General features: G+C 35.1%; 3 protein-coding genes across 4 annotated transcripts; 2 read left to right on the forward strand and 1 right to left on the reverse strand.

Moving 5' to 3' along the window:
* The first annotated feature begins 4,428 nt into the window (after window positions 1-4,428).
* On the forward strand, window positions 4,429-36,309 carry LOC135158006 (ran-binding protein 10-like). 2 transcript variants are annotated; one of them, XM_064115228.1, is made up of 10 exons: window positions 4,429-4,490; window positions 5,127-5,294; window positions 7,290-7,312; window positions 19,988-20,089; window positions 21,017-21,099; window positions 22,856-22,968; window positions 25,250-25,993; window positions 27,244-27,395; window positions 27,664-27,775; window positions 29,717-36,309. In XM_064115228.1, the coding sequence occupies exons 1-10, from the start codon at window positions 4,436-4,438 to the stop codon at window positions 29,845-29,847; spliced, it is 1,683 nt and encodes a 560-aa protein (XP_063971298.1). In that variant the 5' UTR covers window positions 4,429-4,435; the 3' UTR covers window positions 29,848-36,309. The 2 variants fall into 2 exon arrangements, with proteins under 2 accessions (XP_063971298.1, XP_063971297.1); XM_064115227.1 differs by having other exon boundaries at window positions 21,014-21,099; window positions 29,717-35,420.
* A 2,621-nt stretch (window positions 36,310-38,930) lies between these two features.
* On the reverse strand, window positions 38,931-46,680 carry LOC129253971 (ubiquitin-conjugating enzyme E2 C-like). Its single transcript, XM_064115229.1, has 5 exons — window positions 46,309-46,680; window positions 45,417-45,447; window positions 44,091-44,177; window positions 42,162-42,366; window positions 38,931-41,726 (listed from the first exon to the last, which is right to left on the reverse strand). The coding sequence occupies exons 1-5, from the start codon at window positions 46,413-46,415 to the stop codon at window positions 41,617-41,619; spliced, it is 540 nt and encodes a 179-aa protein (XP_063971299.1). The 5' UTR covers window positions 46,416-46,680; the 3' UTR covers window positions 38,931-41,616.
* A 12,917-nt stretch (window positions 46,681-59,597) lies between these two features.
* On the forward strand, window positions 59,598-69,545 carry LOC129253973 (mitochondrial calcium uniporter regulator 1-like). Its single transcript, XM_064115239.1, has 8 exons — window positions 59,598-59,676; window positions 60,483-60,581; window positions 61,334-61,437; window positions 62,919-63,020; window positions 63,901-63,942; window positions 64,806-64,877; window positions 65,335-65,449; window positions 66,085-69,545. The coding sequence occupies exons 2-8, from the start codon at window positions 60,506-60,508 to the stop codon at window positions 66,141-66,143; spliced, it is 570 nt and encodes a 189-aa protein (XP_063971309.1). The 5' UTR covers window positions 59,598-59,676; window positions 60,483-60,505; the 3' UTR covers window positions 66,144-69,545.
* Window positions 69,546-72,089: the final 2,544 nt, after the last annotated feature.

The following is a 72,089-nucleotide window of genomic DNA, read 5'->3' on the forward strand; positions in this document are numbered from 1 at the left end:
TCAGGTTGCACTTCCCCTTTAAGTTCTTTCAGTATTCAGCAATCAGCAACGATTCTGTTTTGTCCAGTTTATTTGTATCCATTGGTGTCAAGAGGTTTGAACCTGACGGATGAACTGAAGAGACCATTGCAATTTATGATCAGCTGTGTGGCAGAATGTAGGACACGTTTGTGACCTTTGTCTTTGTTGATGCCCTCTGTTTCTGATAATGGCTAGAAATCAGATATGTTTTGAGAGAATATTTTTCAGAAGTTCAGTTTATTTTTATCCATTAGTTTTAACTTTCAAGAGGTGAGAAGCCGAAGAGCAAATAGACCATGATCAGTTTAAGAATGGTGGTGGAATGTAGGACAGGTTTTTTTTACTCTTTATTGATACTCTGTGTTAGTGGATACGAGCTAGAGAGCTTTGAACAAATTTTCAGGATATTTTTTTCTCCCTTTATTAAGTGTATTTTATCATCAATTGGTTTCAAGAGGTGAGAGATGCTGATAACGGTCATCTCTAAAATGGTGGCAGAATGCTGGACGAGTCTGTGACCTTTGTCTATGTTTTCCTATACCAGCTCAAGACCTACATGTAGGCCCGGTCAGGATACCAGATTTGTTTATTCCTATTCTTTCTTACCCTTTGACTACATGTAATGAGAAAGAGATTGAATATTTTTTGTCATACCAATATTTATAGAAATGTTAAAACTGAAAGCTCAAAAATTATTTCAGGTTTTAGATGGAACTTGGGCAAAAGTGTGTCAGACATAAGTTCACAAAAATCGCCCATGGCATGGATCCTTTACATGTTTTTGTTTCTTGTACTCGTTGCCAATTTTGTTAATATCAATTCTCTTTTCTTCAATTACCAATTCTCTTTTCTTCAATTACCTTGTCTCTGATATTGGTATCCTTTCTTTATCTTGAATTTAGACTAAGGATTCGTTTCTGAGATGTATAAAAATAAGTAAAATAGAGATTTTGATACAGATAAAAATTCATGTAATGGCCTGCAGGATCATGATTATTTTTGTTTTGAATCACACATTGGAAGCAAAACAAGATCTATTTCTGGCACTGTATTTCCTTTCTTTGCTCTTCACCCACCCTTTTTCATTGAGATAAATAGCTTCTTTTGTGGGAATACATTACTCTAATCCTGCTTTTATCCCAATTTGCAAGAGTGTTTCAAATTGCAATATGAAGTACATGTTGCTTCCATCTATAACAATTCCCTCTTCAAATGTATTGCATATTGTGCAGTAAATTCCTTGGTTGTTTTTACAAAATGTATGACTCTTCAATAACTTGTGAAATGTGCTACAGTGTGGGTTGGTCAAAATGTAAATATGAAAATCTTTCCGAAAAAGTTTCTTTGTCATGTCTTTGATATAAATTGTTGCTGAATCAGGATGTTTGTATGCTATGTGTTAAAATCATGCATGTTATTACAGATAGAGGGCAGAAGTTCAAAATCATTGTTTGACTGTCATTTCTTTGTTCAGAAGGCTTGTATTACAAATAATGGAAGATCTTGTGGTTCCACGTGGACGACGAAACAGTCTGCCCTTCGACCCTACATTGTAAATTTCCTGTTTGCTATTGGCAAGAGGGATAGGGTTTATTGTATACATGTAGCTTGGTGATTAGATCTCATGTGTAATGTATCTCCATGACTCTATTTGATCTACTGCTGCCAATTACTGTACGTACTTATTATTAATTAATATAATTATTTTCATTCTTATTGAAGAAGGTTTTTCTTGTGTTCAAAGATCTGCCTGTACACTGTTACTGAAATTGTGTAGGTTTAATAATGGAACTAAAATCATGTGTAATAGATAATTTATTATCCGTAAATTATTATAGGTTGGAGTGCAAACATGATTTGTATCATGTGATTGAAGTTGAGAAGTAGGACCCCATCACCCCAGTCACCAGCCCCCTTTCATTACCATGGTAAAAGAGTCCTACTCCGGGTAAATTTGTTATTGCATAAGAAGTTAAATTAATTTTTTTTTACAGAACAATTTAACTCCAGTTGAAATATTTTTGAAGGAGTGAATTTGCTAAGATATGTCCTACCCTATATCATAAAGGAATATTGTTGACATACATGTATATTAGAAATATGATTATTTACTGTACATATTGTGCCTGTCAGAAGTCCTGGATGTAGTCAGACGATCACAATCAATCATTGCATCCTCGAAGAACAACCTGCATTATGTTATTGAGTACCTCCTAAACACAGAACCCTCTAACAACCCAATTACATGTTTCGGCAGATGCTCTGTTCTTATTGACGTGTTTAACGGATTATGCGTCACTCAAGTGCATATACGTTTGCTTGCACGTGAGATATACTTAATGTGCAGTCACAGTCAGGTTGGTCCAGGGGAAGTCTGTACAGGAATTATAATCGTGGAGAATTTCAGTCAGACACATAAAACTCCAGGGGGTGTTTCACAAAGCTTTAAGCACAACTTAGAGTCGCACTTAAATGCCGACGCTTACATGATATGTAGCGCGCAATCTTATTGATCAATATGCAGTAGTGCTGCATGTCCTCTTCGCATGATCTGTCCAATGCGGTTATGCCTTTTATATCGGCTCGCATGCAAAAAGACATTTAAGTGCAACTCTAAGTCATACAATTACATGTACTTAAATCTTTGTGAAACACCCCCTTGATGTTTATCATGACACCTGGAATTTGGAAATATCCATATAAGGTGTATGAAAAAGGGATTACAATAAAATAAACATTTGAAAAAACAGAAAAGAAAAAGTTGTGGAAAAAGGATTTGGATATTCCATTCAATTCAATTCATTTATGTGTATGATATTCTGAAAAGAATAGAGTTCTATAAACAAAAGGTATAGTTATGAATGAAAAATATATATGGTCATAAATGAATAAAATAAAGGATAAGGCTGTAAATGTGTGGGAAGGGAAAATTCTTTTATTTGTGTAAACCATTTTTACCCTTGAATGTTACTCCTTACCTCCTCTTAATCTCATAATGTGGTGGGTAGGAAAGGAATTATCAGTCAAGACTCCAAGATTCAGTTGTAGTCGATCTTTTATTTGCCACCAAGATCAAAATGCCAAAAAGCAAAACCAAAATGAAAAACCCTGGAACCCTGCAAATACAGGGAAAATACAATACCATGTACTACAAGGCAGTCATACCTGTAATATGCATATTATTGTATCAATTATAGTCATAAAGTATTTCAATAAATATGAAATTAAACATTTCTCTAAATTCAATATAGAAATTATATCAAAATCCTCAGCTATAACAATACAATTTATTCATTAACAACCTCATCAAATCAGATAATGAATAAACTGTATATCTCGATAACATCATCATCACCTCGAATGTGACATGCAAATCCTCTGACTTGCTTTTAAATATTCTCAATATTATTACTCTTACATTTGAATTCAAATTCAATTTTTTTTAAAGAATGACTATAATTACAAATGTTTGGTTGAAAATTTGCCTATATCATTCTTTAATTTGATTTAACGTTTCAAATGATAATCATTGTTAGCTGACAAGAATTGTTGTAAAAATAGAAATCGTTTATATTTAGCCTGTCCTTACTCTCTGCCCATTTATTTCATTTCCGCAGCACATGAAATTGGAATTGAAAGGCTTTAATAAAGCTGAAACATGAATATCAAATGTCTAACTACATCATGAAGATTTGAGAAATTTATTGTAGTTTAATATCAGTGTCATAAATGGAAACTATGGTGACATGATTAGATATGTCACCAATAGGTGGTTTCAAACCGCCTCGATCATAAGAATTCCCGTTAAATTACGAGAACTTTTTTAGGCTAAAAAATAACCATTAATTATTACTGCATTCACACCGCCCCGAAACATACCCTTTGGGATAAGCTCCTGAAGTTACGAGCATGCGCAGTATGGTCTGATAATAAGCAGGCAAGGCGCAAGATTCAAAATCACTAGCTCAGCAGCCACCCACGGCGCCCGCGCCCAACTTCACGCTGGGCTCAAAGTTCCAGTAAATTGCTTTCACATTGCCAAAATACCTGCGACCTTGGAAAAATCCCCGCGAAAGTTCTCATAATTTTGACAAGTACCTACTATTTAGTGGGCATTTTCTTTCGGGGAGATTACGCGTAATTTGCTTTCACATTGCCAATATTACCTGTTATTTTCTGATCGGGGTAAATTTCCCGATCAGAAAATACGTCTCATATTCAAAATGAATATTGTTCCATGACTGTATTTCTTCCCTCATTTTATGTTTTTATGTTACTCTTTAACATCTATAATCTGTATCAAATGCACATACAGGCAAGTATGTGTTATATGTACTGATTTTGTTTAATTTGTTTATATGAATACCAAAAACTTAAATCTTTTTTGTTTGTTTGTTTTGTTTATTGCAGATATATGGGCATAGGATTGTCCACAGAGGAGTTTGGAAATAATATGAGCAAACTGCCAGGTATGAAATTTCTGACCATCAAGACATTGTGTTTTCGTTTTGTTCTTCATGTTCATACTAGTATTCTATTCTTGATTGGTGTACAGTTACAGTTTGATCAAAACAATAGGTTAATGTCAATACCTAGATTGATGCTCCTCTTCGAAAGTAATGTCACATGTCATAATATATCTGGTTGAGTGTTTAGATTGATTTAATTGACTTTTATGATCTTCAAGATGGACCAAAATGACTCGGCAAAATTACGTACATTGGAAGGAAGAATGATAGTCTGATTGTAATTGTTGTATGAACGTCCTTCGGTTTCCATGGAGATGAATCTTGTGTTTGTTTGATGGTATTACATCTGTATCTATTTTGGTTGGGATAGATTTATATGAAGGTAAGCATATAGAAAGAACAAGATAGAGAAAAGAGTTGGAAAAAACTGTTCATGTCATTGGATATGTTGATACACTGTCAAATCTTAAGTTATGTTCAGTAGATTTAGTAATTATTATTGATGACAAGAAAATTAATAGTTTTGTTTATGATTCAAAGAGTTTAGTCAGATATTTTATGCAAAAATGGAGAATGTAAAAATAACATGCATTTAAGACTTTTTTTCCCTCTCTTTTCATCTTAATTTTCTTCCAGGCTGGGACAAGCACTCTTATGGTTACCACGGCGACAACGGACATACATTCAACTCTGCAGGGAACGGACAACCTTACGGTCCAACGTTTACAACGGGTGACGTTGTAGGATGCGGAGTGAATCTTGTGGACAACACTTGTTTTTACACGAAAAATGGTGTGCACCTAGGTGAGAAAAAATGATTAATGTAGTGTGAAAATAATTAATGTAGTGCAGAGGATTAAATGCTTCTTTGAATTGAAGTTCATGGTTGGATAAAAGGAGGAGAATGAAAACAATTTGAGAGAAAATGTTGTGGAATGATATTTGATTAATCCAGCTGGGTTGATTCTGAATATGTCCAGAACAAATATGGAATTTCAATCTCAGATATTCAATCTCATTTTTCAGAATGATGACGGAAAATGGGAAGCCTGAAATTTTAGCTTAAGTCTATCTGTTCTTTGAAGCAATCGGTAGCTATTGCAATGCAATAAAATATAGGCCTAGCCATTTTAAATCAATACAAGCGATATGAAGAGACAAGTACCATTTAATAAGGCTTCATATCCTTTACAAACAAAGTAGTTAATTGCAATCTAAACCATCCAAACAGGATAAGCGAAGTTGATTATTTATGTACATGTATCTGAACGTGCTGATATATTCCGGTTTGTAAACATATCCATACTCAATTCCTTCACACAAGACCCTAGTGTAATGACCTCAAGATATTTAGATGTGCAATGTCATGACTGCAAGATTGTAGATTCCTCTAGTTGGCAGGCGGTGTGAAGAACCCCTTGATAAAAAAAAAAACATATCTTGGCTTAAAACTACTCTCAACGGGGTGTGTTTCATAGCCTTGTCCGCTTGCATTTGAGTCCGCTTGCATTTGAGTATACATATTTTGATGCGAATCAGTTTAATGTGATAGACTAAAACGAACATTGGTCTTCTTGAAAACATAAGCATGTCATTGCAGGGGAGCATTTCATGTACTGCCTATTTTCATATGCAACTGTAAATCCTTGCATCCGATTGGCTAAAAGCAAATTAGTCAGTGAAAATCACTGACAAATGTCTTCATGAAACACTCCCCAGATCAGTATTAAAGACCTGAGGGTAATGACCCATGAGATGCTTAGGTGTAAAGTGTCATGGGTTAGATCAAGATTGTAGGGTCCCATGATGAGAGAGTGTAGAAGCCCCCCCCCCCCCCCCTTCAGACAGGATAGGTAATCAAGGGTGATTCTGAAAAATGTTCTTGGTCATCATCAGTTCTTAGTTTCAGTGGAAGGTCAGCTACATGTTTGGCATGTACTGTTATTGTACAATACTCCCTTGGCACGGCACTGATAGGTTAGGGATGCACATTGTGAGGAAAGCATCAAGTTGAGTTGTGTGGAGTTGTAATCTCCATGTACGTCATGAAAATAAATAAAGTAGATTTGTGCATCATTTAAACAGGGAAATTTTTTAGGACAATTGGGGATTCCCCATATTCGCCATGTACATGTAGCTTTTATGATCTTCATTCAAACATGATGACCCATGTACATTCGATTCTACACACTTGTGACATAATTGCATCTGTGTATTACATTTTCTATCATAAAACATAACAATGTTTGGGTAAATGCCAATTTGGAAGCTGCTTGTTCTCAATATGAAAACAGATTTGTTTTGGTTTTATTTTACATATATGTCAGTAGGGTTGATTTCAGCTGTTACCACAGCATGCTTTCATTTCATGATACAAGATTGATGAAAAACATGTTGTTTTCATGTATTTCATTTGGCATTAGATATGTACATGAATTTCCAGCAGATGGTTTCAAACAGAAGTCAATGCAATACATAGCATAGTAAAAGCTTACATGTGCATTTTAAATTGCACTGAAGCACATGTACATGTATTAGTATTTTTCAAAATGCATACATGTATATTCTGACTATTTTGTGTATTACCAATGGAACATATTAGTCCTACATGATTGGCATCAAACTGAAATACTCAACACAATATTTAATGAATATTTTGAATAAGTATAATTAATATATCAGTAGAGTGTTTGCAGTTTTGGATAATATATTAAGGATCAATTCTCTGATTTTTTTATATTTTTTATTATGTAACCATGTTCTGACTATGTAATGTTTTATCTCTTTATCTTGTTGCAGGCATTGCATTCACAGATCTGCCTGTAAGTATGATCATATCTTATTTGTGTGATTGTGGATTTACTATTTGTAGGATACAATGTCACATTTTAAATACTTATATTTTTGCACATGTGTACAACAGGTTGGGGGGGGGGGATATAAAATGTAAAATGGGTCTCTTTTTTTTCTCATTTCATAAAGGATAAGCATATCCTTATTGATATACACTCTTTATTTTAAGATTTGAATTACCAAATACTAATTTCAATAAAGGAATAAAAGCAGACATTACCGAAAGTGTGAGGAAAACCTCATGTAGATTATATAGTGAGGGAATAGTATGATGAATCAGTCATTCAGTATTGTAATTGAACATGTAATGATGAGAACAGGGCCCCATCTTACAAAGAGTTACAATTGACCCAATCAATCGTAACTCTATGGAAATCCATCAGTGTCATAATTTTTCTACAGGAAATTTGCACAATATCCTTTGTAAACAAAGAGAAGCACACTGAATTTTCCAGAAAACAATGAATGCATGAATATACATCATAATTAGAAAATATTTTGAACAAACATGCATAATAGATGTTGACGTTGCTGGCCGTCCATAGTTGTGATTGATGGGATCAATCGCAACTCTTTGTAAGACAGGGTCCAGGGGCCTGTAACACAAAGCTTAGCAATGATCGTAGAACATTTTTCTACGATTAATCGCATTGACTACAATGTACAATTAATCGTTAAAATCAAGGGTACAATCAATCGCTAACCTTTGTGTTATGGGACCCAGCTGTTGATATCACTGGGTAGCATTTCATGAGGCATCGTGACAGTGATTTTCACTGACTAATCTGCTCTCAGCAAATCAGATGCAAAGATTTGCAATAGCTGAGACAATTTTCAGTGAAAATTACATTGTTTCTTGAAACAGCTCCCCAGTTCATGATTCGAATGACCCTGTACCCTGGCCCAGTCTCCTGCACTTCAAACATCGAGTAACCTTGCTCTGAAAGTTAGGAAGAGTCTGTGGTGTGAGTCATTGATGAGGGTATCCAGCTCTTCCCTACCCAATTGAATTTCCCTTGAGGAAGCCTGTGTCAGTAAAACCCTCATGATGTTGATTGTGTTCGGAGGGGACTTTGAAAGGGAAAGCCGTTTAGGAGAGGGCTGTTTGGGGCAAGAAGTGCCGTTGCACCCGTCTTCCTGCATGCCATGTAAACTAAGCCTTTATGATGTTGATTGTGTTCAGAGAGGACTTAATGGAGGAGGAGGGGGCTGTTGAGAGGGGGCTGTTCAGAAACTGTTGCACCCTGTCTTCCTGCATGTGTTTATAACTTCAGAGGTCAAACCAAACTAGAACTGACAGTTCTCCCCCATTCGATTTGAGTATGCTTGAATTGAACAGGATGATAGCGGTTCATTGACCTTCAGAAAGATAGGATACATACATTGAGCTGAGCAGGTGAACATTCATCTTATTTGATTCGATACAATCGTGGCCATGATGAGACTTTCGCCATGTTGCTGCTCACCTTGAAGTGAAAGGATTTTACTTTTATGATGCAGGACCTTCATGATTTCATATTACATGCTTTTGATGCAAGATAAGGAATCTACTCCTCTAAGAGCAAGCAAGGAAGAGGCCTAAGGTAGAACATAGTGCATGGCTTCCTAAAATCGTGGGCAGTAAAAATAATCAATATTGAAACGTCTGGAACGCAAGCAAGGACATGTTGCTTCATGAAGAACAGAGAGAGTGAGACATTTTTAAAAGGTGCTTTCAAGTGCCCCTCAGATTTCAGAAAGTCCATTTACCCCCTCCCACCAATCTAGTGAAAATAAAGCAACCACTCTTTGAAATTGAAAAAAATTATTCCAGTGGTCCTCAAAAGAAATGCTGTCGCAATTTATTTTGTAAATTGAAACATATATACATGTATATATCGAAAAACTATAGGTCAAATCCACCCCAGAAAACTGTTAATTTGAATAAATAGAGAAAAATCAATCTAGCATAATGCTGAAAATTTCATCAAAATCCGATGTAAAATAAAAATGTAATGACATTTTAAAGTTTCGCTTATTTTTCACAAAACAGTGATATGCAAAAATCAGTGATATGCAAATGAGACAGTCAATGATGTCCCTCACTATTTCTTCTTTTTTTTTTTTTAATTATACAATATTTCATTTTTTACAGATTTGACAATAAGGACCAACTTGACTAAACCATATACTATTAAACAATGCTAATCCCACATGTCCATGGAGGAATTAATAGTTTTTTCACTTGACAATGAGGAGAAAATTATAATATTTTATATTTCATATATATATAATAAAACACAAAAGTTATAGTGAGCGGATGACGTCATCCGTCTCCTCATTTGCATACCAACCGGGAAGTGCATATAACTGTTTTGTAAAATGAAGCAAAAATTTAAAATGTCAACTTTCTTATTTTACATCCGAATTTGATAAAATTTTCATTGTTATGCTTGTTGGATTTTTCTCTTTTTATTAAAATCAATTTTGTCCTTTAAAGAGTGCCATCATGATTGATGGTGAAGGAATTATATTGCCCTTGATTGAAATGATGCTAGTGATGGAACACTAGTGCAATATTATTAGTGAGTTTTCGTAATTGCAGCAGGGACGGATTCTACAACATACTTAATCTATTGAAAATGCCGGTCAAATCGCAATGAACAGCTGAGAGATCTTTGTCGAAAATTAGTGAATCGGGACAGCTGATCATCGTAAAAAATTCTGAGCTGACAAAAAAATTGCAAATTATGTTGTTTGTCCAGAGGCACAGACGACACTGCTGTTTTGATAAACCGATTTTCGAGAAAGACTGCTTCGTCATTGTCATTAAGGGCTGTTGACATATATGTTCCAGAAAGCGTCTGCGTAGTGGTTGCAAAAGCTATCTATTATAAATGTAACAAAACACCCTGTACCCACAACAGCTAGCATGATGTATACATAGTTTCTCATGGTGTAGACTGAGGCTTATAATACAGTCATAACCATTCCCCCATGATCAGACATGATGTATTAGAATGTATTACCTGCTAAGCCCTACATCACTCCCTCACTTGAACACAGCTCAAAAAATATTGTCAACAAGCCTCGTACTAGTCTGCATTCCAGCTCTTATTCCACAAATGTTTTGTACGTAAGGTAAGGGTTATATGGTGGAAAATTATTGGGTTTTTTTACTCAATTACATCCTTTGCCCTTAAAACAAAAAATATAATCAATGTTCAAAAGAAAAAATTTGGGTAACAAAAATTACGAAATAAGTCTAAATTTCATGATGAAAATATTATGCTTCTGTTGTCATTTGATGGAAAATGCTTAAAAATAAACAGTTCTGATATCCCACCTCATACATATCACATATTTGTCTTCACTATACATATTTTGTCAATCCTAAATATAAGTTACTTTCATGAGAATCACTTTATTTGATGCAATTCATAGGAAAACGATTTGATTAAGGCAAGAGTATGAGAGTCTGCCTACCATGGCTAGACAAGCAGTGAGCTATGTGATACCCCCATCATTCTAGTCTGATACAATATATCATATCCCTCAGTATCTTCGTCATAGTTGGTAAAAGAGAATACATTGATTTACTTTAGCACAACTCTGTTGCAATATATATCTAGCCAGGATAAGCTCCCATGGGCAATGAGTCTATAAATTAAATGAGGGTTAATTTTTCAGAAATGGCCATGCCCATAGAGACAATCCTTGGTATACAGTGGTATTTACCGTGTACAAACTACCATCATTCTTCAACAAAATGAAATATGCTTGTCATGACGTCAGGTACTCTAGTTAAATGGATTTTATGTGATGTACATGTACAAATAGGGTTATATTGAATGGAATTGAATGACTTTATTTCCATAAAGGAAATTTGTTTTTCACTGGTTTACACACATGTAGATGCAATGTACAATGTATGTAATCAGAACAAAACAAAAAATGGTGATGACATGTTAACATAAGGAATTTGTTTTGACTCTGGTATACAAGATTCACGTAAAATTTACAATACACAAGTATTTTTTGAATTATAGTAGTAGAACCTTGACAATTATTTTGTTTTGCAGTGTAATGCTCCCCCTATTGTATTATACGGAACTAGGTGGATGAATTGAATATATGGACCTTCACTGAGATAGTTGCAAAATATGTTGTAACACAAATTACACAATATGATTCTGCTCATCGCTTTATATCTTACATTTCTTTATATATCTCCTTTTACCAGAGGTAATTGGTGGAAAACATTTCTGATTTGCTTTTCTGTCTTGTCCGTCTCTTCTCTCTTGTGAAAACTAAAGGCCATCGCACACCTTACGACTGGTCTGCGACCCGATTTCGAAATAAAAAGCAGTAGAATTTGATGCTGATATTGAGAATGGAATATCTTACTGTGTAATGTTCGAAATCATTGTACGAATACCTATGTTCAAATCTGTGACTATGCTGTCATCCTTTTTAGAATAAAAGCAAATTTAATATCTTGTTGTTACAATGTCATACAATCATATGATTAGTTACAATTTGAAACTCATTTGACCTTTACTCCAAAATAAAGGCTTGCAAGTTTGCGTGCAAGGCTCTTATGACAAGTGTTATTCCATCCCAGTCATTTCACAATGAAGGTTTGATACAATTCTGTTGCGTGCCCTCGCAAATAACAATATTTCTGGTTATTTTCAAAAGTGGGCGAGACACAAAATCGCTTTTGCCTTGTCTTTAAGTTGCATGGTTATTCTACAAAGAGAAGGGTGTGATCATGAATATAATCCAGCCATAATCCAACATGCTAAAGGTGTATCCTACATTTATGATTCACAAAACATTCAGTACCAGTAGCAACATTACATGCTCATTATAAGGTATTACATGTAACTCTTTATAGACATGGTATGACAAAGCTTAGTAATCTTTTTTTATGTAATAGGTTATTAGGTGACCCCCCCCCCCCCCCACCTAATAAAGGTAGGGTCACAGGGACAATAATTTTTTTTTTTTCAAATTCCACATGTCATAGGTTTGTCTGTTTAACTTAAGAAAAAAAAATAAGTAAAAAAAAATAAAGGTTATGAATTTGTATTGTACATTTACCTTTGTAAGGCTATTTGTTAGATCTTCTTTTTTACAATATTTTGTACTTAATTTGATATACTGCCATTCTCTTTTTTTTTAAAAGGTAACAGTGCTTTAAGTACATATCTTGCAATATCCTAAAGGCTTCTATAATTCATCCTTCATGAACAATTTTAAAGTTTGTGCAATTTATCTCATTTAAAATAACATGGATTATGGGGAGAAGCTTGTAAGTAACAAAAGAAATCATAGATATATTCGATTTTCTGCTTTTGTAACTAACTTGATGTCAAAGTTGATTTTCATATCAGAGTTTCCCTTTAGATAATGATTGTTATGAAAATGTTTCTGGACCAGATGGAGAAAATAGCTATGCAAACTGAAAGTTGTTTTTCTATCTTTTTATGGTAGTTTCCCCACATATCAATGATTCACTTTTTTCTTACTTTCTCTTTTGAATGGTATTTCAATTTTTATTATATTAAATGTTTAAATGGCAAAGCAAGATTCATAGAACACTCAAGTGTTTATGATGCTTTTTCATGGCCACTTGAATCAAATGACTATCTCAATTGGCCAATTTACGACAACTGTTTTTTTTTTATTCTGTCGTGGTTCGTGCTATGACGTGTGAGTTGATTTTTGTATTGGACAAATACATAAAAAGGAACAGTAGAGAACAATATTTTCTTCAATAAATAACTTTGTGACATTGTAATGGGTATTCTTCAGTAGATCATTTATCTGATTACTTTAGAGAAGAAAAAATAATCTTGAAATGTCATAGTGAATGTTCAAGATAATACATGTATCGTTATCCAATCAGATTTAGATTTTACACTTTTCAAGATAGTATTTCGACATATTAACGTGCAAGCTATCAAACAATGAAATTATTTGATGGAAAATGATTTATAATTCGAACACTTATTCTAGCATTTGCAACAAAGAATATTAATAAGCCATTGACTAAAGTGCTTCTGTAGTGAACTGTACCTTCATTTGCCAAACACTAATTTCCTTAATGTGAAGGGAATTCTCAGTCTGAAAATTACTTCATTGCCAGGCAAACAATTATATTCAATTATTTTCCAATTCTATGTACATGTAGAACACAAAGAGTTAATAAAGAAGCACAATAGGGGAGGGGGGAATGTGGATCATGTTACCTCCCACAGTAACAGGTTGCCCCAATGGATTGATATGGGTTCTATACAGCAGTAATATTACAGAATTGGAATACGAATAATAACCTCAGAATAAAAAAGTATTCATTTTTTCCCTTTGGGGTATGCTTTTGTTTGGAGTTTCAGGCACTAAATGATATCCCCTATCATTTCTGTTACTGGTAGGTGATAATAATTTTCATGAATAGAACAAACAGCATATGTTTTTAAAAGTTGTCACATAGTTTAGCTCAGGGAGGCATTGTGTGTTGCCCCTCTTGTGACTCATGCATACAGCTGGCTGTGTGAGCTAGTCCACTAGGCACAATAGGCATTCTGTGGCAACAGCTAAGCAAAGAAGGGGGTAGAACAGCATTTTATGCTTTGCTAGTTTGGTCTGTATATCCTTGCAAAGCTGCGATATTTTGGGTCACTTTCTACAGTACGATCATTGCCAAGCTTATTTGTCTATGGATGTTGAATAGGAATATGTGTCGGATGTAAATCAGCTGGCAGTTCTATCGTGGAATACGAGTGACGGTACAGGCATGGCCGACTGACTACAAACGCAAGGTTGTGAATCGGGAATTGTAACATATCTGTGGCTGTTTCTATCCATGTATGGATTGCTTTGTTGATTCATTCTTCATGTTGATTTTAGTTTCATTTTTGATTGGCTTACCTTTCTGCAGCACTGGGTCATTGAAACCAACAGCCACATTTTTTTTAGAGTAAAAAATACATAATTTAGAGACATCCTGTTCCAACCTTTCATTCTTTTGAGTGGAAACATCCTACTTACTGTACTCAATGTATACTTATTTCTTGTTTATTTTATTAGGTGGTCTGTCTATGACAGATCACCTCTTATGTTTGTCCGAATTTTCTTTCTTTATTATTTATTTATTTTTATTTCTTATTTTTATTTCCTCCATTTCTTGTGGACAGCAAATCTCAGAAAGTTCATATTCAATAATCATCAAAATATTAGCACATATCAACATCAATAAGACCTCAATTCTGCAAGAATCTTAATGTCATGACGTCATCATGACGTCATCTAGACGCCATTTTGTAAAATCACATTATCAATCATATCTCCATTATCAATTATCAAAAATAAATCAAATTCACATGACATAAACTTCAGATCAAGGGTCATCAGGTCATGTCATCAAAGGTCACCTGAAGGTCACGACGCGCGCGTACGCGCGCGTCAAAATTTTAAAATGCTAAAAATCACTTTTTGACCAAAACAGAGTACGTTTTAGGTCATTTTAAGCATTTCAAAAAATTGCGCGCGCAAACGTATGCGCGCGCGTTTCCGCGCGTAACGCCTTGAATGCAACTCAGAAACACCGTTTTTTTTATTTCATTGCATTGATCATATAATTTTGAGCAATTTGATACCTTGATCAACCTTCTACGACCATTAATAAGGAAATTAACACCCGTTAAAGTTTGCAGCACGTGTGCGCGCGAGCTCTCACTATAGGCCATATATGGGCAAAAACATGCCTATAGAAAATCCGCTGTAGCTCTTCAGAACGCGTGGGGACCCCCAATTTTTTTTTCATATTTTGATAGAGTATGAACTAGAGATATAATTTCATGTCTCATTTGACCCTCAATTATATTATGACGTCATCAAAATGGCGTCGGAAGTCAAAAAATCCATTTTGCCTATTATGACGTCATTATAATTATGCAAATCTTGCTCTAACTCCGTGAATATTGGTCAATTTTCACCCAATTTTTGATATGTTGTAGCTTAGTTCTTACTCTTTCTGAGTTATTGCCTTTATTTTTCATTTTGATAAACAGATCATCCTCAAAAATTGCAAATAATAATGGCATGTCATTTTTACTCATTTTGCGTGTAATCTCTATGGGACATGACTTTTTCTCAAAACTAGATTCTACATTCTTCTATTTCGTAAGCCATATCTCCAATTTTTGTTGCTAGTTATCCCTGAGCTTTTAGTATGTTGTAGCTGAGATTCTAAGCTTTCGGTTGCGTTTCCTTCATTTTCCGATCAGATGTCGGGATCATGCCCGTAATTCACTTGCAAGATTGGATTTGAGATTCTGGTGTTTTGCTTACGTGTTAAGTCTATGGGAAATATTCTAGCTCAATCGGTTAGGCGTCAGACTTACTTCTCATTCCATCATGCAGGCAGGGGTTCGAGTCCGCGGGTGAACATGATTTTTTTTTTTTTTTTTTTTTTTTTAGCTATCTTGCCCACGATCAATTATAAGAATTCTAACAAATAATAGCTAAAATATTGCAAAATAAAACAGATTATAATTACTTTTTTATATCATATCTATTTATCTGTCTGTCTATCTACCTACATGACATATCTATCTCTCTGTCTAATATATATCTTTCTGTTTGAATACGTCCCTCTCTCTCTATCTATCCATATGTCTGTCTGTCTATCTACCTACATTGTATATCTATCTGTCTGTTTATCTCTCTCTCTCTCTCTCTGTCTAATATATATGTATCTATCTGTTTAGATATGTCTATCTATCTATCCATCCATCTGCCTGTCTCTATCTATCTATCTATCTATATATCTATCTATCTATCTGTCTGTCTGTCTCTCTATCTATCTATCTATCTGTCTATCTATCTATCTATCTATCTATCTATATGTCTGTCTCTCTATTCATCTATATGTCTGTCTCTCTATCTATCTCTGTCTCGATCTCTATCAATCTATATGTCTGTCTCTGTATCTATCTATATGTCTATCTATCTATCTATCTATCTATCTATCTATCTATATATCTATCTATATGTCTATCTCTCTATCTATCTATATTTCTGTCTCTCTGTCTATCTATATGTTTGTCTATCTATATGTCTGTCTATCTATCCATGAAGCTATCACGAGAAGGAGAACCATCTTCCAATTTCTCTCTTAATCCTTTGTTATCGCTTCCTTCGGGCGAAGGAACGATATCTAACATCAATTGGCGAGCCGCCAGGCGAAAGTTAGAGCCCGCTTACATAACGCGATAGGACCACACAGCATGAAGCTATTACGAGATAGCTCGTAATAGCTTCATGATATGTCTGTCTCTCTATCTATATATATGTCTGTCTATCTATCTGTCTATCTATCTATCTGTCTGTCTCTCTTTCTATCTATATGTTTATATATGTTTTATTAATATAACCACCAATCATCTCTCTATCTATCTATATATTTATATATCTATCAATCTATCTCTCTATCTATAAGTCTGTCTCTCTATCTATCTATATGTCTGTCTCTCTATCTATATGTCTGTCTCTCTATATCTATCTATATATGTCTATGTTTTATTAATATAACCACCTATAATTTATCTCTCCATCCATCACTCCATCCATCTAATATAATTATCTTTCTTGTATGTATCTGTTTGATTATGTAAATCTGTTTGTCTATCTATTTTTCAATCTAATATCTGTTTAAATATTTTTTTCCTGTTTATCTATCTATACGACAGACCACCTAATTCGTCCGCATGACGAATTAAAATCTAGTTTTTATTTATTTTTATTTCTTATTTTTATTTCCTCCATTTCTTGTGGACAGCAAATCTCAGAAAGTTCATATTCAATAATCATCAAAATATCACCACATATCAACATCAATAAGACCTCAATTCTGCAAGAATCTTAATGTCATGACGTCATCATGACGTCATCTAGACGCCATTTTGTAAAATCACATTATCAATCATATCTCCATTATCAATTATCAAAAATAAATCAAATTCACATGACATAAACTTCAGATCAAAGGTCATCAGGTCATGTCATCAAAGGTCACCTGAAGGTCACGACGCGCGCGTACGCGCGCGTCAAAATTTTAAAATGCTAAAAATCACTTTTTGACCAAAACAGAGTACGTTTTAGGTCATTTTAAGCATTTCAAAAAATTGCGCGCGCAAACGTATGCGCGCGCGTTTCCGCGCGTAACGCCTTGAATGCAACTCAGAAACACCGTTTTTTTTATTTCATTGCATTGATCATATAATTTTGAGCAATTTGATACCTTGATCAACCTTCTACGACCATTAATAAGGAAATTAACACCCGTTAAAGTTTGCAGCACGTGTGCGCGCGAGCTCTCACTATAGGCCATATATGGGCAAAAACATGCCTATAGAAAATCCGCTGTAGCTCTTCAGAACGCATGGGGACCCCCAATTTTTTTTTCATATTTTGATAGAGTATGAACTAGAGATATAATTTCATGTCTCATTTGACCCTCAATTATATTATGACGTCATCAAAATGGCGTCGGAATTCAAAAAATCCATTTTGCCTATTATGACGTCATTATAATTATGCAAATCTTGCTCTAACTCCGTGAATATTGGTCAATTTTCACCCAATTTTTGATATGTTGTAGCTTAGTTCTTACTCTTTCTGAGTTATTGCCTTTATTTTTCATTTTGATAGACAAATCATCCTCAAAAATTGCAAATAATAATGGCATGTCATTTTTACTCATTTTGCGTGTAATCTCTATGGGACATGACTTTTTCTCAAAACTAGATTCTACATTCTTCTATTTCGTAAGCCATATCTCCAATTTTTGTTGCTAGTTATCCCTGAGCTTTTAGTATGTTGTAGCTGAGATTCTAAGCTTTCGGTTGCGTTTCCTTCATTTTCCGATCAGATGTCGGGATCATGCCCGTAATTCACTTGCAAGATTGGATTTGAGATTCTGGTGTTTTGCTTACGTGTTAAGTCTATGGGAAATATTCTAGCTCAATCGGTTAGGCGTCAGACTTACTTCTCATTCCATCATGCAGGCAGGGGTTCGAGTCCGCGGGTGAACATGATTTTTTTTTTTTTTTTTTTTTTTTTAGCTATCTTGCCCACGATCAATTATAAGAATTCTAACAAATAATAGCTAAAATATTGCAAAATAAAACAGATTATAATTACTTTTTTATATCATATCTATTTATCTGTCTGTCTATCTACCTACATGACATATCTATCTCTCTGTCTAATATATATCTTTCTGTTTGAATACGTCCCCCTCTCTCTATCTATCCATATGTCTGTCTGTCTATCTACCTACATTGTATATCTATCTGTCTGTTTATCTCTCTCTCTCTCTCTCTGTCTAATATATATGTATCTATCTGTTTAGATATGTCTATCTATCTATCCATCCATCTGCCTGTCTCTATCTATCTATCTATCTATATATATATCTATCTATCTGTCTGTCTGTCTCTCTATCTATCTATCTATCTGTCTATCTATCTATCTATCTATCTATATGTCTGTCTCTCTATTCATCTATATGTCTGTCTCTCTATCTATCTCTGTCTCGATCTCTATCAATCTATATGTCTGTCTCTGTATCTATCTATATGTCTATCTATCTATCTATCTATCTATCTATCTATCTATCTATATATCTATCTATATGTCTGTCTCTCTATCTATCTATATTTCTGTCTCTCTGTCTATCTATATGTTTGTCTATCTATATGTCTGTCTCTCTGTCTATCTATATGTTTGTCTATCTATATGTCTGTCTATCTATCCATGAAGCTATCACGAGAAGGAGAACCATCTTCCAATTTCTCTCTTAATCCTTTGTTATCGCTTCCTTCGGGCGAAGGAACGATATCTAACATCAATTGGCGAGCCGCCAGGCGAAAGTTAGAGCCCGCTTACATAACGCGATAGGACCACGCAGCATGAAGCTATTACGAGATAGCTCGTAATAGCTTCATGATATGTCTGTCTCTCTATCTATATATATGTCTGTCTATCTATCTGTCTATCTATCTATCTGTCTGTCTCTCTTTCTATCTATATGTTTATATATGTTTTATTAATATAACCACCAATCATCTCTCTATCTATCTATATATCTATATATCTATCAATCTATCTCTCTATCTATAAGTCTGTCTCTCTATCTATCTATATGTCTGTCTCTCTATCTATATGTCTGTCTCTCTATATCTATCTTTATATGTCTATGTTTTATTAATATAACCACCTATAATTTATCTCTCCATCCATCACTCCATCCATCTAATATAATTATCTTTCTTGTATGTATCTGTTTGATTATGTAAATCTGTTTGTCTATCTATTTTTCAATCTAATATCTGTTTAAATATTTTTTTCCTGTTTATCTATCTATACGACAGACCACCTAATTCGTCCGCATGACGAATTAAAATCTAGTTTTATATTTGAATTCCAGAAATATTTTTTCATATTCTGTGTATTTTGCCCCTTATTCTCTTTTTTCTCCATTTTTGTTGTTATTGTTGTTTGGTTTAATCGTTCATCAAGTCTTTCTCACGCCTTTGTTGTTTATATATTCATTATAGTTCACTTCGTCTTTTCTTCTTCTTTTTTTAATACAGAGCAACTTGTATCCAACCGTAGGCCTTCAGACGCCTGGTGAAATCGTTGATACAAACTTTGGTCAGAGCCCATTTGTGTTCAATATAGAAGACCTCATGCAGGTATATCAATATTATTATGATCAACAATACATGTTGCCTTGAATGTATCCATGAAATTTAGCAACCTCATGGGATAGTTTCTGGATGGTTTATTGAATTATGCGAATCTTAGAAATAAATGTATTATTTATCAAAATATGTATCTTGCTGATCCTATCATGGAAATTTAGATTTGCATCAAACTTTATGAATTATATATATTTTTTGACCAGTCCTTGAGTAACAAAGAACAAATCTAAATTTACATGCCCAATCTATAATGTTGAATAGATAAATGATCAGAAATTATACGCTTCATTAAGCTCTGTTAATTAAGTCAATAGAAATGTAGAGTTAACTTTGGTATTTTTTATATAAAAAAAAAATATATGCCTTAGTCGTAATTACCATAGGAATTACACTTAATTTGAGGTCTCATTTTAATAAGATTCACTCATTATATATGATCAATTTATCATCTTGCTTTGGTAACCCAAAATTAAACATTTAGGTAAATCCACTGTCCTTTAAAAGGAAAAGCCAGTTAAGGTAACAATCTAAAAAAGAGTTCGAATAGAATCCAGTAAAAATACCACCCAAGCGTTTGTATGTATTAATGTGCTGAATGGCTCTGGAGGAAAATGCGTTAGTGCTGAGAAATGAGCAAAATAAACATGCATTCCCATCAAATGTTGGGTATTTTTCTAAGCAATAGTTATACACTGTGTTAGTGATCATAAGTGTTGTCAGTTTTCAGTTATTAGATTTAATGATTTCACAAAGATAAGTTCATGTTAATGTACAAGGTTTAGATCTATGGTGAATTAAACCTTGATTTTAAAGACTTCCAAAAAATTTTGCTGCAACTACATTCTCATACCTTTAATTTTGTCAGGTGAATGAGATTATAAAGTTATTTTTAATGATGATGTTATTTCTTCTAAGCAGGAAATGAGGATGAAGACTAAGACAACAATAGAGAATTATCCAGTACCAGATGACCAAGGGGAATGGCAATCAGTGCTACACAGGTTTGCACAACGTCTTTTATGGAAAGAAAAATATTGGAAAATAGCATTGAAAAGGACTTACTGACATATTGTTTTGTTCTTGTGTTCTGTTCATTCATGGGATTTCATTCCGATGAGTGCACATTGAAAAGCTTCAGTGTGTCCATTTTTAATGCTATTTTTCCGATTTGAAGTACCAAACACTTGAAAATGATGATAATGATAATAATATATAGCATTTAGAGTGTGGCTTCTCTCTAGTTTGCTATTTAGAGGTGCAAATTTAATTATTACACAGGAGGGGGGGGGGTGTTAAGTTGGAGCACTATGAGCAATAGCTTTTTCACCAAATGAGCATTTGACTTTACGAGTTATCAACAGCCCTGTTCCTGAAGATCTCAGATTTCAAGTGGGTCCATATTCTGAGATAAGATCGTTAAAATAATGAGGAGCACAACCATTAACAATTTTCCATGTAAGCCAAAAAAATCTTGAATTTTATTCGCTCCACCACGGGCAACCAGTGAAGTTATTTTAGAACTGGCGCTGTGTGCATATATTTATCAAAAATGAATATATTTGTACGTCCATGTGCATATCAATCAAGATTTTACATTCTGGGGAAAGCTGGTAAATTGTGTTTCTTGATAGGAAGGAAGTTTATTAATGGATGGATGCTCCAAGTTTTATCAGATTATACCAAAAAAAATTTGTCCAGGGTGTAAAAGTTGGCCAGCGCCAAATGAAAGAAATGGACAGTGAAAGTAGTCTCAATGATGCTTATTATTTGTGTACTGTATCTAATGAGTAATCTGCCTCACTTGTCTTTCTCATATCAGACAGCCCTGCATAGTACAGTAAATATTACTAGGACTTTTTTTGTGAAGATATGATAATAACTCACATCTTATATAGTACTTTCAATGAAATTCATATTAAAGCGCTTGACAATGTAGATACTTAACCCTAATTCTCCCGGGGGGGGGGGGGGGGGGTCATAATGGCCCCCCCTCGACAATTTTTCGCGATATATCTGCTGCGCAAAATTTTTTGACCTCGCCGCTCACTGACTTTTTATTTTCAAGTCTCGCGCAAATTTTGAGACCAAATTTGTGACGCTCCGTTACGCGGTTACGACATTACGCAACAATATGTAAGTGCATGTCAGACCCAAAATTGCTCATAAACGTGATTTCGTGTACAAATCCAATGCAAATTGTGTATTTAGCCAAAATTCATAAATGTATCAATATTTCTACTTTTACTGATTGAACTTAATTAATTTTGCCTTGTTAATGATTAGAATTAAGTCTGGAACGATTTCCATTGAAAAAACAAAGAAATACATGAGAAATTAAAAAAACAATAAAATAGATAAGAAATCAGTCTTGGTACCAGAATTTTTTTCATTCACAATTGTTAGGAATGCTATAAAGAATATTTTCACCAAAAAATAGCATTCTAGGAGCTTTATTTAGTGAATCAGAGCAAAATGTATGATTTCATGAATAAATTAGCATAATTAATTCATATAAAATAAAAATGTATGAATTCAGTGAAATTTACCAATGCAACTGCGTAGATTACGTCATTCTCTAACATCATGCAAATTTTTGTTGTAGATCTTAAGGGAGGGCCATAATGCCCCCCCCCCCCCCCCCCGGAATGACAAGAATCAAAATACCCCGGGAGATTTAGGGTTAAAATGTATATTTTCTTGATAAATATGTTACTATCTGTTGAGCATATTTTCTTTCTATTTCTTTCTCATTTAAAGAATTGTGTCAACGTATTTAGTTCACCATGGTTACAGTCAAACAGCCGAGAGCTTTGCTCGGAGTACAAGACAAACAATAGCTGAAGAAGTCATGTCAATTAAAAACAGGCAAAGTGAGTTTCATTTCCTTATTCGCCACCTGCTAATCCTGCTGTTGATGTTGTCTTGTAAAACTGCATGTTCAGTGTTTATATATAGTGAACAGTTAAAGGTCAAATCCATCCCAACAACAAATTGATATGATGAAATAAAAAAAATATCAATAAACATAATACTATACATTCCATTAAGATAATTTTTAAATACTATACATTCCATTAAGATAATTTTGAAATAGGACGTTACGACAATCCAGTTAAACAAAAACGGATTTGCAACACATGAGCAAATGAGTGAGCCGGAAATGTCAAACACCTTAATTTTTTTTTTTTTTTTTTTGGGGGGGGTAGATTTGAATATTAACTTGAGATGCAATAGTGGCAATTCCAGAATCCAGATTATAACGATGGAGTCAACCATATTTTACAGTTACAAGGAAAAATAAGTGTGTGACATCAGTTCGCTCATTTGCATACCACCTATGTTGAACTGTTTTATGAAAATTAAGCAATATTTAAAAATATCCAATTTGATTTTTTTTAAGATTTAACATTATCGTTGTCTATTTGACTTGTTTAAGTGGAATTGGCCTTTAAGAACACTTCCATGTCTGTAATTCTTTGTTCTTACTACTCCTCAAGTTCTTTCTCGTATCTTGCACCCATCTCTGCATCACATGTCCCTGTGCCTGTTCTTCCTCTTCTGCATCCTCTAATTTATTTTTTCCCTCTGTTTAACTGTACTTTTTAAAAATCCTTTGTGTGTCTAAATATTGTTGTTGTATTGTCCTCTTAATCTATACAGTCATCATTTCAATCCTGTGTGGATATCCACATGCATGTCTAAGATGAGTCATTCATTATTTTGATTGACATGTATGATGTTATATTAGCATAACATTCAAACCATTCATATTTTTGCACACAGACATGTAATGATTTTCGTATGTAGAGGAAATGATATTGGATCTTTATACAATCAATGTTAAGATAGACAGATAGATAGGTGGATGGATAGATATATAGATAGACAGATAGATGGATGGATGGATGGATGGATGGATGGATGGATGGATGGATGGATGGATGGATGGATGGATGGATGGATGGACGGACGGACGGACGGACGGACGGACGGACGGATGGATATACAGACAGTTGGACGGATGGATGGATGGATATACAGACAGTTGGACGGACGGACGGATGGATGGATATACAGACAGTTGGACGGACGGACGGATGGATGGATGGATATACAGACAGTTGGACGGACGGACGGATGGATGGATGGATATACAGACAGTTGGACGGACGGACGGATGGATGGATATACAGACAGTTGGACGGACGGACGGATGGATGGATGGATATACAGACAGTTGGACGGACGGACGGATGGATGGATATACAGACAGTTGGACGGACGGACGGATGGATGGGTGGGTGGGTGGATGGATATATAGACAGACAAACAGACACACAGATAGATAGATACTTGACATCTTTCAAACTGTTTCTTCATACTACATGAATAAGTTCCCAGTGAATCCATATGTTGGTGGTTGTGTCCTTGTCTGACAAGATGTCTAATGAAAACAGACGGTATTTTCCTGTGCCAGTAGTTTCCTCAGGGGTATAACCATTCTCAGTTTTTATCCTTCATTCCAACTGATTACCTCCATTTCATTTATTATTGTATGATGTGAGGTTTTATTATCAGGTTACCATGGTGATCAATTGTTTGTGTTTTCCCACAAAAAATACACTGGTGCAGTTTTAATGATGCATGGTTTTGTTGGACGAACATTGAAGTTTGTGAAATTGAATGTGTAGTCAAAATGACTGAAAAATTATTAAATTAATTTTATGAAAACAAAATATAATCTTATTTCTTATGCCCTTTAAAAATGTAATTAGTATGGTACTTTATTCATGCTTTGCACAAGGCCAAAATAAACAAGATGCTGTAACTCGTAAACACTTAAGATCATCTGCAATATGTACTTGATAGCACTTATGTGCAGTACTGCACATGTATCAGTGAAATGTACTTTCTTCTCACTCGGCAATTTATTATTTTGATTTTTCTAGTGCAATGTGATGTAGACACATTCATGAGAATATGTTTATTATAAATAAAAACTATTCATTCATCACTTCATCATTTCATAAAAAAACTTCTTTAGTTCTGTACCGCAATTATACATTACAGAATATGCTGAAATTGAAATTATGATAACTGGATATATATATTATATATTGAGTAACACTATGATCTTCTTTTGTCTTACAGAACTTCAAAGATTAGTATTAGCAGGTTGCATGGGTGAAGCAATAGCTACAACACAGAGACTCTATCCAAATTTACTTCAACAAAACCCCAATCTGGAATTCATGCTCAAATGCCGCCAGTTTGTGGAGATTGTGAGTGGGACAGAGAGCGAGATACGGCCTCCCCGCAGCGAGCCACGTAGCTCACGGTCATCACGTTCGAGTAGTAGACATGCAAGTCCGGCCATGAGCCCTCATCGTGATAGCGCCGCTCCTTCCTCATCCTCCCCTCATCTCAGTATATCATCACCGTTAGCTACGGACCCTCTACAAATGCATCATTCAGGAATACCAGGAGGTAGCACAAGTAGTAGTAGTAGTAGCACCGGCGGCAGGCATGGGAGTAGTCTCCTCAACACTTCCAAACCTATATCACCAAAGAGTCCTAAGAACTTACAACAGCAACATCAGCAACAGCAACAACAGCAGCAGCAACAGCAAGATGGACTGACCACAAACACTGCAATGACCTCAACCATGAACGCCCTCAACCTCACCACGAACGGTAGTGTCATGAACGGTTCCTCAAGGATAATAAACCCGGAGTCAGATATAGACATGGATGTAGACTGTCATGAAACCAATGGTGTTCACACTAATGGAAATAGTAGTAATGGACATGCTGTGACAAACGGCAAGGCATTATCATCATCATCAGTCAATGGTGTGTGCCCACCCACAGAAGATATGGAAACAGATGAACTAGGTTAGTATTGTCTGAAGGGTACAGACGGGAAGCATAAGACAATTTGCATAGGAATGTGTACAATGTGTACAGGGAAATATACAAGATAATATGCATAGGGCAATGTGCATTGGACATATGGTAAGCATAGGACAATATGCATGTGGTAGGGGAATCTGCTTCTTGTAATAAAGTGATGTATGTGGTTTTCAAAATTAAGAAAACAGAATATTGAATGAAAGCTTGAAATTAAAAGGACAAGGAATAAGATAGTTATGGCATTTTTTTCTCCAAACTGTCGCCTATTTGCATCTCTGACTTGTTTCATTTAAGATTTAAAATTTCTGTCTGAGTTGGATTCTTCTTGAAAGTACTATGCATAGGACATTATTATGCTTTTCACACTGCATTTCCTTAACCCCACACTATCTTTTTTGTTTCACACTCTTTCTTAACCCCATACTATTTGCTTAACTGGGGTTAACGCCTTAACCCCGGACTATCGCACACAGCTCATGAATATTGATGATTTTGCCACACAGAGCGTGATTAACGTGCAATTTCAACTTCTGTGATTGGCTAATGCTTAGCCCCACTTTTCCTTAGCCCGATTTCGTTTAACACTGCATCTTTTAGACCGCTTTTGTGGTGCTTGCACCGCAATAAGCCGGCTAACCCTGCTTTTTTTCCAGGGCCAGATAGTACCATACTATTTAACGTGCTAGCCCACATTGCTCAAATGTAGTGTGAAACCGAAATGGGCTAAGCTTAACCACGGGAAATATGTGCAGTGTGAAAAACATATAAGCTTCATATGTGTCAGTTTTTCTGAAGTAATAGTTGAGCAGTCATAATTTCTCACAAAATCTGATGCCGACAGCAAATGAAAAATTCCCAAAGAAGCGTCATCATATATGTCTAGAATGTATAGTTTAATAAGAGCGCACATGTATTAAATATGGTCTATACAGTTGAATAGGCACTATTTTATTGTTTACATGGAGTTCAGACCAGAGTCTACAGAAGTTAGTCAGTGCTTGTAAGAGCAAGCAACTTAAGAGAAATGGTGGATGGATCAGTGCCTTTCTATAGGCTTGAAGTCAATTTCCAAGGGATAACATTAAGTGTAAAATTCTACTGATAGTACCTGAAATGCTTCTGTAATGGAAATTTGAAGGCTTGAGGTCAATTTCCAAGGGATAACAATAAATGTAAAATTCCACCGATACCTGAAATGTATTGTAATTTATTTCTATCATCATCTTGTGCAGAAGGTACATCGTTACCACCCGTCCGTCAGCTCTGTGGAGGGAGCCATTCAGCAATTGAACATATGCTCAAATTTGGTCGGGAACTTCAGTGCTTCTACGACAAAATCACCAGGGAGAACGGCAAGAACGAAACCAATGCCAATGCTTTACGGGTAAGAACAGATTATCCATGTGAAAGGTGGATAACTTTTTGATTATTGACCTTCCAATGTTCTTCACCACGATTCTATCAAGGATGATATGATGTGAGGACTTTTTGGTGCTCAAATCTATGATACTAAGTTCTCAGAACTGATTAGTTACAAAATATGCAAACACCTCTGATTCATATTGTAATGTTATCTTCAAATATATTCATTCCTTTTCCAAGTTACATGTTTGATTTCTCTAAAATGTGACATTTATTTCTTTTTTTTTCAGGAGGCATTTAGTTTGTTAGCCTATGCAGACCCATGGAATAGTGAAAAAGGGTACCAGCTAGATCCATTATTACGAGAACCAGTCTGTGCCGCATTAAATAGTGCCATATTAGGTAAGTCAGTATATCATTGCAGTAAAGTGAAAAGTTTTTATAAAGAGCTGAAATCAATTTTAAGGACTTAAAATCACTTACATGTGATGATTTCATTGAATTATATTCTTAAGTTGACTTTATGGGTTTGCTAACCTAATAAGACTGAGGGGGGGGGGGCTGATTCAGCCCCCCTCAACATTTTTCGCTTTATCAGATTCCTATAGAGTCTGTGAAACAAAAATTAGCATTTTAGGGGCATTATTTTGTTAATTAGAGCAAACTTTTGATTTTACGCATAAATTAGCAGGATTAATGAGCAATGAGATTTTCCCCAGAATTTGATGTTCTAGTTTTGTAGATTATGCCATGGATAACGCGCATGCCAATTTTCGTCGCGATCGCGCGATCAACAGCTGAGATCATAAGGGGGGGCTGAATCAGCCCCCCTAGTCTTCTTAGGCGTCGAAATAGCCCAGTCTATTTAGGGTTAATTTTGAAGGTTTATAAGCCATTACTTTTGCACACAAAAAAGATGATTTTGATGTGCCTAAGGATTTCACCATACTCTATTTCTGCTCTGCTGTAGCAGAAAAAATTCTTGTCAAATCATTCATGACTCCTATTTAAGTAAAAACATGTTGAGTTAAAAAGGGAAAGTTCACAATTTCCCAAGAAAGTAGACTGCAATATGGATGTATACCAATGAATAATTAGAGAGTCAAAAGGGGCCTAAGCTTTCGATCCTAGCAGAATCTTCATCGGAGGCAAAATGACAAACATAAAGTGGAACAAACTCAATATAGTACATAGACATGCAACAGCAACACTAGTTGCCTCCGACGAAGATTCTGCTAGGATCGAAAGCTTAGGCCCCTTTTGACTCTCTAATTTACTCCATTGGCTCTCTTTTATAAGATAAGCAGTTTTCAGCAGCTTTTTTCTGCCAATGAATAATTAGAATAGACATCCATATTAGAAGTTTACTTTGTATGTCTTCTGCTCCAGACTGCATCGTAAATGGAACAGAACTTGAATTGATGTTCCTTGTAGATATTGAACCCTTTTAGAATGTTCATTATAAAAGGATGATTATGTTGACACAAGAATACTCTCATAACATCCTGTTTGTTATTAATATGGAATTTCAAGATTTGACTGACTAGAGTTGAAATGAATGAATACTTGAGATGAAGTACAAAAATAAGAATATTTCCACACAATCAGAATCAGATGCATTTACTACATCTTTGCACTCAAGAATAATGTAAATTATCTGAAAGGGATGGGTAAGTTTCAGGAGATACATTTTAAAGTTGATGTGCTTCCTGACTCCTGAATGAATTTTAAGGTGGGTCTTATTTTAAGTTTCCATGCCCATGGTATTGTACATGGGTCTTTCTCATTTTAATGTTAGTTGCTTCTTTGCTGAAATATGATACTTTTCAAGATTCAAGATTTATTAAAACATGATCACAGCTTGTTACAGCTGAATTGGCAAATGTTTTACAAAAAAGCATAAAATTACACATAAAATCAACAAAAAAGCAATGTTACAAAAGAATCAAGAAATTACAAAAACAATTACGGTATAATCATGATAATAATGAGGAAGTGATCTTAGTTTTGGAAAGCTTTGAAAAAGTACATGTGTTGGAAAAATAATTTACTCCTAAATATAAAATTATTGTTATGTAATATGGGTTTAAAGAAAAATTAAAAGAAAATTTGTTGTGACGGCTTTAAGTAGATTCAGTATTGACAATTGAAAATGAGAAAAGAGCAACAAAAATAACTGTCTAATGTGAGAGTAACTTAAGGAAAGTAAGGGAAATAAATCGGGAGAAATCAAGAACAATTACCAAACAATTATGCTAAATTAATGAGACTGTATTTAGGTCTTCTCTGTTCACTAAGGTAATATGTCTTCTTTTTTTCCCCTTCTTTTTTTGTTGTTGACAGAATCACAGAACATGCCCAAGCACCCGCCTCTGGAGCTTGCCCTATGTCATGTGACCGAGACCATGAAACTCATGTCCAAGTACGGAGCAGGGTCATGTGCTTTCTCAGGAGTAGACCACTATCTAAACTAACGCTGGCCTTCCATCCCCCTCCTCCATCCCCCTCCCGTGAATCCATGCCCTTCTATATATTGGAAGCATGCTGCTCTTTCCTATGTGTATGATCATCAGAGTCTCCACACATACATGTGGAGACCGAGGTCTTGCACGCCCACCCCCCTTCTCTTTCTCAGAGAATTTTCCTCTCTTGTATGCAATAGTCCCAGTTGAAATGATTATTTATCAATAAATTCTGATCATATATTCATTGATATCTCAAGAGCTGGACTCTGCAATTTGTTTGGAATCATGATTGTAAAATGTCTGAGACTTTCTTCCATATATATGCAAGCTATCTGACTAATTTAGAGTTAAAGTTTTGGGAAGAAACCCCACGGCAGCTTAATCAAATTTGGCGTTTTTATTCAATCCCCTTAAGTATATTTACCTTCCATTGTATGAACGTTGTATTTAAGTAATTTCTTTCATTGTTCATAGCAGTTTTTTTTTCCTCATTATATTATGTCTTGGCCCAAGCAACAAATTGTTATTTAACATTCATTCCAGTTTATGTAATCCCGATTCACGCCCTGTATTGTATGTTTAAACGGAACCTCTTTTGTCCCTTTACAACCCTCCTCTCCTATGTCCAACCCCCGTCCCTTGTGATTCCACCAACAGTCCTGCCTCTTTCCATCGCGAGTGCTGCCTCATTCAAAAACTCTGTGCAGATTGACTTAATATGTAAAGATCATTCAATGACACGATTATGCTGCCTCTGTTCATGAAGTACTCTGACATAGACGATTCACTGGGAGCCGAGATGAACGCATCCAAACGTGTATCTCTCTGTATTACTGAACGTGACATTACCCGCTGATGTAGTCATCGTGCATTTTCATCCGGACCTTGAGATCAATGCATGGCTCTTCTTAAGAAAGGAGGATCATCTTCAATGGATAGGATGCGCTCTGTTCTTCAGCCACCATCTCGTCTCTTGCTTGAGATATTATCACTTCATCTCATGGAAAGAAAGAGATACCATGCTGTAAGGGACATCCACCTGACCAATCCTGGTGCTGCTTGATCAACTACTCATCTCATCCAGTCAGTTAAGAGGAACATGATTTAACCTACCAAGATGTGACCAGACAAGGGTCTTGTTTCATAAGACAAATGCCGAAATTATGTGACAAATTTGCTCTTTGCCAGTAGAATTAATGGATAACTGAATCTTTAATACCTGTTAGTAAGAACAAGTTTCATGAATCAGGTCCCTAAGGAGCAGTTGTTCACAGTTATTAAAAATTACTGAAACCAATTGGCCGAGAGCAAATTTATTGATGAAAATCACTTGCAAAGCACTTCATGAAACCGTCCCTGGTCTTGACCTTATGGATTGATTCTGACCTGGAGAGTACAGGGCGCTTATCTCAACTGTATCTTGTCTAGAAAGCGTAATTGGTAGGGATTTACTGTGTCCGGCTATTGTGCATTGAATGTGCTCTCTCATGACTGATGGAGAACACGGTTCTGTACATTTGCCTTGTGGATACACGTAGGCCCTCTACCTTGCAGTTGTCTCTGGATTTACAAAAATATGTCCAAACAGAGCACACACGAAGACAGATGTTTCAACTTCACATGTTACCAAATTTGACAGTCAACAAATTTCCATAGAAATAAAGTGGAAATCGTCTGTGATCAGTCATTGCATATATTCTATCATGAGAGACAAAAACAATTGATGAGAAACCGGTGAGTCTGGTAAAAATACTAGGGTGACAGACTTTGTGAAGAGACTACTGGGGAAGGTTGCTGTGTAAAGTGGTACAATGTACATGTATCTTCATGTGAAAACTATTACTCAAATACTGTGCTTTTTTACTCTCCTGCCCATCATGACATTTGTATTGCTATTATTCTCTGTGTTTGATTGTGTTGTCTCAGTAATCTTTTCATAAGCCCCGTTTCAGGACATTTTCCCTAGATTAAAGGACTCTTTATTGTATTAGCCATGCCATAAAATTAATTAATGACTGGAACCAAATTAGCCATCATACCAAGTTCAATTGATTGAAAGCCTGTGTACAATTTACCTATAAAATGATCATGACTAAAATCACGAAATTTGACTTAATACTTTTCCTCTAGACATGTGATGTTCAGTTTTACTAAAATTCCTTGTTATTTTTTTGTATCATTTATTTTTTAGTCATATTTTATGTAGGCATTATTTGCGTAGGATTATGTCTAGAGTCAGGGGTTCATTTTTTTTCTTCATTTTCTCTCTTTTATATTATGTCTTTATTGGATATTCCATTGCAATCAGGGAATTTATTTTATTTATATCAGGAAAATTGAAATTATGCTGTACAGGAACCATATTTATTTCTTGTTTCTTAATTCAATGTCTCAACAATATTGCATCATGATTGATTTTCTGAAACACCCATCTGTAAGTACAAATTAAATAGAATAATCAATAGTATCTGGGGAGAATGATGTTCATAGTGCAAAATAACCAACACCCATGCTAGTGTCACATCCTTACGTTAGTTTTTGTGTTGCTTTGTATTTCTAGAACACAGACTTCAGAGGCCCTACATCAAAAAAATGTGATTAAACATGTTCACCATGGCCTGGGCCCCCTCTTATGAAGAGATGCAATTGATCCGATCAATCGCAACTATGAAAAGCCAGCAATGTCAACATCTAAAATACATGTTTGTTCTAAATATTTTCTAGAAATGATGTATATTCATACATTCACTGTTTTTCTGGACAATTCAGTATGCTTCTGTTTTCAAAGGACATTGAGCGAATTTCCTGAAGAAAAAATTATGACATTGATGGATTTCCGTATACTTGAGGTTGATTGGATCAATCGTAACTCTTTGTAAGACGGGGCCCTGATTTCACAAAGGTGGTTTCAATTATACCATCGTACAAAACCATGGGCGATTCAGATTTCTTGAATTATCACACTTTCAAGCATGAATTATAATGCGCCTTTTATGGAGGGCGTGCATTTATTCTGTACCATGGTACAATTGGAACCTCCTTTGTGAATTTGGGCTTATGTGTGCATGGGCCTGTGCTGGTTGCTTGTTTTGATTTTTAAATGACCCACAAGCAAGCACAATTTTCCATGCTCGAGTCCATTCTTATTGCAATTTTTCTTGCACACTTGGAAGCAGCTAGAAACGTTGGATAGCTGCTACCTAGACTCGCTACATTGTGAACCCAGCTTGTACCGTATGTCGTTTGCTTGTAACAGTGGCATGTGCTAACTGTCTATGAGCGAGATGATATTCCATGTACGACTGCTTCTATCATGTTCCTTAAATTGCTGGATCGAACTGTAAAATGATAACATGGCAACTTGCAGCATGATTTGCAAAGGTGCATCATTGTCAACTGTAGTAGAAAACTAGTAATATGTACGTGCTGATTCATAGTAGCAAGTTTCATTGACCCTGACAGAAAAGCATGAAGTGCAATTGCATTGTGACTGCTCACATAATGAGTCATGCTCAAGTTTAGTGGTACTCAAAAAGTTTTAGAGCAACAATGATCCCTATGATAGATCAGTTGTTGGTGCTTGCAGCATTTCAGGAGTTTGTATTTACAATGCACCCATTAACAATTTTTTTAGGAGGGTTGTTACATGGAGATTTATGTTTTTCCAAAGGAGATTTCCACCACAGACTTGAACCAAGACCCCTGTGATCCAGCAGGGTTCCCACAGTCATGGAAAATCCTGGAAAAATTTGTGGTCATGGAGAGTCAGGGAAAAGTCAGAATTTTGAAAAATTTTAATTGTGTCATGGAATTGTGTTCAATTGTTTGAATTTTGGGTGTTGGTGAAACGAAAATGGTACCCTGGGCCCCGTAACACAAAGCTTAGCGATGAATAGCAATTATGAAAGAACACTTCTGATTGGTTCCTGGTCGGTATTTTGCGCCAAATGCGTGTGTAAAATTGATCTTGATTGGTCAGTTCATTTAGCGATCGATCGCTTATCTTTGTGTTACGAAGCCCTTGTCAGAAACAGCCCATATACTGATGATAATAGATGTACATGTCATGGGTAAGATAGTGGGTGGAACGGATGGCCGTTAGGGGAGGTGGAGGCCATCATAACGCGGGTGATTTTGGAAACCGTGCCAGAAAGGAAGTCATGGAAAGCAGCAATTTAATCATGGAATTCTGTTCTCAAATTTCTGTGGGAACCCTGTCCAGAGTTCAGGACGTAATCCACCAGACCATGACATCTCTTCTCATGAAATCCAACTATTACGCAAAATGGAGATAAACCTTTTACTAGAACTTTATGTGCTCTCTTCTCAGATTGCCTTCTTTCATCTGTCCCGTCTTTTAGAATGCACAGAATACTCGGCATATTGTTGAAATCAGGAGTGTAATGTATTTGCAAGGTTCTGTACATTGAAGAAGTGTGTGTATGTGGGGATGGCCACATTATCATGTGTTATAGAGCAGTATTTTTCTCAATTTCTTGTATAGATTCATGTTTGAAAGTGATGAAATGATGAAAAAAAAATTCATGCAACCACTTGTGATGCTACATTGAAGTGAAAACTATTATAAAAAAAATATGTATTGTTATATTATTATAATTATTACTATTCACTATCACTTGAAATCTGATTTCTTAGTTTCTCTAAGTCAGGGTTTTATAGCAAACCAAATGAGTTTTCTTATTTTTCTGTATGCACCCATGATGAAAATATAGTGAAATGAAAATAGTTGTATTTATTATATGACTTGATTTTTGTGTGTAGATAAAGCAGAGAGTATGAGTCGACAAATTATAGAATCATTTGATTCATTTGGAGAGAGATATATTTTATGTAACACTTGGCTCATAACTTTTCCTTAGAAAATTATTTTTTCCCCTGACCACTTTCCCTTCAAATATCGTATTGCATGATTGTTATTATTATGTTTCAATTTATTTCATTATGTACTATCTACATGATTCTTGCGAATGATATAATAATTGTTAGCGGGATGTTTAATTCAACTATACTGAAATAAAATGACAATTTTTCATCTTCATTTTTGTGATTATCCCCTAATTGATGGATTATCTTTTTTGGTTGACACTTAACTTTTACAGATAATTGCAAATCATTTTGGTGGTCAGATACTTTGGAAATGTAATATTCCCTTCCTCAGGGATTTAATTACATGGGGGCTTGGGACAATTTATTGCCCATGATATGCTAAAGAGAGCCCAGGAAACAAACAAAAAAAGGGAGCCCGGAAAATTCTCTTTCATTGCAACGTTAACCCTAAGAAGGCTGGGGGGGGGGGCTGATTCAGCCCCCCTCGACATTTTTCGTGATAAATCTGCCGCATGAAATTTTGTGACCGCGTCGCTCACTGACTTTTTACATTCAAGTCTCGCGCAACTTTTGAGACCTAAATTGCGACCCCCAGGCACACGGTTCCGAAATTACGCAACATTTCGTAAGTGCATACAGACCCAAAATTGCTAAACGTGAATTTGTGTACAAATCCAATGCAAATAGTGTTTTTAGCCAAAATTCATAAATGTATTATTATTTTTCCTTTTACTGATTGAAATCAATTAATTCCATCTTATTTCTGGTCAAAATAAAGTCCCCGACAATTTCCATTGAAAAAACAATAAAAAAAAGAAAGTCGAAAAACATAGAAATACATAAGAAATTTACAAAACAATAAAAGTACATTTGATCACATTCATATAAAGTGTCCGTGTGCCAAGAATTAGCATTTTAGGGGCATTATTTAGTTAATTAGAGCAAACTTTTGATTTTACGCATAAATTAGCATTATTAATTTGCAATTAGATTTTTCGCAGAATTTGATCTTGTAGTTTTGTAGATTATGCCATGGGTAACGCGCGTGCCAATTTTCATCGCGATCGCGCTATCGAAGGCCGAGATCATAAGGGGGGCTGAATCAGCCCCCCCTCAGTCTTCTTAGGCATCGAAATAGCCCAGTCTATTTAGGGTTAGAGCTTTTCCAATGTTTCAGATTTGGGCAGTAACACCAACTATGTTTGAGACTAAATGCTCTAAACATTGACCATCATACGACCACAGTAGACTACAGAACCTGAGGAGTCCTATCCAAACTAGTAATGGATATGTATCTGTAGTTTGATGCGCCATCATTTGACAGGGACATTACTCACATAAAACAGAAAAAACATACCTCGTTGAGACTGAATCATAACAAGTTTGATTGTACATGGCTAGAACTGTTTCTCCAGTAATTTGCAGATTTTCTATAATCTAATATATATATATTGCTGTTTATGAGCTTAGTGTTACATGAATTTGGTTCGTCAGTACCTCGTTCTCATGAAATTTGACATTGAAATGTGTGGTTCTCTTATTTTATTACTTTTTAATTTACGTGCATGTTCATGTACAGGAGTTGTTCAAGGGGAGAAAAAAAACTTACGAAAAATTGAAATTGGAGTAAAGATGAAAAAAAAATAATAAAAGTGACAAATGTTTATGACTTGAATATAATGTGTCATGCGTCATACTTTTCTTGAGCTTGTGTTATATGCCAATGTGTATAAGTTTTCAATTTATGATTTTATGACATTGTGATTCATCAGGGTCCAGTTTCATGAAAGCTTACGGATATTGTGGAAAAGGGCACCTATTCTTTCACAGGTTCTAATTTTTACTTCCGAGTTTCAAAAAGGTGTTTGTTTCTGCTCTTTCCAAATGATAGGACAGTGAATTATATTGAAAGCTAAAATATGTTGCTTTTTAGGTATTGATGGGGAGATGGTTAAAAGAAACAAAAGAGAAATGGAATATAGGAAGCGGGCAAGTAGGAAGGCAAGAGATATAGAAGAGAAAGGAATAGTGGGTAAATGAATAAAGAGAGATGATGAAGAAGGAAAGATAGAAAGAGGATAGGTTAGTGATTAAAGGGAAAGTTCACCCTGACAAAAAGTTGATTGTAAAAATAGCAGGAAAAAAATACAAAATGTTGCCGGTTTTAAGAAAATCCATCAAAGAATGAAAAAGTTCTTAATTTTAATTATTTGATTTGTGACGTCATGTGAGCAGCTTTCCTACATATGATAGCATGGTAAAAAATCAATGAAAAGACCTTTTCTCAGAAAATTGAAAATGGTTATAACTGTACCTTTGTTATATCAACAGACAAATCATTACATCACGAACCATTAAAACATTGAAATTTATGCATTTTATATTACACAACGTATGGGGCAGCTGCTTGTCACAAATCCATGTCTTAAAGTTCTAATAACTTTCTTAATCTTTAATGGATTTTCCTCAAACCTTCAATATTTTTTTATTATTTTTTCTGCTATTTTTACAACAAACTTTTCTTCAGGGTGAACTTTCCCTTTAAAGGAAAGTGTCAAGATAAAAGAGAAACCTGGGGGGCGTTTCATGAAAGGACTTGTCGGACATTTTATCCGACAAGTACCAGTTTATCCGACAGTTACCATAGGAACAGTGCCTCTCAGCCAATCAGAATCAAGGAAAGATGTCAGATCTGACAACTTGTCGGATAAAAATATTGATGAAACGCTCCCCAGTGGTACATGTAGATGTAGAGATACAAAGATGTTGGTATTCTCATAGCAATGATTAAAGGGATGGTCCGGGCTGAAAGTATTTATAGCTCAATAAATAGAGTAGAATTCACTGAGCAAAATGCCGAAAATTTCATCAAAATCGGATGACAAATAACAAAGTTATTGAATTTTAAAGTTTAGCAATATTTTGTGAAAACAGTCGTCATGAATATTCATTAGGTGGACTGATGATGTCACATCCCCACTTATTCTTTTGTATTTTATTATATTTAATTAGGTTTATTCAAATTTTTTCCTCCAAGAACTAGAAAAATTGGATTGACAACTGATTTAGTGCATTAGATATTTATTGCTGCAACTTATTTCATTATTAGGGAGACATATTTTCCACACAAGTATGAAATAATGAAAAAATTTTGATTTTATGTAATAACACAAGAAAACGGGTAGTGGGGATGTGACATCATCAGCCCACCTAATGAATATTCCCGACTGTTTTCACAAAATATTGCTAAGCTTTAAACTTCAATAGCTTTATTATTTGTTATCCGATTTTGATGAAATTTTCGGCATTTTGCTCAGTGAATTCTACTCTATGTAGTAAGATATAAATATTTTCAGCCCGGACAATCCCTTTAATCATTGGTTTAACAACCTTACACCCAACTTCATTGCCCTTCTTCCACATGGAATACCCCAAATTTTCAGTTTTGGAGATGTAAATGGGAGTGACTTTCTATCATTCTCATCAAATGTTTACAAATTTAAGATTTTTCACTCAAACGCTAGTTAAAGTGAATTTAAGAGGTACCAAGTTCAAAGATCAGCTATTTGTGAGATTTCCTTGACTCAACGTGAGGTTGTATTCCAGTTAAATTTATATGGGGGTAGGCTGTGTGATATAGGCACAAGATTTTTGGGATGAGCCCCCCCCCCCCCCCCTTGTACACTGAAATTATACCCTAAAGCATCTGTTTGCTCATTCTTACGAACTGTTTTATGAAACACACACCTGGGGCCCCATTTCATAACAAATTCGCAATAACAGTTTAAAGCTACTGAAATCATTCGGTTTGATTTGCTGATAGTAAACTTGTGATAGGATCTGTTCATTTGTAATTATAACAATCATTTAAGAAACCGGATCCAGATTATAGAATATTGTGCGTTATTTGCCTCTTCTTAGTCAAAATTCACCCAATTCAAAGACATTTCAAGAGATACGACTTCTGCAGATTCACCTCCATAATTTTTTTATTTTTATTGTGCAATACAGAGTACAATGGATGTACTTGCATAATCCTCTAAACTGAAGGCAGCTGGAGTGTGTTTCACAAAGCAATTTCATCAGTGCTTTTAACAAGCAGATTTGCAGTTGGCCAATCAGATACAAGGAATTGGTAGCTAGTAGCAGGCCTTTCATTGAAAACACTGATCACAGCATGAGACGCTACTACCAAGGACTTTTTCCTACTACAAGCTACAAGAAAATAAACAGAAGATTCTAAATTTCAATTTAAACATATTTATTTTACTCATACATAGAAAAACATTATAAAATGACACTCACACACACATATTCAGTTGTTTACCATGGACAAGTGAAATATATTCCCCATGGCATACAGCCAACTTTAAGATGAATGATCAAATTATCGGCAGCATTGCAAGATATTGTAATAAATCACTGGTTCGAGTGGTTTGTACATGAGTGAGAAATGAGTTCAAACACCACGTAACGTATAATTGTGTGGAAGTTGTATGCGACTGTAAGATTCACTTAAAATAGAAATTGAAACAAGATTACACCATAGTTGGTTAAAAAATATGATTTAAAAAAATATCCATACACTTTTTTTCAAATACAGTGCTCTCATTAAATTGGGGTAAAACATATTTTTATATATGAAAGGAAAAATTATCTCTGCCATATTTCAAATTTAGCCTCTGAGTCTAAGATTGAAAATGATGCAGAATTCTGTTACGTTCTCGAGAAATTATTACAAATAAATTGAAGCCATGTGAAACTAAATTACAACACATGTGTATCAATCACACATCGGGACCATTGTTTCATAAAAGTTGTTGTGACAATTAACTTGCAATAAAAAGATGGACACAGTGCTAAATGTTTTTTTTTTGTATTAATATCTTGCAGGAAGAGTTGCAATAAAACAACTTACAAGTCATAAATGTGTGTTTATGATTAATTTATTATCAAATTGTGTTCAATTATTGGAGTTGCGTTTGATAGCATCTCTTCATGCAACAGGTCCCTGGGATGGACCATTGTTAACACACAATCGTCCATCCATCCAGTATACTTCTGATCAGGGGGTGTAACATTTGTCCAACGACAACTGTCGGCGATGACTTAAATTAGAGGTTGTTGATTGGCTGATAATCACTGGCCTCTGATTGTTTCTATGGCAACAGACAGAGAATGTATTTTTTTGGTGTGCTGACAACTTTTTTATGAAATAGTCCTCAAATTGTTCCAGCCCAACTGGAATGGACACTGGATACAAAATAATGCAGGCACAGATAGACCTCTGGCATGGCATTAAAGCTGAAACACAAATCTCACGACTTGTATGTGATTCAACGATATGTTCATGTCATTAAAAAAATATGTATTTCCTAAATCAACTACCTTCCCCCTCCCTCCTCCCGAAAAAGAAACCAGGCATTACAGGCATTTTTCATTGAATTATTGGTTAATGCAAAATAAAATAAAATCATTTCATTCTTAAATGCATGATTTCACTCTTCATGATTATTCAACATTGAAAAGAAAAGACATTCTGTTTTGAGTTGAATGCATTGAATGAAACTGACAATGGAAACAAACTGTGTACATTTAGAGCACAATGATAAGGAAAAAAGTACAAAATACATAATCTTAGAGGCATAGTTAAACATTGGTTTGATTTTTAAAAATCAGAGCTGCAAGGTCCCATTTTTAAAGTGTCAGTGATATGTTATAAAAATAAAGCCCAGAAAAAAAAAATCATAAAATGTGAGATATAAATTGTTTGGGAACACCCTCTTAATTTCATCCCATACACTATCACGTTTAACTAATCTCCACAGATTTAGTAAATGATGATTTTTCAGTCAGATATCTTGAAATTGTATACACATACTTGATCTTTTTTTTATCCTGGGTGTTTTTTTAATCCATATGAACAATATTAACTTTAAATAAGACCTTTGTAAAGTTATCCTGTATGCCTTTGAGTGAACAATAACAAATGATGATGGCACAAAAGGTATAATTGCATTTTGAGCACTTTGACATGGTTGAAAATTAACTTGAAATAGAAACAATGGCAAAATCAAGTTTGGTTATGTGTAAAGAAGTTAAATCAATGCCTTGCTTCTTTCAAATTTGTACGTTTTGATGAAAACATAAAAGTACTGTCATGGAGTAGTTTATTGAAACCTAGACGTAGAACAATTCATAAAAATAAATGTATTCTATATGACATTCTAGAGCAGAAAACTTCCAGTCCTCCATGACGCACTGAAATGATATAAAGAGTTCCAATGTTTATTTGAAAGCCATGAAGCAAGAGAATACTTGGATCACTGATTTTTCATGAATTTCCAGAAAATTGATCAGTATGAACCCTGATAATACTAGTATTCCACCTATTCGGGAAAATAATTCCAAGTTCCAAGCCTTTTCTCTGACACTTTTCACAAATCCAGAACAGTCAAGATTCCTTGTCACTAACATGAAAAATATTACTGTTTAGAATGTTGATTTTCAAATATTCATATCTAAATGAAATGGTAAGTTCCTTTAAAATATGTCTATTTCAGTGTTTTCCGAATCAATAATTGATACACATGAAATATGTACACATTCTATTTCTGAAGCTATTGAAAATAGGACTACACTAGTTATAAACAAAGGTTCAACATTCTCACAGAAATTGCAGCAATCACAATCATGACAAATGCAATAAAACATCCATCTCTAAGTAAAAGAGGATATTTTATCTCATTTGTTAATTGTCACTCGTGTTTTTGTACATCATTGCCTGTTAGGATTTTTTTTTTTAATTCAGTGGAAGATGATTTCGTTCATTTTATTTACATTATGTACATTTCTACAGTTGGCCATTACTGGTTATAGTCTGTAATAAATATAATCTGTCACATAAAGAAATCACAATGTCCCACACATTCATTTTGATGTCGCTTTATGATATTTCTCTAGTACTGTCTTCTTGTATGCAGCTTGGTTTGACCACAGTTCCGCAGCTTGAACATTGAGAGGGCTGTCATTATTTGGTTCTATAAGGGGAGGAACAAAAGGGAAAATTGATAAATACTTTAAATAGTTATAAACTTTACTTGTTTGCTCAAAAGTAGTACACCATGTATAGAAAAATTGCATTATTAACTATATAAATTGAACGAGTGATGTGAGAAATAGGGCGTAGTTACTGTGAATTTACATTAGAAAATGTTGTGTATTTCAAAAAAATAATAGGTCTCAATTTTATTTTTACATTAAAAAAAAATTAATTTCTGTCAAAGATTTGACATTGAAATAATAGTTGTAAAATAAATAACTACTTGTGTTTGGTATATGCAGTAACATATTATAATGGATTGCCCATCTTTACACCCCCCGGACACATAACAACCTATTTATTTTTCAATTACTAGAATTGAAAAGAAATAAGGTAGTATACTGTTGAATATGTTTGTGATTCCAATACTCACCTGCTAATAAGATTTGCAATGACATTAGAAGTGAGCTGACTTCATACAACGCTGACCACTTTTCTTTTAGGATGTCTAAACATATATTGCCATCTTGGTCGACGTTTGGATGAAATATTGGGGTAACAAATTTGACTGTTGGAGCAACATATGGGTAACGTGACGGGAACTCTAGAGAAAGCTTGAACTTTAGAGATTCATAAACCTGGTCATAGAAAAAAAAACAAGAGAGGAGGTTTATTGTAATAGGTGAAAATCAGACTGCTTTAATAAAAGCAAGAGAGAGAGAGAGAGAGAGAAGATGCAAAGGTGCAAAGCCTGATTATTTGTGTTCGTCTTTCTCTGTGTAAACTGAATTGTACACAGAGCAAAGTCAACCAAAATATGAATAAATAAAGTCAGTGGGGTATACAGTTAAAAAGCTGGAATATACTTTTAAAAGATATGATATAAAATGATTTTGTATTGTATCCATGAATCAGGACAAAGTATGTATACAACATGGGTACTTATGCCTATGAGGAAAGTCGGTGATAGAGAATAGGAAGGTCTGGTAATAAACTTCCAAAATGAAAAGCTCCCAAAGAACCGCTGGAAATGATGGTTGTGCACAGCAGAGTCTAGAAAGAATGTCCAACTCCCCCCCCCCCCCCCCCGAATAAATGTTTAACAATGAACAAAGAGGAAGTATGTGAAAGAGGCTTACACCCATAACTTCCTGCCTTTTCACTTAATGGTCGGGCCAATCAAATAGGCTCTTAAATATCAGTAAGTCAGCAAATAGCCGAGGGTAAGTTCAGCTCCTTCAAACTTAACTGAGGGGTCGACTTCTGCATATATATATACATGTATATACAATGAAGTTGTTCTTATTTGTAATTTTACTTACAACTGTAATATGACAAGACAAGATGGTTTCTTGATCCACTAGGGATTACATGCATATCTTCTGTTCAAATTTAAAGGTCAAGTCCACCCCAGAAAAATGTTGATTTGAATAAATAGAGAAAAATCAAGCTAGCACAACACTGACAATTTCATCAAAATTGGATGAAAATAAGAAAGTGATATGCACAACTGAGTGACTTATGAGATAGTTGATGATGTCACTCACTCACTATTTCTTTTGTTTTTTATTGTTTGAATTATACAATATTTCATTTTTTACAAATTTGACAAAAAGGACCAACTTGACTGAACCATATAGCATTAAACAATGCCAATTCCACATGTTCAGGGAGGAATTAATCGTTGTTTCACTTGGTAATGAGAAAATTAGAATATTTCATATTTCATATAATAAAATACAAAAGAAATAGTGAGTTGATGACGTCATCAGTCTCCTCATTTGCATACAGACCAGGATGTGCATAACTGTTTTGTGAAATTAAGCGAAATTTAAAATGTCATAACTTTCTTATTTTACATCCGATTTTGATGAAATTTTCAGTGTTATGTTTGTTGGATTTTTCTCTTTTTATTCAAATCAACTTTTTGTTGGAGTGGACTTGTCCTTTAATTTAATTAATTATTCAAACATGATCAAAAATACTACACTGCATCATGGACCAAGAATCCTCTACACTCATATATATATATTTTTTTCATATACACCCCAATAGGTTGTTTATAAAGTCATACACCACTTGACTTTTAAAAACAAATTCAAAGTATGCCACAAACCCTAAAGTTAAGTCTATAACACGCTTATCCTTCATCAAACTCTTTCCATTTTAGTAACGACATTCTTACTCAAGGTCATTGTTCTCAGTACCATTCCTATGCAGTATGCAGGCAAATCTATGTATGAACAATCTTTCTAAAAATGCATCTTATTTTTCTAACTTTCACATTTTACATTTCCTAAAGAAAGTTGATGAAGTAAAGGTTGCGATGGGTTTGTCCATGCCTCTCTATGAATGACCTTACCGATCCAACAGGTCCATCTACAGTTCCAATCCATCTGAATATGTTATCACCATCTGGAAACGCTGTAATTCCTTTCCCCATACAAGTCTTTTGACAAAAAAAGAGAGAGAAACACAAAATGACAAATCATCTTCACATAAGAGGCTTAATTTACAAAATGCCTGCACTAGTTATCAGCAAACACAAAAATGATTTTCAAAATAACTTTACTTTTACCACATGAAAAGGAAAATTATCTTAGGAATACACTGTAAGTTAGTAAGCAATAAAACTGAATAACAAATAAAATAAATTGAGTCATGAAAGCTTAGAAAACTGTAATTCATTGCCAAATGTAGCAAAATTTGGTTGAAGTTGAAAGTCTTCTCTAAAGGTCAGGAAGAATACAGCTGAAATCCATTTCTTTGGTGTAGTTTTTTTTTTTTACTTTATTTTTTTTTTTTCTTTATTTTTTTGGTTTCTCCTTCTACACCTATGGAGGAGGTGAGGGAAGCAAGAAAGAATGCAGTGGAAAAAAAAAAGAGACCAAAGCTATCAATCTTGTTCATGTAACATGTATGCTGAAAATGTCTTGGTGATATCACCATCAGGTAAAGAAAAAGAACTAAGATAATTAGAGTGTACACCTGCCAAAAATTGTTTTCTGGGGCTACATTTCCCAATTTATTGCCTAAATCAGAACTTAGAAGCAAACAATTATTTCACGAGAAACTTTTTAAATCAAGCTTAATTGTCAAAATATTATCATACATGTATGATACAGATCTGGTAGACGTAAACTTAATTTTTTGTAAAATCATGAAATCTTGGCTGAAAATCGATAATTCTGATGATCATTTTATTCATTTACACAGAAAAGCATATGTGGGACAGTGACACAGTGTATTAATATTGCTTCGAAAAATACCCGACATTTGATGGAATTCCATGCTTATTTTGCTCATTTCTCAGCAATTACGTTTTTTCTTCCAGAGCTATTTGGCACATATTTTTTATTCATACAAACAAAGTTTGGTGGTAATTGCTCTTTTGAGCATTTCGGGGGCAAAATTACCCCAAGCCCCTGTGTATTTTTTTTTATATTTCCCTGGTGTACACTGACAATTTTAATAACAGTTCTCAAATCAGGTAAGGAGAGGGAGGAGGACATAATTTAAAGATTCATAATTTGTTGGGGTTATAATAAGAGAGCTCTTCTACAAACCAAATTATTTATTACCTCAAACTTAAGAACTTCAACGAAATATCATAAACATGCTAAACATCTCATAAAATTGGGGATAATCTTCTAGCTGTAACCAAAAGATTTTTTAGAGCACTACTCACCAACATCAGGGTCCGCAATTCTTTTTGCAATCTATAATAAAATGATAAAAATAAATAACACTAAAAACAGATTCATGAATCAAATTATTAATTACAAAGTCAACTTGACCTCTGCAAATATACAGCAGCAATGATTTGAATCTGTGTGGACAATTTGCACAAGCAATTGAAGCAAAGTAGATTGAACGTTATCTAGAGACTAGAGATCTATTGAATAATCAAGACAAATATAATTCTCTAGAAGTCTAAGTCCAAATGTCCAGGGGTGGTATTCTGAAAATTGTCTTAAATATTCTTGTATTGTAACTTTTCTTGTAACTCAGCAAGATAACAGCTTGCTAAAATTGTCTCAAATCGGTATTCTGAAAATTGTCTTATCTCTGTAAGGACGTCCCCCATTTAATGATCGACACGCCCAATATCTTATCATCAACCAATCCAATCAATAAGCTTTTTTAATGCTGGCGGCTTGCTGCCTAACTTAAGTTCATGAAGTTAGACTGTTAGGCCAACAACTGACCAATATTATTTTCCGGGCAATAAACGTCTCTTCTGAAAAATGGAACAATTTGATTTCAGATTAGATTTTAGATTTCGTAGAAATAATTTCGTGCAATCGCATGGAAGTGTTTTATCTGGACTCCAGAGTCCAGGAATGAGGAATCTCCAAAGAAGTGGAAGGATCAGCTCATAGTCAGACTCATACATAGAGAGTTGCATGCGTCCTGCCTAGATTTTCCCGTGCACGGCGGCATGAACGGTAATGAACCCTTGCCTTGGCTTGAGTGCACCAGTCCAAACCCCACCGCCAGCGGCAGGCCCAGTCCAGCCAAGGCAAGGCTTCTTCACTAAGAGTAAGACTAAGTCTGACTTGTCTAACTTGTTCACTTACCGTAGACTGACGGAATGCCCATCTTTTTTGCTAGGTGAATTACAAGATTTGTCTTTTCTCCTTTGTGCAGCAATAGCTAAAGCAGGGTCTAAATTCTGGGACGCCATTTGAGATAATTATATTTCACTGTTCCGTGTCTGGTAATGTCTGACTGAACTAGGCTGAGCTGACTGCTGATTTGGCTTTGTGTGTACGTGTGTGCGATCGCGATAAATGCGGAAGTTGATTATGCACAATTGTTATTTAAAAATGGCTGCAATCGTGTTTTATCCAATAACAAGTTAGCTTTACGAGGAGTCAGCGACAATTGGCCAATCATGCTTCTTCTTTTGAAACACAAAGGTCACGTGCGAGAAGAAAAATCCTTGCAATGGCTTATGGGATATTCAAAATGGCAGCTCCCATCCCTAAATTGTCATTGGTAAAAAAATTATTTGACAAGAGTCTGAAAGTCACAGACAGAAGGTTCATATTGAAGTATATCTCTGAAACATCTGGAAGTCGAATTCCTATCTTAACTTCGTCTGGTGAGTCGACTTGGTCAAAATTTAGACCGTTTACAACGTCCAAGAAAATACCGTAAAAATCTACTTCAGTCCCATGTGTGATTTTTTGTGTATGCTCGTGTTTGTGCTCATGAAGGGGGGGGGGGTGTAGCCAGGCCCAGGGGCCTGTTGCATGAAAGGGTCTTTCGTACTCTAGTACCGTTCTACGTAAGAACGAGATATCGCTCAACTGTTTCACAAAGCCGATTTGGGCGATGCGAAGAATGAATGGTCCTACCTTTGCATCCTGACCTTGGGCTTGGAGTTGGAATGACACCGGCTCCAGACAGACCACTCACCACTCCTAGTACCAATGAGGTCCAAACATTACACATGTATGGACCTAATGTTGTAAATCGGATCAAAAATCAGATCGAAAATCGGATCGGCAGTTAAGCTTCTAAAATCGAAATCGAATCGAAAATCGAATCGGCGATGTTTAAAAACAAAGGAATACATCATCTTCGCGCGCATCTTCCTGACAAAGTCACAAAGACGAATGTTTAGGAATGGAAGTCGTCGACATGCGCGATCGTTTGGAACATGCTTTTAAAGGGTTTTGAGGTTTACCGTAACTGCTTTACAATAAAATGAGTTATTTTTATTAAAAACATAAACGAATGACGCATCTTCCGAGCAAAGCCGCAAAGGAAAATAATTCTCGTAGATCACAGGTCAATGAACGATCGGCGGGACATCTTTTATAAGTATTTTTATGTGAAGCTGAGCTCAGCTAAGTTCGCTCATTATAATATGTGATTACAGCCACGCCCAATAACCATTCCAAAGTACACCCATTTTGTTATAATAGCTTACTTGTTACATCAGTTCTGGGAAAAGTTAAGTCACGCCTCACTATCGTTCTTTTTGTATACCCACCCACTCAACAATATCAGTGAATTACGCAATGCGCGCAAGCATTCACACAATACAAGATAGTTTTGAGGCATAGCTGAGAATTGGAGCCGCCCAGACTCAACGGGCTAGCGCAAAGTTCTTTACACTACCTTTTTGCATGTGCACGTGGTGGGTTTGATTGACACTGTTAACAGTGCTATTCTTTGAGTTGGCTCACTGGCTGGATTAATGACAATATATCACCGCAGGTATGGCTTACATGATACATACAACACGCAACACATCCATACACACTGCTCTTAAACTCCCTTGCTATTATTCGTACCTAGGCCGTGCGTGCACTTATGGGCGGGATTTAAGCAGGGCATTGACTAGACCAAAAGCTTCGGTCTCTGTTATGTTGGTTGTTCAGCTGAACTCCGTTGGCTTCACTCACCAAATACAGAGACCGAAGTTCTAGCGCGATCTGTACAGGGGACTCAATGGCCATATGTTTATGTACTTAAGATCGGATAAAACGGGGAAGTGAATTTGCGCGACACCCGAGGTAAGTCACTGTTTTTGTTCCTTTTAACTTGATTTTTCTCAGTTTTTTGGCAATTGATGCCAAGAGGGAATATTAATTTGCATTTTGGTCGCGTGAATTTTCAAAATTTTTACTCATTAAAGACAAAAATTGAAGAGCCCCGACGGGGGGATTTTGCATTGCAAGTCCCCTAATGGTGGCTGCACGCTAGCGAGCCGTCTGTGTATGAGGAGAAATTAAAAAAAAATAAAATGTTAAAAAACTCCTCGAAACAGACGGCTGCCAGCTGTCTAGGCATTGACTAGCATAGACAACACATCCATGCACCCCAGCATTCATATACATTTCTCAAACTCCCTTGCTATTCGTCCATTGTGTGAACTCATGGGCGGGATTATGACAAAAATTAGCGCAAGCACTAGCATACGTAATACATACAATACATTCCTGCACCCATGCAGTCACATACAGCTCTCAAACTCCATTGCTATTGGCCATTGTATTCACTTATGGGCGGGATTTATCAGCATAAGCACTAGCATACATAATGCATACAACACATTCATGCACCCATGCAGTCACATACAGCTCTCAAACTCCATTGCTATTGGCCATTGTATTCACTCATGGGCAGGATTTATCAGCGTAAGCACTAGCATACATAATGCATGTAATATTCATGTACCCATGCAGTCACACACAGCTCCCAAACTCCCTTGCTATTGGTCCATTGTATTCACTTATGGGCGGGATTTATCAGCATAAGCACTAGCATACATAATGCATACAACACATTCATGCACCCATGCAGTCACATACAGCTCTCAAACTCCATTGCTATTGGCCATTGTGTGCACTCATGGGCGGGATAAATGACAAACACAGTACAAGTACATGTTCCTTGTTTGTATTATACAATACATTCATTCCAAGTTCCACTCCCACCATACCAGTCAGCGCAGCTACCGGTCGGTCATCATAAGTAAAGTAGGTCAACCTTTTATGAGTCATTTCTGACATTCCAGGAATCTGATTGTTCGAACTATTTGATTGTTAAAAAGCTCTAAATAGCTAGCACCTCCGCAAGGACAATCTTAAAATATGTTCTGACCGCACTGTAACTAGATCTACAGGTATGCCGATTTTTTTTATCCGATTTTTTTCCTTCAAGGGGCATGATCGAAGATCGGCAAGTGATCGCCGATTGTTGTGAAATCGAATGGAATCGGTTGCCGATTGCAAAATCGGTTACAAGCTTATATGGACCTCATACATAGGCGACATCTGTACTTTTTTTGGTTAGAAATCTTTGTGAAGATGATTATTTGTGTATTATATCACAAGTACGAGCTTTATCATTGTCTGTTTATTAAATTTTTTATCTAATATTGTAAATGCTTTGTTAGCAATTTAAAAAAATGAAAGAAATGAAGGGGAACTTACATTTTGACGACTTTTTCCTTATTTTATTGCCAGTTGCTCTTCACTTCTGACTCGCGATCGCAGCTGATATGCAGATCACGTGATACGCGTTCTCGTCAGCTGATCGGTTGGTTATTCTTTTTGCAAGACGTTAATAATTATATATTTCATAATGCTAGCATTTATCGCAAATTTAGGTGAAAGAGATAGTTAAACAGCGCAAGCTTTAATTTTCTCAAAAATAACGTTTAATTGATTGCACAAGTTACGCCTTGGACAAGTAGGACCATTTGGTCCCATATTGGCGTAACTACGGAGGGGGGGGGGCGGGGTGTCCCTATATACCACTACAACCACTAGCCAGCAATTATCTTTTTTTTCTCTCTTTTTTACCAAAATACCCCCCCCCAAAAAAAAAAAGGTTAAAGAGAAAGAGAATTGAGGAACACAATATGCTTTATTTTTTCCTCTTTTACTGTTTAACGCGACTTGTAATCAAATATTAAATGGGGCTTAGAACAGCCTTTTTAAAAGTCAATTAATAATTAAAGAATATTCCTCCTCGCGATTCGAGCTTTCACGAAATATCAATCTTTTTCATGACTACCGAAAATACTTAAAATGTCCAATTTTTTTATTTTATATAAAGCTTTAGCTCATGCGTTGCGCCCGTCTTATTTTAATGTTGAGACACAATTTTATGCATTTAATGAATTCCTAAAAACACTAAATTCTCACGGATCCTGTCGCAATCGAATGATTCGATTGGTAAGCTATTGAATGATTATTATGTTTCATGAATTGTTTAAAATGTGTCTCTCTATCAGTTTTGAATATTTAAAAAAATGTCAGCTCGTGCTTTTTGCTCGCAATATTTTGATTAGTAAGAAGTTCTTGTATATGCGAGTTTGATAGATAGATAGATAGATAGAGAGAGGGGGTCCCTCAGCTATTGTCCTCGCTTATTCCAATTTTTTTTATTATGCTCGTGTTGTGAGTGTTTCAAAGTCTTTTTTCACCCTTTTTATTGTTTCGGAGCTTCCCTCTATTTCTTTTAACTATGATGTAGCCCTTTTTATTTGTTTCAATTCTTTTATGTTTTCATTTCATTGAAAACATAATTATTAAACTGACGTAGAAGACTTTACAACAAAGTTTTGATATTGTTTTTTCTTGTTAAGTTGTTTGGCTTTCTTTTTTCTTCTCCTCAGTCCTTCTTCTTTTTCTTCTTAGTTTCCCTTTCGTTATTTTCTCTTTTATTTCATTTCATGAGGCATCCGCCAACTTATATACAACAACAAACATATTTAGAGGTGGATATCCAGTGAGGGGGGCGTGGTGGTGTGCCCCTCTAAAAAAGGAAGAAAATAGGAAGGAAAAAAAGAAGGGAAGGGGGAAAAATAAGAAAAAAAGAAAGGCGATGATGGCAATGATGATGATGATGAAAATTATCTTGGTGAAGATGATATTGGTGGTGATGGTGGCGGTGATGATGATGGTGATGGTGGTAGTGGTGATGAAGATGAGAATGAAGTTGGTGACGATGATGATGATGATGATGACTCATTTTGTTATTTTGTCTTTGAAAAAATTAAGTAGTGCAGGCGAATTCATTTAAAGTTTATTATGAAAATAGCAGAACAAAATAATTTGAAAAATTGGTATGCGTTCGAGGAAAATCCATCCCCCACCAAAAAAAAAATTAAAGGTGAGATTTTTTTTTAATTATTTGTGACGGCGTAGGCCTATGCAAGCAGCTATGGGATATAGTTATGGTAAAAAAAGTAAATGAAATGTCAAGAAATACATGATAATGACTTTTATTGTACATTCAGTATATCAATAGATAACTTCATACTCGTTCCAAAAAGAAAAAAAGTGGGTCATTACTGACCATTAAAAATGGGAAATTTTGGCATTTTATATTACCTGCATAGAATATAGAAGAACTGCTCGTTTATGACGTCACAAATCAAGCATTCAAAATTCTATTAACTCCTATTTAAAAAAAATAACACCTTCACCGATATTTTGAAATTATTTTTCTTATATTTTCGCAATATCAAGGTGAAATTCCCCTTTGATTTACAAAACAGTATCAGCATGATCAGTGTGTAGCAGTAAATTATTCACCTGATAACTATATAGACCTATTTATAATTCATGCGGCGCGCAGCGCGTGCGGCAATGTTTAATAATATATTGCTGTGAATAGAATGAATGTCATTAAAAACATAATATCACAGATCAAATAATGCCAGCTCGACGCGCTATTTTTCTGCCCTGATAATTTGATAACCCTAACCTAACCCAATTTCTAAGTATTTTTATCATAAACAGGATATAACTATAGACTGAAAACTTTATATTCTTTTGTGAACATGAATATGAAGGACAACTTTTTAATGAAGAACACAGTTTTAGAGCGTTAGAGCGCGATTTACAACCGCTAAATCCTGTCACTCGGTATACATGCAGTAGTTGGAACTTTCTGATTCCATCAGCTTAATAATCTTTGCAACAGGCGCCAGTCCAACAAACAGACAGGCATTTGCCCAAATGGACAACATCTCAACCTCTGCTCATTTCTTTTTGCACGGGCAAATAAAATCTCGACCTACCCATCACTTTTCTCACTATTTTCTCCTCCCTTTTATTTACCATTAATTTTTCTTTCGTTCACTTTTTTCTGTCCCAGCTCTTTTCCCTTTTTTTTTCTCGTCTCACCGCTTTTCCTAATCCCCAGCCCCCGACAACCGTGCAGATTCGCAAACAATATCAAGAGTATGTCTACTTGGGGCTATTTGGCAAGGGCGGAAATCTCTCCCCAAAGGTAGGGGGACCAGGGGCTGGAAAATTTGACAAGCAAAACACAAACAAACAAAAAAAGAAAGTTTATCATCCCCATAAGTAGGTCATCTTGACCAAAAGAAATTTGTCAAGCAAACAAGCAAAAAAAAGGAGGCACCCCAAAAGTAAGATCGTCTCTTCCAAAATACATGTTTTATTTCGATTTCAATTCAATTCAATTCAATTCATTTATTTTGAATGAAAAGACCAAAAAATAGTAGGGGGACATGTCCCCCTGGGATTTGCGCCCATGTGGGTGGGGGTGTTGCGCCTCCCTATCGGAATCATTATGGAAGAGTGTAAATTATACTCGCTGTGATTTCGATCTCATACCTATAAAAAAAAATAGAACAGCTACGCCTTGAACACAGGCCAAAATGCCTAACGATTTCTCCGCGGCATTAACAACTCTCGTAAGGGGCGCTCCATTTATAAATAAAGTTGCATATGTAGCTGTCTACCGCGACAGGGCTAGTCGCAGAATTGTAGCCAGAAGCGTGGGAAATTGCCAGAAAATTCAAGAAAAGAACCGGTGAGTACCGATTTAACAGTACTAATTTATTAAGTAACATTTATTGAATCATAAGAATATTTATTTTTTAGTAAAACAAAGCTTAGTTCTAAGCTAGGGCGGCCCAAATGCGCGTGAGTGGAGTCCCAGTTTATTAACACGGGTAAGTATTGGGGTGTCGCCTAGAGTGCCACTCACAGTCACAGTCACACGTATTGTGAGGTTAGTATTATTATTACTTTGCTAACCTCGCACCATGAACCGTGTTTGGCAGTGGATTTTTAACTAGTGGATTGCGCGTGCTGCGGATCCCACTTCTGGTGTCCACAATACACGACTTCTATGGCTGGATTTTTCTGTGCGCGGCTGCATGTAATAAACCCTTGGGTGCCTCCAGACTAGACAGCTGGCAGCCGTTTGTTTCGAGGATTTTATTCTATTTTTTAACAATTATTTCTCCTCGTACACAGACGGCTCGCTATTGGGCAGCCACCATTGGGGACTTACAATGCAAAATCCCCCCGTCGGGGCTCTTCAATTTTTGTCCTTAATGAATCAAACTTTTGAAAATTAACGCGACAGAAATGCAAATTGATATTCCCTCTTGGCATTAATTGCCAAAAAACGGGGGAAAATCAAGTTAAAAGGAACAAAAACAGTGACTTACCTCGGCTGTCGCGCAACTTTACTTCCCTGTTTTATCCGAACTTAGTACATAAACATATGGCCATTGAGTCCCCTGCACAGATCGCGCTAGAACTTCGGTCTCTGTATTTGGTAAGTGAAGTCAACGGAGTTCTGCTGAACAACCAACATAACAGTGACCGAAGCTTTTGGTATACCTCCAGACATGTCCAATGTTGTACGTAGGCATGATCTTCTTTGCACACCGCGCCCGCCACTGTCAGCATTGAGAGAATATGCGTTTACGGCAAGCCACACTGACATATCACCTTTAAACATTTTTTTTGGGGGGGTCATTCAAGTGCACTCTTAATGCATTTTATCTGGGATGGCGCCATTTTTTTATATGGGGGTATAATTTCACGTAGTCTTGCACGGCAAGACGACCCAAAACGGATGTCATTTTAACTTCTTCTTAATTTAGGCCAAAATAAAAAAATTAATATGTTTTCTTTTAATCTCCCTCTTGTCTTTTCCCCACCCCTTTTCCAGTTTTTTTTTCAATTAAACTTGAAATATCGAAATGGGTAGCACCCGGGGGGGCACTCGACCAAAAAAGTGGTAGGGGTGTGCCGCGGGCGAGACAAAAAACGGGGGCCTTGGAGCGGGCTTATTGTAAAAAGGAGGGTCCTCGGAACGGGCTTCGGAACTACAAATGTTTGTGAAAACGGGGGTCCTTGGAACGGGTCGCCTGCGTGTGCATCCCAATGGAACGAGCATACGTGCATGCAGCTAGCACGGCGCACAGGCGCCGGCTGCGCCAGCGCAGAGACGATGGTCGGACAGCGCTCTTTGGCCGCTTTTCACCAAAATTGCGGCTCATCGTAGCAGATCAATGCGACCGGAACGGCGTAGCGGAAAATATGCGAAGCTTTGGAGCGGGTATCTTTCTTCTTTTTTCTCGATAAGAAGAAAATGCTATGCCTTGGAGCGGCTTTCTTTGTTCTTTTTCTCAATAAGACAAAAATGCTATGCCTTGGAACGGAAATTTGAGTGTAAAAATGGGGGTCCCCTCCGCGGCACATACCCACTATGCATTATATACTGAGTGCCCCCCCCCGGGGGGTAGCAATCTCTCTCAGCTCATTAGATAAACAACATGAAAACAATTTTTTTTAAAGAAATTATAAATGGTAAAAAACGTGTTTATTACGTTCATCAAAAAAAAAAAAAACGATACAAAAGTAAGATGTTACTAAACATGCTAAATCATTTATTTATTTTTATTTCATTTTCATAATTACAATTTTTTTTTTTGCTGAGATGATGAATGAAACAAAAAAAATCTGCAGTAACAAAATAGCTAATTGAATTTAAGATATACAGTGCGTATAAAAAAAAAGTTTACACTTAGAAATAATCCTGTAAAATTATACATTTGTAGTAACCTGAAGATTTTTCCACATTTTAACATTGGTACAGATCCATTTAATCAAATGTAGATACAACTGTCAAAAAATATTTCCGCTTGAGTGAGCACCACTTACTTTAGAAAAGTTAGTGAAAAATGATTTGCGCAGATCGAACTTTGAAATAGTTATGCGAATGAAAGTAGACCTTAATCATGAAGAACACATTGAATTTAGCTAGTAAAATTGATTTGAAGATATCTTTTACTTTTTTAAGTTGTTTCCTTGCCCAAAACACTTCGAAGAGTGCACTGCACCCCACACACCGAGGCCATCGTGATGATATTTGCTTTACACTGAGCTGTGATTTACATGAAATGGCTTAGGCTTGATTTTCATTTTGTTAATCATTGTCAAGCTTGGAAAGGGTGTGGAGAAACAAGTATTAAATAAAAAATGAAATCTAAACCCACTTTAAATGATAAAACTTAGTGGAAAAATGCTGGAGATGTCTGATATAAACTTTTGTTCAGATTTAATTATGTCCTCAGATCCTGCTGGCACAAAAAGGGTAAAGGTTGTGCTTACTAAGTGTTGAAATTTCAATTTGGGTGGCAAAATTATTACAAAATGCTTGAATGTATCTGTTTTATTTCAGTTGACTAAAAGTGCAAGGGAAATGTATAAGAAATGTTTCGCAGAGTAAATTTGATTTCGCCCTTTCCCCTTGACACAGCATGAAAACAAGCATTTCTGCGCAAACAGATTTCTGCGAGCTTTACAAAAATGGACTCACTCAAGTGTAACATTCTGTCAAAACTTTTACTTTCATTAGATAGATGAGACCCAAACCTCAGATTATATGTGAAAAAATTACCCACATGTATATTTTTTAATTCCCAGGGCTTTTTCAAAGTGTAAACTTTTTTTGATACGCACTGTAGATTAGGCCTAATAGCTTACGAATCCATCACAATCATTACAAATGAAGATAAGTTCATTGTACCAATAAAAGAAAAGATTATGGAAATTCCACACGAAGAGGCGCATTTTAAATCGTAGGGTAGGTAGGCCCTATCGGCCCCTATATGTCATGTTAAAGCAATAATGTAGTCTCGACTCCTAAGCCCCGAAATGTTGAACATATATATTTTTTATAGTCTTATATACACTAGCGTACCTACGGGGGGGGGGGGGGGGCAGGGGGGGCACTCTGCCCCCCCCTGACGAGCCACAACCAATACAAAATACATATCACTGCCCCCCCTGACGAGCTTGAAAGACCTTTTATGCCCCCTGACGAGCTTGAAGACCTTTATTGCCCCCCCCCTGACGAGCTTGAAGACCTTTTTTTTTTTTTTTTTTTTTGCTTGTCAATTTTTTTTCTGGTACAATAACCTTAATTTTTGATTGAAGACCTTTTTTTTTTTTTTTTTTTTTTGGCGTGTCAATTTTTTTTCTGGTACAATAACCTTAATTTTTGCTCATCATGAAAAGGTATGTATATACTCTAAACACTCACATTTGTATTTCTTGCGTGCAACCGCGTAGCCAGGATTTCATTTTGGAGGGGGCAGTAAATAGCGCGCAAAGCGCGCTCCCTAGGGGGTGGGTGCAGGGAGGGGGAGTTTCCCCCTCCCGCACGAAGCTTTTGGTGTTTCATAAATTAAAATGAAAAGGAGCTGTCTCTAGTACCTATATCAGCTCCAATTCAGTTGACTATATTGTGATTTTGAACCTTGTTTTCAAAAGTGATTGTGAGCGCACAAAAAAGGAATGCAATGGAGGAAATTAAAATAACAATGCGCGGAAGCTAAAGCGTTTTATCAATTTTTTTTGCCATGAAAAGGGTCCCGAGAAAAGGGTATTCTCAAAGATATATTGAATACTTCCCTTGGAAAGATCAGATTTGATTACAAACAATTTAGCGACAGTGCATATCTTTAACTCGCAAAACAGAGGAGAAGAAGTATATATGCCGGAAGGAAGATATTCCTCCCCGCGCAGAGCAATGAAACTCTGAAATTTCAAAGGGCGGACGTTTCATCAAATGCAGATATCTGTAATACCCCATCGGCTCTAATTCAATTGATTTTCTAAGATTATTGAACTTCATTACAAGGAAAATAGTGCGCAAAAAGTTGAAACTTCTGTGATTTATTGCAACTATATAAAAAAGGATGCCTAATTTCTTTGACTTATCCTGAAGCGCTTAATTTTGAATTATAAAGAAACTTAAATGTCATTCAAAATTTCAAAATTGAGGGCGCAAAACAGGGCAGGAGATGAATGTGCAGGGAAATGAAATGAAGTTTAATAGAATTTGATTAAAAATATTGTACTTTTTTATTTAATACGACACAAATTTTATACCTTCCTCTTTTTAAATTAGGAATCTGTTTGCCCCAAAATTATGGTTGTTTAGTAATGAGCTGAAAAGCGGGAGAAGTTGACTTTATGGAGGTGACGGCAGAAACTGATATAAAGATTTTACCCGCCCAGAGCCGACCTGACCAGAAGTTGCGCGATCAATTTAAAAAAAATAATAACTTCATATACTTCAGCCTAACCTTACTCTAATTCCATGCCCTAATGTATACATTTGAACTTTAACTGGCAAGAAACACATATAGCTGAGGTGGAAAAACGGGTTAGAGAAAGGGTGGGGAAACAATAGGGAACTTCAAAATTGTCATTTAACTGCGCGCAGCGCGGAAGCAAACTTCATGTATAAATTTAGAGCAAGAGTGAAGGAGTTTCTCTTTTGAGAAAAAAAAATAAAGAATAAAAAAAAAAAAAAGCTACCTTTCTTCCCTTTCCTCCCCTTTTCCTTTTCTCCTCTCTTTTTTCCCTTCTTTTTTTTTTCTTTTTGGGGATGTTTTAGGGGGGGCGACTGCCCCCCCTGGCTACGCGCCTGCTTGCGTGATATCTGACAAATAAAATAAATAAATTAGATTTTTCACACGCAGCCTCTCATATTTTTCTTTTTAGTCTCAAACAATCAGACACATTGATTTTGTTTATTCCATTCAAACCCTTTTTTACCTCAACAAATAACACTTAACCCATAATTTGCGAAATTATTATTATTTTTTTTTTTTGGTGAACGTTATAAACACGTTTTTACCAGTCATAATTTCTTTCTTTTTAATTGTTTTCATGTTATTTTTATCTAATGAGAGAGATTGCCGCCCATTTCGATATTTCAAGTTTAATTGGAAAAAAAAACAAGAAAAGGGTTGGGGAAAAGACAGGAGGGAGACTAATTAAAAGAAAACATATTTTAAAGAAATTATTTGGGCCTAGATTGACCCCGGAGAAGTTAAAATGACAACTGTTTTGGGTCATCTTGCCGTGCAAGACGACCTGAAATTATACCCCCATATAAAAAATAACTTGGCGCCATCCCATATAAAATGCCTCAGAGTGCACTCGAATGACCCCCCAAAATTGTTTAAAGGTAATATGTCAGTGTGGCTTGCAGTAAACGCATATTCTCTCAATGCTGACGGTGGCAAGGTGGTGTGCAAAGAAGATCATGCCTACGTAGGACATGTCTGGAGGTGTCTTTCCAAGGACCATTCTTTGTATCGCCCAAATCGGCTTTGTGAAACATTTGAGCGATATCTCGTTCTTACGTAGAGCGGTTCTACCAAAGACCATTTCATGCAACAGGCCCCAGGAGGCTCCTAGAATTAGAAAGTGAAAATCGTTCAACGTGTGTTTAATCTCCACGAAGCCAGGGATTGTGTCCCATTCATGTGCGTGTAGTGTACCGCACACATTTTCAAACGAAAATTCATGAAAAAAACTGAAAAATATATTTTTTGAGACGACGGGGGGAAAAAACTTGCCGAAGAGGTGAAGTTTTCGTGGTTTGGCTAATCTAATAATAATAATGATAACAATGGATTTTCCTCAAACCTTCACCGATATTTTTTTCTGCTGTTTTAATAATAAACTTTTCGTCAGAGTGAGCTTCCTTGTTAAGTGTGCCAAGTATCTCATTAAAAAAAGTACTGATATGAAGGGGGGCCCCATGTATATGTGCACCTAAACTTTAAGTTTACGATTAAATATGATGAATGCAATCTCTCTTTATTCCAACAAAACAATTTTATTAAGTCCATAATGTTCCTTATATTCTAAGAATATTATTTATGAGATTTTTGGCATACTTATAAGAATTTCTTATAGTAAGTATGCCAAAATTCCATCTGCAAGAATCTTCAACCCTGAACAGGCTGAAGGAAGCAGATGTAACCTGAAGAAGAAAATCTCATAAAATTGTGAGAGAACTATATAATTTTCTTGGAAAAAACCTTGACCATTCATTTTCACTGAATTTCAGATTGAACAAAAAAATATTTCCCCATGTCTCTACACTGATTCACTTTACTCACGATTCAGTGATTTTGATGAAGGCCGTCACATGAAATGCCTGAAATTCAATATTTTTCCACCATTTTTAATTCAGATTTTTTAATGAATATCTGTCTATACATTTCAAGTGTAAAGTTTGTGGACTTTGTGTATACATCTCATTTTATTAGAATCACGCAGATACGCATGCAGACAAGGGGCACTGTGCAGACTTGGGTCACCTTGCCGTACTTTTGATAGGTATATATTTCTTGGTGATGTGTGACATGACTTGAGATAAACCTTGGCCAGTCATTTTCACTTTTCAGATTGAATGGTACCCTATGTCTACACATGCTCAGCTATTTACTTTACACACTATTCTGGGAAGGCTGATATTGTATTGGAATTTAATTTTTATTTTCATTTTTCATTTTACATGTATTATTTTTGTTCATTTTTTTTGCTAATTTTTCTTAATCTATTGGATAAATGCTGATTTGGCACAGTAAGTTTCAGTTTACGGTGATTTAGCATATCCATTGGCCAAAAACTAAATTGAATTCTGTCAATTATATTTTACCAAAACGTTACGCAACAATTTTTAGCCAGTTGATTGCCTTAATTGGAAAGAGGTTTTATTTCCTCTGTCAAAAAGAAAACAAAAATATGCAGATAGAGTCTATATCAACATGTATTTTATTTCGATCAGGCATCAGGATATTGCAAAATCTATCCAATAAAATACATTTTTATTTCATATCATCAACATCATTCATATAGTCTAGTGATTATATGGAATAGTGACATACACTTGTTGGTAATTTAATAAATCTTTGAAAAGACTTTTATGTGGCATGTGCTACCTTATTTCAGATATAACAATGGTAGAAGCATTTATTTTATTTTTACTCTTCAAAATAATAGTCGCTCATGAATCTGATTGTTTCACCCACACCCATGGAAGGTAGGTCTATTAAACTGTGATGTTTTGAACATTGTGCATTCGAGACTATCTACCTCCTATAAAAATGATTATCTGGTTTACATCTGACTCCACCTTACAGGGTCTCTTGTACACAAAAGGCTCATGTGTCAAAATGTAACAACAACGGGCAGAATCTTCATTGATACACACACTGCAGTCAAAGCTATGGAGAAGAGTGGTAAGTATTGCTTTTGATTTCTTGATGACGATGGGCAGTAAATACATTTTTTATCACTTTGATTATATCAAGAGAATAAGCCAATTTAATTTTTCAATTTTATTCTTACAATACAATACATCATTACTTAATGAAATGAGTGAATCCTTAGGCCTACAGTATTTTAGGGTTGAGAAGCTTAGAAGGGAATGATGAAAAAAAGCAAATATCTAGTTGAATGGTCCTAAAGTGAATGAAAGTTATCAAAGTTGAATACAAGAGCCTACTTAATACATGTAAGTAAAAATAGATTGTTAGTAATCATAAGGAGAATTCATGATTTATTTTAGTTGCACCTGTGTAGTACAACTTTCATATGAATTTGAAACAATCTTTATTATTTACACTTAGAAATATCAAAAGGTGTATTCATTCTTACAACATTGAATGGTGTTTTTAAGGGATCTTTTTTAATGTTCTTAGAAATATTAATTTCAGTCAAATTGTAATCTAGATATTTACTGAGCAGCTTTCTTTTTAGGGGGAAGTGGGTTATTACAAGCTTTTTTACTTCTTGTAAAGATGATCAATGAGTGATCATTTTACTACACATTTGATACCCATCATAATTTCCTTTGTTGATTTGTTATTTGTCAAAAGTAAAAATAAGCACCATTACATGATAACGCACAAAAAATTAGTATTGAATATCTGTTCATGCTCCTTCATCTTGCACTTATATTACAGAGCATACTATTCTCTTTACAATACAGGTTTAACAGTAGAACAAGCCGAATGTTTGACAGGAATCTTGATGAATATCATGGAAAAAAGCACTGAGCTAAATCATAAAGAACTTGTAACTAAACAACAACAGGTAAATTGTTGAAGACAAATCTTATTTTGAAACCAATTTTCTGTGTGAATAAGTCTGCAAGATTGAAGAACTGATTTTTTTTCCAAATTGCTCGAGGAAAAAAATTACTAACAGGATTTATTTATTCAGAATGGATATTGTACCAGATGAAAAGAAAACTAAGTATAGTAAGAATTTAGTGAACTGAGGGCTTTTTTTTCCTTCTTAATCTTAAATCATGGAGAGTAAATATTATCTGTTTGAGTTTTCAAAATAAAATTAAAAGCACTTAAAGGACAAGTCCACCCCAACAAAAAGTTGATTTTAATAAAAAATTAAAAAAATCCAACAAGCATAATAACACTGAAAATTTCATCAAAATCGGATGTAAAATAAGAAAGTTATGACATTTTAAAGTTTCGTTTAATTTCACAAAACAGTTATATGCACATCCTGGCTGGTATGCAAATGAGGAGACTGATGACGTCATCCACTCACTATTTCTTATGTATTTTATTATATGAAATATGAAATATTATAATTTTCTCCTCATTGTCAAGTGATACAAAGACTAATTCCTCCCTGAACATGTGGAATTAGCATTATTAAATACTCTATGGTTCAGTCAAGTTGGTCCCTATTGTCAAATCTATAAAAAATGAAATATTGTATAATTCAAACAATAAAAAACAAAAGAAATAGTGAGTGATGGACATCATCGACTGACTCACCTAGTTGTGCATATCACTGTTTTGTGAAAAATAAGCCAAACTTTAAAATGTCACAACTTTCTTATTTTACATCCGATTTTGATGAAATTTTCAGCACTATGCTAGTTTGATTTTTATCTATTTATTCAAGTCAGCATTTTCCTGGGGTGGACTTGACCTTTAATTAAGTGCAAAGTACCTAAATAAGCCCACTTTTGACAAAAAAATAATAATTTAGATTTCACATCTAAACAATATTATTCCATATCAAAACTTGATTTCTTTCAATGACAGTTGTAATTCTCAGTAATATTTGAAACCATGATGAAGTATCCATATACCGAATCACATGTCTGTTATATGTATATGTCTACACTATCAAGCAATCCAATCTTGCAACAGTGTAGTGACCATTAAAATTTTTCATCCTCTGATTTTTTTTTTTTTGGGGGGGGGTAAAAATTTGAAATTGTACCTATATGAAGTACATTTTGATGGATCATGTAATCTTTGAAAAGTTGATTAGTTATATTATTGATGTAATTGATATTGTTATTGTTTTAATTGCTATATTATTGTTTACATTATTGTTAATTTATAATTTGTGTATGGTCTTTGTGCACATCTACCACTCTCTATCCTTGTTTATCTATTCATGTACATGTATACTGTACACAAGTATTGATTTTATGTTCCATTGTTGGTTTACGTAGTATACTGAAATTATAAATATTTTCTAATAAATTCAATCTAGATAAAATGAAATATAATTCAATTGAATTGAACTTGCAGGAAATGGTGATACAGCAAGTGATGTCCCGCATAGCCTCTGTTAAGAAAGACATGGTGATTCTAGAAAAAAGTGAATTCTCTGCTCTTAGAAGTGAGAATGAGGTAGGTAGAAGCGGAGAACAGACACAACAAGGCACTGATTTTAAACATTGTTCGGAGTCTCAGAAGAGATGAGTCAAATTTCCAAAATTTTGTAAATAAATTAATTTCAATTTCAATTGCATTTGATTTCTAATGGGAGTAGTTAGGCTGCATTATATGCACTGGGATAAATCCTTGCATCACACCTATTGTTTGGGGGGTGGAACAGTAGATCACCCCCCCCCCCCCCGAACAATTGGTGTACTGCAAAGATTTATGCTAGTGATTAGATGATAATTTTGAAATACAGGTGAATCCACTGAAGTGGAATCTCTTAGGATTACAGAAATTACAGACAATGACAGTTTGACTTTAAAAGATAAATTAAACACATGATTTTCATATTCTGGCCTGAAAATTGCTTGGTCTTAGGCGATGTAGCAATTATTTGATTTTTGAAAGATTGTCTTATTCTAACTCTACTGTAATTGTAACTTTAAGTCTTCAATCTATAAATGATATTCTATAAATGATATTGGTTTGGTAATGACAGTATTGTGGGGAAAATGGGGTTTGTTGGTTTATTTGTAGACAACTAAATTGCCATAAATGAATCAATGAAAGAAGCTATAAATCCAGATATTTCTTTTACCCAGACTCAAATCAAATGTAAAGGTCACCCATAGAGGTAACTTATATTTTTAACTGCTTTCTTGCTATAAAGTTGACAGTGATATGAAAATCAATGCTATGTGATAAACCTCTGATAATTTCATGCAAGTTATATATCTATATATTTGATGTATTTCTCATTTACATATTGATGTTTTCATGTCAATTTCTAGAGACCATCACTCTTTTTTTGTAAATCATGCCAATTTTGCATTTCCCTCTGATACAGAAATTGGCAATAGAAGTCAACCAACTGAGGCAACAATTAGCTGTGAGTATATTTAAATATTTTCCTTGTTACTTCTTGTTTTAATCCTAATATTCAATGTTTATTAATGTGTGATAAGCCACTGGAGTAATGACTTTTCTTAGTCTCTTCCTTTTCTCCTTTCAAATTGGAGTTATACAGTTGAGACCCCAAATATAGAAGTCGACACTTGTACACATAAAGATAATCTCTGCACTTTTCATATGGAACTGGAGGGTAAAAACTAGTACACCTGGGATCTTTTTGAAAAGCTAGAGGTTGATGAAAACACAGTTGAGGATCTCAATGTCTCATTTTTCTTCATTGCTCCAATTACATGTGATGCCAAATCTTTGATAATACATATACCTTGTTATGAAGTTTGATAGAAAGGCAGTATAAGTTCAAAATGTGTTTAACTTTAATAGCTACCAGGGTGTTTCATAAAGTTGTTTCTAAGTTACAGATCCCTTTATGAATGACTGGAACATGATCTGTGTGCTAAATTAGATTATCAAATATTTTGTATTCCCATTAACTTAAGTTTAGATATGTTTAGGAGATTAAAATTGTTGTTGTAAACAAGAAATGCAATGATTTTTTATTATTTGCCAAATGTTACTAGATTTGTTTATTGACAATTCAGTCCCAAATGCTAGATCCATTTTCCTGCATAACCTAATTTATGAACAGATTTTTAATAGATCCCATGAAGTACACAAGTGATAACACTTTTAGTCCACTGAATTATCAATCTACTCACATTGGTGATGGTGATGATGATGATGATGGTGGTGATGATGATAATGATGATGATAATGATGACGATGATGATGATGATGATGACCATAATATTGTGATATCTTATTGTTATTGTGATATTACAGGATGAAATCCAAAAGCTTGCCAACACAGTGAAATTAGACATCAATCTCGAGAGGAGTCGATCAATAGAGATGGTATGTATTATTTTAATTCATTAAATTGGATCAAGTAAATCCTAAATTATTCTTCCTTTTTTTTTTCCAGGTTTTATTCAATGTCTTTTTATTCATCATTCAAATAAATTCAATTGAGAGTCTTGATGTAACAAAAAAACACATTAAAACTCTGAATGTAGGCCTATATAAAAGTAATAAAAATATGTGTACAATAGAAAGTAACACCCTCTGGGAACATTTATAATCAATGTGAACTCTGAAACTCAGACTTATCATTGTTTTGAAAATGTACTTGTAAGTAATGAAAAATTGGCCCACTCTCATGAAAAAGTGATTCATGTATTGTATATCAACCTCCCAACATTAAACACAGTAGCAACCATAAGAACTTTGACAATCTATAATTAGTTTGTCACTCAATGGATTACCCGGTAGCTCTCTTTCTTCCTTGCTATTTCCTTTACCGTCTTTTTAGTCTGCAGGGCAAGAACAAGAATTGGAGAAGGTTACCCAAAGGATACGGACAGAGGTGGCAAACATGACAGCAAAATTAGAAGCTACCAAAACAGATATGATCAAATACTTTGCCGGTAAGTAGTGATCGAGATTGTGTATTATGTCACTAGGAATAAAATATGAGGTGAGTACAACTCCCTCTCCAGTAAACTTTTATTTCATCACTGATGGTTAAGGTATGGGTGTGTTTTTCACCCTGTATTTCATTGTGTAATTTGTAGAATCCATTTTATTATACAAGTATTTTTGTGTCAAAATGCATATTTTGAACATAAGCAAATCAAAACAGTATCACTTGAAAATCATCCAAAGTATGTGTCTGTGTATTTTAGCAACATAATGATGATGATGATGATATTAATAATAATGAAGATGATAGATGACACTGTGACTTATAAACTGCTCCAAGTGCATGAAGAAGTAAGAAGTAAATGAAAAGGTTTTGAGAAGAGTTTTGAAATACTCAACAGAGATACAATTTAGTATAATACAATTTTATATGTTAAATGCATGATTATTGCACATCTTGGAACTGACTAAATGTTGAACTACATTATGTTTATAGATTGTGGGCAAAGACAAACAGATTCAGACTGTCTAACTCCGAGTCCTATCTCCATTAACTCATTCTAAATGATTGTTTAAATGCCTCCCTTGATTAACATAATGTTTGATTCTTAATCTGTCTTTCAATTTTGTTGTTTCTCAGGAACCCTCCTTGGGTGCTTAACGTTAGGTCTTGGTTTTTATCGCATCCTTCTCATGTGACATCTAGCACCACGTCTTCCTCCTCCTCGTAATCATCCTCACCAAGTATTTTAAAATACCACTGTGCAGCGATGAGACAGATGTGAGCATGTAGTGCCAGTTTGTAAGATCTTGGTCCCGTAACTCAAAGCCTAGCGTTTGATGACATTGGTAATTTTCATACCTGATTACATTAAATATTGTGTGTAGTGTACAAGCAACTGTACAATCAATCTTTAATTTTTGTGTCATCGGGCCCTGGACACATACTATTGCATAAGTTTGTTAATGTCATGGCATTCAATGAATTGAAATGTTTGTGCTTTGTGATAAACTTCTACTTAGATGTCGATGTGATAACTGACAGATTTCATTTTCTTTTATGTTTGTACTTGTTTAAGATTAATGTGTATGTCGTTAATTAACTGTAGTAAAGCTTTGAAAGCATTCAATGTTTCTCGATGCTTAGACATGCCCACAGCTTTCTGCCCGCAGCACAGTGATGTTAACAGATGGAGTACCTAATTGTATTTGGTACATTCGCTCTTTCTAGAAAAGCTAAAACTCATGGAACCAATTTATTTAGAGTTAATATTTTCTTTCTTCTTAGAAACATAGTTGTGTGATATTTATTGCCAAAGCCATGTCAGAGATAATATGATGACTTGCCATACGTATCAAAGGAGAGAATATAATTATCTGCCTAAGAACTAGGTTATTTAGAGGGTACCTTGGAGGAGGCTACTTTACAGGGTTTGAGTATCCTACCCTGCAGTGATAATAAAAATCATGTAATTAAAAAAAATTGAATAATTCACCAAGATTATTTCTATTTGTTTTGAGCATGTGTGTCACACATGGAGTAAATATTTAAAGAATATTTTTCCTTCCATAATTATGTGAAAATGAAAGAGAGTAAGATTATTATGCATAGATTCATCTATAAAGTGATACTGTGGCCCGTATTCTGAAGTCGGTTTAACTTAAACTCAGGTTTAAAGTTGGGGTTCAAGTATGGACAGCCAATTGTTACATAATCACTAACAGTAGAGATATCATACTTCAGCTCATTTGGCTCTCAAATCATTCATAATTGTCTAGGAAGTATAAATAGATGATTATCTTCACCATCGATGAATCAGGAAAGAGCACAGTAAACACAAGTAACATACAACTTAATAAATATTTTGATACTTTTGGCTTCCCATACTTAAACCACAACTTTAAACCTGAGTTTAAGTTAAACCCGACTTCAGAATACGGGCCATAGCGTTTGTGTACAATAGTGGGCCCCTCCCAAATATTGTGTCTTATCTGGATAAAGATCTGTCACTGGTAATGCTTGCCATTTGTTGATGCACTTTGAATATATTTGTTCACGTCTGGAAATATTACAACAGAAATTTATTTTAAGATATCTATTTTCAAAATGATGACTTCTGGTCTAAGAAAACCATTTACTGTTATACTGTTTCCTTGTGTTGTGAAGTTGCCATCATCTCAATTCTCTAAAGTATTGGTCAAAAAGTGAGATTCCTTCCTAATATCATGTTGGTCTTAAGAAAAACAGAAATAGGAGAAGAAGAATTAATGAATGAAATTTTGATGAAAATCCATTAAAAAAGCAGGAATTGTTACCTTTAGGTCTCATTTTTCTGGATGACAAATGCAAGCTGGTTTTCTAGACTATGAATTCCATAAAACTGCTATTTTTCACAAATTTTTAATGACTTCAAAGTATATTTCATTCTCTCTTCTATGAAAAAAATTGTTTATTTATCATGAACTGGAAAAAAGTAATATTGTGATATACTGCTTTAAATGGGGAGCAGTTCCCAACTGACATCACAAAATTTTACCATTTGATGAATTTTCACAATGATATGTGTCTCCAATTAATTACTTTTTTCTTTGAAAACAACCAAATGTCAGATGAACTTTCCTCTTAAGTATATTTGTATTATGTGCAAATTGACTGATGAAATTAAATTAATCTGGATGCTGTCTGGAGGATTTCTAGAAGAGAGCAAGGAATTCATTCAAAATGAGATATACATATAGATACATTAGTGAACCATTGGTGTATGGGTATTTATTTATTTTGAAGTAAAAATGAATTTTTGTAATAAATTGTATTACAGACTAATGTTATAATGATAATTGTGTAAATGTCTTGTGAGCAGTTCAAGTTATGTCATGTAAATCCCAGTATAAAACATGCAATTGAAACCAATGATACAACTATAGATGACACTAAATATGAATTACTGTCACTATGTCATTCGTTTTCACTGTTCAATAGCACAAGTAACAGGGGCCGCGGAAGCGGGGGGGGGATGGCGGGGCTTCAGCCCCCCCACTTTTTTCAAAAACCGTGTACAAAAACGTAAAAATGACCATATGATTGAGATTTTTAGCATGGTCAGCCCCCCCCCCCCCAACTTTTGGCTCAGCCCCCCCACTTTGAAAACCGTTCTGCGGCCCCTGAGTAACAAGGTACTTTGTCATTGTGCATAGTGTTCACTTCATTCCTTGCCTCCCCTTTATTCAATGCATGATGGCTTGCTTGGTGCATTTTTTTGTATCTGTATAGATCTGTATCTGCATAGATGAAACACTTATTCTGCTAGAATATCTATTTTTATACAGTATATAAAATAATGAGCTTATACACAATTGATTTTTCGACATTGTACAGGGAATAAATTTTCTTACAAAATTTGATTAGCAAATAGTCAAGAGAAAATCTCTCAAATAAGTTCTGCACAGTCCTATGTAAAAATTTGCTACACAAAAGACTTTTTTAAATGTGTAACAATGCCAGTAAATTATTCCCTGTTGTATGTCAATATCTTTGTGTTAGACTGAAACTGATATAATTTTATTATTTCCATGAAGAGATTAAACTTAAAGAAGCAAAGCCCTAATGATTTCACTCAGATGACAACAAAATTAATGGATTTTTACATTTTTTTTGAAGTAGAAAATTTGAATAAATGTAATTTCATGTAATAATTCCACATGAAATGGGAAATTACTTCATCAACTCACTCATTGCATATTCAGGATTGGATGCATATAAGTGTTTCAACAAAATAATGTAAAAGAGTAAAATAACATTACTCTGCTATTCTGTTTTCGAATTTGATGAGATTTTAAGTGTTTATTTTGTTTGATATTTTCTTGGTATTTGATCATACTGTTTTGAGCCAGGAGAAACCTGTAAGTAACTTAAATCAAAGAATAAGATAAGGTAGCATCATATGCAACTATATATAAATAAGGATGAAATTACTTTTCTGTTGAAATTCGTCTTGTTCTTATGACCAAGTGTAACAATTGTTTATTGTTTTCTATGTTAAACATAACTTTACCTTAAATCATGAGATGTGATATTATCATTAAACTATACTTTCTTATAAACATTTGTCTGATATTTGGTCTTTAGATTAATAGAATGTGGGATCATGAACAAAGACTAGATTGCAGAGAGAGTGGGGAAGCAAAATAGATGGAGAGAGAGAGAGAGATATGCAGAGAGGGTGGGGTCAGTGGGAGAGGGTGACTGGAAGAGAGAAATAGAATAGAATTAGAATGTGAGTGGGATGAAGAAGGGAAACTAGAAAAGCAGTGATCAAAATAATGTACAAGTAATTTATCTGAAGAATATACAATATTATTGACTGAAAATGAAATTTCAATGCATTGGGTATTATCTCTAGGCCATATAATCTCTCTCTCCTACTCATCCATTCAAAAGAAAACAATCGGCTTCTTCAAACAATATTTCCCTTGGTTTGTTAATTGCTTCCTTCACCATCGCTCCTTTTCTACCCATCTCTGATGTCTCCAAAAACTAATGTACCGTGCGTCCCCCAAAAAACTATACACTTGAAATGGCTGCCAAATGAAAAAAAATATATATCACTTTGGGGGAAAAAACTCATATATATATATATATATATATATATATATATATATATATATATATATATATATATATATATATATATATATATATATATATATATATATATATAAGCCAATAAAGTCAACTTTCAAACGACACCAAACAATTGGAAAACTATTCATGCTTGAGTGAGCACTGCCCACTGAAACAAAGGGTACGAAAATTAGACTGGACCGGAATTAGCCTTCCAATTTCTTTCAGGTTTTTTGTTTGGAACTTGCAAAGTTGAGGGTTTTGTGATGAATTAATGATCAATTGTGATCAGTTTGTTGTTTGAGAAAATTTCATGCGTTATTAAATTGAAATATAATGCATGAGTGATCATGAATTGCAATTTTCAGTGCAGCATTTTTACTTTATCATGTGGATCTCATCAATGGGTTCATGAGAGTCAGTAGAATAGGGGGTAAGATAGGATTTAAGTAGGTGAAAAACGTTGATGGGATAAAGGTAAACAATTTTAGCAACCCCTCCCTCCATCTCCCCCCCCCCCCCCCATTTCTCTCCTCCTGAGAGACTAAGCTCGGCTAGGCTGGGCAGGAATTAGCCTTACAGGTTTTTTTTAGTGGTTAGTCCTTTGGAACTTGCAAAGCTAAGGGTGTTATGCTAAATTAATGAGTGAGATAAGTTTTGGTTTCTTAGGCAAATTTCATGAAATACTAAATTGAAATTTGATGCATGAGTGAACAGGAATTGTTATTTTAGTGTAGCATATTCATCTTGTGGACCTCAGAAGTGTGTTCGTGAGAGTCAGAGTAATGTGATGGTACCTGTTACAAGCAAGAGGGCGAGATATGGTAAGACTTGGTTAAAAGGGCATTCCTCTTCTTTTTGTCCTTTTAAAAATTAAAAATCATATGTACCCCCCCCCCTACTCCACCTCCATTTCCCAGGCTCCCTCTCTCTGTCTCACTTCCTGGATTGTAGCCTATTCAAAACTTAACTGCCAAGTAACCGGTGGCTGATGGTCAGCTTTTTTTTCATTGAATGATTACCAAGAAACTGACTGATTATAATGATTTGTGAAATAATTAATTGAAAAAAATGAATGTTTGATTGATCACATTGCACATTAAATGAGTTGATTTATTGATAAATTGTTGATTAAATGATTGATAGGAAAAAGTTGATGCCCCAATTCAGAATTTATCATTAAATCAACATTCTGCTATGGACTTCACGCGTACATGACAATAGCAATCAGTCTCTCAACAGGTGGAGAGGGCGGCAGAGAGGGAAGGGGGGGGGGGGGCTAAATGTTTTGTTGACCCTTATTCCATCAACCTACTTCTCCCACTTAAGTCCTATCTCACCCCCTATTCTCCCGACTCCCATGCATGAACACATTGCTGAGATCCACATGATAAAGTTGAAATGCTGCCAAGAAAGTGTAATCTGTGTTCATTCATGCATTAAAGTTCAATTTAATAATTTATGAAATTTGCTTAAACAACCAAAACTGGTCACGGTTGATCATTGATTTATCACAACGCCCTTTACTTTGCAAGTTCCAAAGGATTTGCCTCTCAAAAACTGAGATAAATTGGAATGCTAATTCCGGCCCAGCCTAATTTTCATACCATTTGTTTCAGTGGGCAGTGCTCGCTCAAGCATGAATAGTTTTCCAACTTTTTGTGTCATTTGAAAGTTGACTTTATTGGCTTCCATATATGTAAGTGCTTTCCCCCAAAGTGATATAATTTTTATTTGGCAGCCATTTCAAAAGTGTATAGTTTTTTGGGGACGCACTGTATAGGCGTGGCTTTTACGCTTGTTTATACAGTATCCTTACACATTTCTATGGTCTATAGATTCGTGTGCCATAAACAGTGGCGTAAGCGGGGGGGGGGGCATGCTCCCCGGCCCCACGGATTTCACCGGGAAATTTAAAAAGGGGGGAAGGGAGAAAGAAAGATAGAAAGGGAAAGATAATAAGGAAAGGGAAAAGGTGAAAAGAAAAAGGGAAGAAGGAACATAAGGGAAAACGGAAGGGAAGC

Source organism: Lytechinus pictus, unplaced genomic scaffold, assembly GCF_037042905.1.
Source record: "Lytechinus pictus isolate F3 Inbred unplaced genomic scaffold, Lp3.0 scaffold_25, whole genome shotgun sequence".
Taxonomy (NCBI): Eukaryota; Metazoa; Echinodermata; class Echinoidea; order Temnopleuroida; family Toxopneustidae; genus Lytechinus; species Lytechinus pictus.

What these genes read in the sequence shown, in the direction of transcription:
- LOC129253973 (XM_064115239.1), top strand. Translation starts at nt 60,506, where the DNA reads ATGTGTCAAAATGTAACAACAACGGGCAGAATCTTCATTGATACACAC. An exon ending in CAAAGCTATGGAGAAGAGTG is followed by an intron (nt 60,582 to 61,333) that starts GTAAGTATTGCT and finishes TTTACAATACAG; the next exon opens with GTTTAACAGTAGAACAAGCC. An exon ending in TATGATCAAATACTTTGCCG is followed by an intron (nt 65,450 to 66,084) that starts GTAAGTAGTGAT and finishes GTTGTTTCTCAG; the next exon opens with GAACCCTCCTTGGGTGCTTA.
- LOC129253971 (XM_064115229.1), bottom strand. Translation starts at nt 46,415, where the DNA reads ATGGCGTCCCAGAATTTAGACCCTGCTTTAGCTATTGCTGCACAAAGG. An exon ending in AATTGCGGACCCTGATGTTG is followed by an intron (nt 44,178 to 45,416) that starts GTGAGTAGTGCT and finishes TTTTGTCAAAAG; the next exon opens with ACTTGTATGGGGAAAGGAAT. An exon ending in ATTGCAAATCTTATTAGCAG is followed by an intron (nt 41,727 to 42,161) that starts GTGAGTATTGGA and finishes CTCCCCTTATAG; the next exon opens with AACCAAATAATGACAGCCCT.
- LOC135158006 (XM_064115227.1), top strand. Translation starts at nt 4,436, where the DNA reads ATGGGCATAGGATTGTCCACAGAGGAGTTTGGAAATAATATGAGCAAA. An exon ending in GTCAATTAAAAACAGGCAAA is followed by an intron (nt 22,969 to 25,249) that starts GTGAGTTTCATT and finishes TTTGTCTTACAG; the next exon opens with AACTTCAAAGATTAGTATTA. An exon ending in ATTAAATAGTGCCATATTAG is followed by an intron (nt 27,776 to 29,716) that starts GTAAGTCAGTAT and finishes TGTTGTTGACAG; the next exon opens with AATCACAGAACATGCCCAAG.